The 63236-nt window shown below is 40.3% G+C and overlaps 2 protein-coding genes across 3 annotated transcripts; one reads left to right on the forward strand and one right to left on the reverse strand.

The window, feature by feature from the left end:
• The first annotated feature begins 29162 nt into the window (after positions 1-29162).
• On the forward strand, positions 29163-42186 carry LOC135701584 (kunitz-type serine protease inhibitor taicotoxin-like). The gene is made up of 2 exons (XM_065222423.1): positions 29163-29569; positions 41985-42186. Exons 1-2 carry the CDS (start codon positions 29247-29249, stop codon positions 42094-42096), a joined length of 435 nt encoding a protein of 144 aa, XP_065078495.1. The 5' UTR covers positions 29163-29246; the 3' UTR covers positions 42097-42186.
• A 276-nt stretch (positions 42187-42462) lies between these two features.
• Positions 42463-59442, reverse strand: LOC135701429 (dymeclin). Of its 2 annotated transcripts, none has more exons than XM_065222233.1 (11): positions 59131-59442; positions 58834-58980; positions 58475-58774; positions 58301-58405; positions 57908-58233; positions 57671-57840; positions 44322-44447; positions 43904-44248; positions 43663-43845; positions 43476-43598; positions 42463-43413 (listed from the first exon to the last, which is right to left on the reverse strand). In XM_065222233.1, the coding sequence occupies exons 1-11, from the start codon at positions 59271-59273 to the stop codon at positions 43264-43266; spliced, it is 2118 nt and encodes a 705-aa protein (XP_065078305.1). In that variant the 5' UTR covers positions 59274-59442; the 3' UTR covers positions 42463-43263. The 2 variants fall into 2 exon arrangements, with proteins under 2 accessions (XP_065078305.1, XP_065078297.1); XM_065222225.1 differs by having other exon boundaries at positions 57671-57843.
• Positions 59443-63236: the final 3794 nt, after the last annotated feature.

Here is a 63236-nt window from a genome sequence, read left to right on the forward strand (position 1 = left end):
GGATATAGAAAATTCCATCATCACCTGGAGCTTTCATATTTTGAAATTTTTTAGTTATAGACCTTACTTCGTCCAAATCAGTCCCCCAGGAATCATCAAAAATATTTTCCCGAGAGAAAATATTCAGAAAATCCCGAGCAACCTGATTCTCAATAGGACTAGTAAGACCCAAACTGAAATTATGGGAACTCTCGAATTGCTTAGCAAGTTTCTGAGCTTTTTCCAAATTTGTGATCAAAATTTTACCACCTTCTTTAAGCGCTGGAATAGGCTTTTGAGGTTTTTTCAAAATTTTTGTGAGTTTCCAAAAGGGTTTGGAACTCGGGTCTAATTTAGAAATATTATTTTCAAAAGTTTTGTTCCTCAGGGCAGAGAATCGCTTTTTAATTTGTTTTTGCAAATCCCGCCAGATAACTTTCATGGCAGGATCGCGTGTTCTTTGATATTGTCTCCTACGGACATTTTTAAGACGGATCAAGAGCTGAAGATCATCGTCTATTATAATTGAATCGAATTTAACCTCGCATTTTGGTACTGAGGCAGCTCTTGCTTCAACTATAGAAGTAGTCAGAGATTCAAGAGCATAATTAATTTCATCTTTGGTTTGCAAAGGAATGTTTGGATCGAAGTTATATTCCATAAATGTTCGATACTGCTCCCAATCAGCTCTATGGTAATTGAAAGTAGAGCTGTTGGGATTACAAATTATTTCTTGGGATATTTCAAAAGTTACTGGAAGGTGATCAGAACCGAAGTCAGCATGGGTAACCAATTGGCTACAAAGTTGACATGAATCAGTTAAGACCAAATCAATAGTGGAGGGATTTCTTGCAGAAGAAAAGCATGTTGGGCTGTTTGGATATTGAATAGTGTAATAACCTGCAGAACAATCATCAAACAGAATATTACCATTGGAATTGCTTTGAGCATTATTCCATGAGCGGTGTTTTGCATTAAAATCACCAATAATGAAGAATTTAGACCTATGACGGGTAAGTTTCTGGAGGTCACGCTTGAGAAAATTCTTTTGCTGGCCTACGCATTGGAATGGCAAATAGGCAGCTATAAACGTAAGTTGTCCAAATTTTGTTTCAACAGAAACTCCCAAAGTTTCAAAAACTTTGGTTTCAAATGAAGAAAGAATTTTATGTTTGATTCGTCTATGAATAATGATGGCAACGCCACCACAGGGTCCATCAAGACGATCATTTCTATAAATCAAGTAATTTGCGTCCTTCTTAACCTTATGGGCAGGTTTAAGGAACGTTTCAGTTATAACGGCAATATGCACGTTATGAACTCTCAAAAAGTTAAATAGCTCGTCTTCATTATCTTTAAGAGATCGAGCATTCCAATTTACAATATTTAATGCTTTAAAATCCATTACTGAATTTTAAAGTCATGACAATATTATTTGCAAATTTTACTCCAGTTTGAATAGCATCAAACATGGAGTTAGATTTAAGCATATCAGAAATCATATCAATTAATGAATTCTGTAAAAATTCCATTTTGGGGGCAGTAATGCTTCCTAAGTCAAAATTGTCAAAATTTCCGTTAGAACGGTGGTTAGTATTTTGATTTCTACCCGCTGCAATAGCAGCATAGGTAGCTCCATTAACTCGCTGAACATTGTTAGCAGCGAGGGGAGTAGGTACAGATGAAACATTTGAAGCAGGGGAGATATTTGTACCTACGGGTACGAATGTAGAATTTGTTCCTCGCTGACCGTTGTTAACAGCAGAGGAATTTGTACCTGGTCGGAAACGTGGAGCGTTTCCTACCTGACGGTTAGAACGAGATTGTAGGATCGCTTTGCGAGTCTTACATTCCCAAAAATTTGATTTGTGGTTTTCACCACAATTTGAACATTTAAATTTCTTAGGATCTTCCTTCACAGGACAGTCGTCCTTTGCGTGAGAGGAATCACCACAATTCATGCATTTAGCTGGCATGTAGCAATTTTTAGTTCCGTGACCCCATCCCTGGCACTTACGGCACTGGGTGAGGTTTTGGAAATTTCCTCCAGTCTTCCTGAAGTGTTCCCACTTCACTCGGACATGGAGCATAAGGCTAGCTTTTTCTAAGGCCTTAAGGTTGTTTAGTTCACTAGATTTGTAGTGAACTAAATAAAAATCATTAGAAATCCCGTTGCGCGAATCACCAGGACGGGATTTCATTTTCATTTTGATTACTTGGAGTGGCACAACTCCAAGTAATTTTGCCAGTTCATCTTTGATCTGATCCAGGGATTCACCACTGGGCAGTCCTTTCATGACAACCTTGAACACACGTTCAGTTTTGGTGTCGTAAGTAAAAAATTTGTGCTTCTTCTCAGTAAGATACTTGAGAAGACATTTAAATCCGTCCAAGGTTTCAGCCAATACACGGCATTCACCCCGACGTCCAATTTGTAGTGAAAACTTAACTTTCACGAAATTCAAAAGTTCCATGCGAAGAGCATGGAAATCGGTAGTGGTTATCACAATAGGGGGAATCTTTTCCTTCTTGGCATTAAGCCGGGAAAGTTTACTAGAATTTTTCTTGGATGATGGATCATTCTCATCATCCGTGAGCAAATCAAATTGATTACTCAAATTAATTTCATCAGAAGGGGGGTCAAGAGTTTGCCCCTTTCTTTTGCGTTTAGGCGCCATGGCGGCAGTAAATTTTTATCCAAATCGACTTCCCAGCAGATTACTATAAGAATCTGAAGGATCGAAGAGGAATTTTCCAAATCGATATCCAAGAAGGATTACCTCGGGTAGGGTCCAAACAAGGATCGAAGAGGAATAAGAGTTGAACAAGGTAGAAAATTTTTACAGGTTGAGCACTGAAAAGTGCTGTTTAAATTTGTTGTAGCTTTAGGTAGTAGTAACACTTCCTTCAGCAAAAAGCAAATAGATCCGCACGGCAAGAGAGCACGATGCGGACTGCAATTGAAATGCATTGTTAAGATGGTTGAAAGTACGTAGTACTAGTCTCAACTCAACTGATAAAAAGACTCAGTATTTGCAGTTTTTAGAGTCCTTCCTTAGATTAGTGAGCGGAATCTTGTAAAACGCTGACTCCTTCTGGAGGAACTTCTATCTGTCATCGACTTCTATCTTGGCTTCCATAGCTCTCCCTGGCTGTCATTCGTTACGGTGAAAGGTATGCATTACCTTTACCCGTTAGTATGTAATCTATATTATCCTAAAGCATGGCAAAATAGATTTTACAAATACATTCATGAGAGAAATCATCCACCATAATCATCATGATCTACACGGACTATTGTGAAATTTGGCTGACAAACATAATATCACGTCCCATTAGGGAACTTCTTAGATGTCAAGAGATATTCATTTGATTTCAGAGAACTTCATAGAAGTTCGTGGAACTTCGTAAAAGTTGAGGGACCATCATAGATCTTCAGGATACTTCGTAGAATGTTAAACAGCTTCATGAACGATGATTACGGAACATCGCATGAATTATTTGAAATTCGTACAAGTTCAGCAAGCTGGGCAGAAACGCAGTTGTTCTTATCGAAAAATTAAAAAATGTAAGCTATGGAAAAATCTTTGAAGTACTGGGAACTTCGAAGAAGTTGACGAAAAATCCCAGAATTTCGTAGAATATTCTACATATTCAGGGAACTTTATATAGGCTTTGAGTTCATGGAACTGAGTTTACCTACCTTTCCTTAATTTACCGTCGGTCTCTGTTCCGCAATCTAGTGTCAATCACCGACGGACATCGATTGCCATCCATTGACGGCTATCGAATATACAGGAAGGCAGCTTCCACACCTGCGTAGGATATCGCACCCATTTACAACACACATGGGCCGGGACCAACGGCTTTACTTCCCTTCCGAAGGAAGACGTGACCAGAGATTTTTATGCCTCAGAAAAATCCCACCGACCTCGGCTGGGATTGAACCGAGACCCATTGGGGTGTTAGAAAGCAGTCACGCTTACCACTACACCACCGGCGCCGGCGGAACTGAGTTTAAGTTCAAGAAACTTCTTGAAAATACACGAATCTTCGTATAACTGATATTTACGGATTTGTGATGATGTCTCTGGATATTATTCAAGACTTTCAAACTTAATCAAGTAATGTTCTGAAGATATGCAAGTGTTCAAAAATTCAAAAGAAGTCTCTTAGACATCCTTCCCAGCCGGAAGTTTGATTAGAGAGTAATTAAAGGATATACAGCTGGTCGGAGATTTAAAGACCTCTGGATATTTTTTATGACTTCAGGTCGATCAATTATTATTATTATTAAGATATTCAACTGTTCGTAAAATTCAAATAACGTCTCTAGATAGTCTCTCAAGATTACTGGTTGGTCAGATATTAGTAAATTCAGGTTGACCAGGAAATCTGAAGATCTTAAGCTGGTCAAACATTCAATTGGCTCTCTCAAGATGGCAGATCGGTTAGGAAGTACTTAAAAGATCTCCAGCTGATCGAGGATTTCAATAAAGTCCTCTGGATATTTTTCAAGGCTTTAGGTTGATCAAGTATTATTGTGAAGATATTCTCCCAAAACTGACCCTTGATCAGCAAGTATTCAAAAGATCTCCAGCTAATCGAATATTTCCGTGAAGTCCTGTGAAAATTCAATTGGATCAAGTTTTATCCTGAAATATCCAATTTTGGTTACATTATTCATATTCAACATATTCAGGAAGAAGCTTGAAATATGAAATCAAAAACTTCATTTATTTAACAAAAATCTTCATATGCCAGCCTACAATTTAAAAAAAAATACCATTGGAAGTCCGCATGTCTTGAAACAACTTCACATATCATGAAATGTATTCAAAATGTCTGCATGAAAAAAATACCTTCACAGAATTTTAAATGTCTTCAAAATTAAGATATGTCGTTAAATCTGGTGTCCCTAGTATTGAAGAAATCTTCTTTTTTTAATCATTCTTCTATGGAGATGAAACATACATTTCAGAACATCGTTAAAAGAAATTAGAAACATACGAATATTTAAATAATTTACTGTCTTAAATGACTTCCCGGGATATCAAATAAATATATTTCCCGAATCCCGGGATGGTGGAATCCACCGGGAAATGGAAGGTCTACATGTTACCTTACATCGTAAACTTGTAAATTTACATGTTTGAAGCAGCTACATACCGTTTCATCAGTGAGAACTTATTGCAAAGAATGGAGCTTAGGGTGGTGGATCAACAGTGGTTAATAAACGAGTGAATGCTGCCATAAAGTCCAGAATCAACAATTACTACGCCCCCTTGGACTTTTATATTTTGTCAAAGATCACCAGGAAACTTCCATCGGAACTAATAAACTGACCAACCAGTAAACATGACAGTTGGCTGATCCTGGATTTTGGAAACCTAGACACAGTCATGGCATAATCCTCACTCAAATGATTTTGTTTCGTTAAAAATCACGCATGATATTGGAATAAAATATCAAGCATGATATTGATTTTACAAGCTCCTTTGATATTGCGAGACTATTCAGAACATGTAATACCCCGTACAGACTATGGCTTATATCATGTAATATAGTCTGTCTTGCAATGAGCACACATACATTTAGTTTTCACTGGAAATCCTATGCATGAGTGCTCATTGTAGGATAGCCTATATTACATGATATAAGCCATTATATATATATTATACGGGGTATAAAATTGCAGCTACGAGTTGACTTACCACAAAAATGATTCCGTTGCACATCGTTTTCTTAGAAAGAGAAAGCATAGTTTGCCATCTTTCTTTACGCTTCACAGATGGCAGACACGAAGTTACTACTACCAGCAGTGATTGAAGTTTCGTTTCGTGTTCGGGTGTACAGCAAAAATCTTGAAGCTCAAACTCAACACAGTTTGGTGAGAATTTTAGCTGGTGAGTTTTATTAGCATGATATCAAATCAACCGTATAACAGCTTGTAATATCATCAGCTGTTGTTTGCGTGTTGAGTTTTTGATTTCCGATACTCAAATGAGATTATGCACATAGGGGAGATTTGATCTTTTGATACACGGCGAATGAGAACGACCCAAATTTGAGTTTAGTTCACTCATAATCGCCAAAAGTGCAGGAACTCAGCGATGAGTAAATTTGCCTCATGTTTTCCCAGGTTTTTCCAGGATTTTCCAGGGAAAAATTCCCGAATTTGAGAAAAGTAAATATTGGATTCACTCAGTCTATTGGTACTACTCCGAGACTGAATAAAATTTTCGTCAATTTCCTCATTTTCCGGCAGATTTTTTAGGTTTTCCACAGGAAACCATGAGACAAATTTTACTCATCGCTGAGTTCCTGCACTTTTGGCGATTATGAGTGAACTAAACTCAAATTTGGGTCGTTCTCATTCGCCGTGTATTTACACAACACTGCCTAGACATGTGGATATGGTGTCAGAAGCAGACATGTTTCATCCCCGTGGAAGAATTCCACTGGGACACGGAATGCCAACGCTAGTGAACTTGGAACTTGGTCGGGTTGTATCTGGACGGATCTCCAGAGACCATTTCATTACACCTACTGATTAGTCGGTTGCAACAGGTCAACCGAATACTAACGTCTTGAATCACCATTACCTGCGATCTCATTGTCATCTGATACTGCAGAAGAATATACTTTATGTTAAGTGTTGGCTGAAAAATGTTTGTTTTACAAGGGCGCTGTTGGCGCTGAGAAATTGAATTTTAGTTTTTCCGATTCCGTTTTATTGAGTTTTCACTGAAGAGGATGTGTTCTGTAAATAGCTACAATAATGCTCAATAAAGTACTAATGGATTTCTGTTTTGGCTGTATTCGGATCATATCAATGTTAAACGGTGATGGCATTTCACCCAAATGCGGCTCTAGCGTACGTATATTTTGCCTCCTCTGAGGATGTATGCATTGCAACTCATACGAGCAAATCACCACGTTCACGGTGAGAACACGGCAAGCCAGATGTGAGAGAGTGCTTATAGAGAACTTTTGTGGCGAAAACTAAAATCACTCTCTCTAGACAAATGAATTTGTTGTGCTCTCGAGTTCACTCACCTAAACGCTCTCGAGGGTCAATTAGCAACTTTAGCTGTAATGAGCGATCGCGATGAATGAGCGCTCATCGTTATAGCTAATTGTGACACTCTGGAAGCGAAATTTACAGGTTTTATGTGTCATACGTATACTTTACCTTCTCTTCACTTTAAGAGATGAACTAGCCTATGGCTAAAAATCTCTATAATAAAGGAAAAAAAAAAAAAAACCTTCTCTTCACGCATTATACAAATAAAAAATATCGTTATAATATCTCATAGCTTCATAATACGGAATAATAACATTGTAGATGTAATGAGGCCTCATATCCTAGTCAGTAAAGGCACGGTATTACCAAGCCGGAGGCGGCCGGTTCGATTCCCGGTCCGGTCGAGGGGATCCTTTCGGGTTGGAAATTTTCTCGACTTCCCTGGGCATAGAGTACCTATCATTGTGCTTGCCACACAATATACAAATTCAATAACTGTGGAAGTGCATTTACAACACTAAGTTGAGAGCACGCAATAAGCTAATATGCGCTAAGCAATAAGCTTGAAATGCGAATAAGAAAAATATGTAATGAGCAATTGCAAGCGTGTACTTATGAGAGGTCGTAAAGTTCTCTGCATATCTCTTAAGTAAGCGTCCAACTAATCATCCTTCCCAACCTCAGCAGTTGCAAGGACGTGGCCAGGACAGTTCTAGATTGCTGGAGATAGTGTTACTTCCATCTAAGAGGCCGAGATAAATCCCAAATCTCGGTCAATACGGTGATGGACGGTGGCAATACTCTGTATCGCAAAGAAGTTATAAACTTCGGAAGAATGCTCGTACTTTGGGCTTCCCATCAAATTCTGCACAGTGGCGTTTGTGCACTTCCTAGATGCCGCTGACCAATTTTTCTTAAAATCAGTCATGTTTTGGGACGACACACATCGGTCAGAGCTGAGGACAGTTTGGTGGGTTGATGTCTTTTTCTACGTACTTGATGTTATTCTCCGTCAACCACTGCAGAGAGGATTTGGCGTAATGTGCCGACAGGCTTACCAAAAGCTCCATTAAGAGTCATCAATAAGCTGAGCTCCAGCATATTTTGATAATGATATATTTTGCTCTCACGAAGCTATACTTGATGCTCAAGCTGGGCTCTTGCTAACCCGCATCGCTGAGAGGGATGCGGAGCTCGTTCTTGGGCGTACATCGATTCTGCCTACCGAGCAGAAATTTTAACTTCGTGATGCGCTCTCGCAAAGCAGTAAACTTGGAGCTTCGTGATGTGTCCGTAGAGAGCTTGGCTCTTGATGGCTTCTCCCAGTGCGCATGAATGAGTGATTTTGTATTTCATTCGAGAAAAAAGTGCACAACCAAGAAATGAAAAAAAAAAAAACATTAGGAACGTATGCATATATGCATACTTACTTATCCTGGTCCGACATCCCTCAGGACTGCACCTGCATCACAATGTTACGCCAATTCACTCGGTCCGTGGCTGCTTGTCTCCAATTTCTTGACCGTCCCACACTTCCAAGATTCTGCTACACTTGGTCTAACCACCTTGCTCGCTGTGCTCCTCCTCGTCTTGTACCGGCCGGATTCGAGGCAAACACCATTTTTGCGGGATTGTTTTCCTGCATTCTTAAAACGTGTCCCGCCCATCGTACCCATCCAGCTTTCGTAACTGTTTGGATACAGGGTTCGCCATAGAGTTGCGCTATCTCGTGGTTTATCCTTCGCCTCCATACACCGTTCTCACATACCGCGCCAAAGATGGTCCTAAGCACTCGTCGTTCGAAAACACCTAATGCTTGCAGGTCCTCCTCGAGCATCATCCACGTTTCGTGCCCGTAGAGAACTACCGGTCTTATCAGTGTCTTGTACATGGTTCATTTAGTACGGAGGTGAAGTTTACCCGACCTCAAGATCTTGTGGAGTCCGTATTAAGCACGACTTCCGGCAATAATACGCCGACGAATTTCTCTGCTGCAGTTGTTATCAAACGTCACGAGGTACACAAATTCATCCACCACCTCCAACTCATCTCCGTCGATTGTCACGCTTCTGCCTATGCGAGCCCTATCCCGCTCGGTTCCTCCAGCTAACAGATACTTTGTCTTCGACGTATTCACCTTTAATCCAACCTTCTTTGCTTCACGTTTCAGCCTGGTGTACTGCTCCGCCACGGCCTGAAACGTTCTTTCGACAATGTCCACGTCGTCAGCGAAGCAGATGGACTTATTGAAGATCGTGCCCCGCATGTTAAAGCCCGCACGTTTCATAACACCCTCTAGCGCAATGTTGAGCAGGAGGCAGGAAAGACCATCGCCTTGTCGAAGTCCTTTGCGACTTTCAAACGAGTCTGATAACGCACCCAATATCAGCAATGTACACCATCCATCGTAGCCCTGATCAGTCTGGTCAGCTTTCCGGGAAAACCGTTCTCGTCCATAATCTTCCATAGCTCTTCATGGTCAATATTATCATAAGCGGTCTTGAAATCGATGAATAGGTGGTGCGTAGGGACTTGATATTCACGACACTTTTGGAGGATCTGCCGCAACGTTAAGATTTGATCCGTTGTCGATCGCCCATCCACAAAACCGGCTTGATAACTTCTCACAAATCTGCTTGCAAGCGGCGATAAACGGCGAAAGATGATCTGGGAAAGCACTTTGTAAGCCGCGTAGTGATCGCTCGATAGTTCTCTTATTCAAGGTTGTCGCTTTTTTTATACTGGGCATTAGACTGCCAGCGAAAATGGTAATTTTTAATTTCGCTAACAAACCATATACAAAATGTTTATTGCCTCGAAAAATGACCCTATGCAAAATTTGAGCTCAATCGGACATGATTTAGGGGTGGCGCAAACGTATCAAAGTTTGTTTTTTTCCCTCTCGAATATCTCCCAAGGGGACATGAAATTTCGGAAATCTAAAAATTTGTTGATGCCAAATGTCTTAAAAATGCATGAAACGTCGAGATTTGGTGTTATCTCGATTTTTTTTTCTTCAAAAATCGACTTTCTGGGACTTAGATTTTTTTCATGAGTTCTATATGGAATATAGAAGATTGATGAGTCGGCTTCTAAAACTGTTCACAATTGTCTCCAACCTGCTTATATATCGAATTAAACCACCATTTAGGATCTAATACGAAATAATTCACTAGGGTGGTCCAATTATTCTTCATAAGGGTGGTCCAAAAATTCAAAAATATATGAAAAACCACAACTTTTCATCAGAAATTCCTAAACTCAATTGTTAAAATATCTTGAATTGCGTTAATCTGTTTTTTTTGGGAATCATGAGTTTTACACAAGAGGAAAATTTGCCTGAAAAGAGGAAAAAATACTTGTTGTATACTTTGCCATATATTTCCTTATTAGCTACACCAAATCAGATTTCCTGGTACTCTTATAATTTTTTCGATGATCTTCAACTAATTGTAAAATGCACTGCTTTTGATTTCCATCCGTTGATAGTTTTGAATTGTATGTTTTAATCAATGCTATACCACGCTCTGCATTATCATTAACTACTTCCAAACATTGAACCCGTCTTTTGGCATTTTTAAACTCGATGGAACTATTCCACTGCTCCATATCGACATTCAGCAACGACTTCGGAATTTGGAGAGCCCTATTCAACGCCCCAGAAACACCAATGTTGCCTGCTGAGCAGTTGATTGAGCATGATCATAAGACATCAGCGCATTGAACCATTGATAACATTCGATCCTTGCGTTTAATCAAAAAGTGGTCTTCAGCAAAGTTGTATCTGGGAAAATTTCCCACAAGTACAGTTGAAAGTTTTTGAAGCAGACCGATATCGTGAATTATTAGATTGACATGAACAAAAATCTTGGTTTTACCATAGTAATTCCCATACAAACTTCAAATGGTTTGTGCCATCTCAGTTTCTCACCAAATGGGTTCAAATTTTGAGAGGTTAGTCAGGATCCGATTTGGAATCGTTTAAGTATTGTGGAGCGAAATTTTCAAATTTTGCATCACTCTAATGAACATTGCAACCAAAAGTGTTGTACCCTTTTTTATATTCCACGACCGAACGATATATATTTTTTAAGACAATTAAAAGTAGCATGTTGGCTTTGGCATTTGATGTACGAGTAATATGGTGTAAATGTCAGTCTGTCAAGACATTGGGTATCAGCAAAACATCGCACAGCCACAAAAATCTTGACATCACCGGATTTAAAGGTTGACAGCTGATTGGAAGAATTAATTTTACAAAGTTATAAGCATTACGTAAATACATTTTATTAGATCCTTCAAATGATTTCAAAAAGGAGCAACACATCAGAATACATCTCACCAAATACTCTAAACGATCAGCTTCATTTGTATTCCGCAACATGCTACGGAATTATTTATATTTAATTATTTTGTATGCATTTTTATGCTCGACGGACAACATCTCACCAGGGAGAAAGTCGTAAAGCTATCTTGAACTAGTAGTCGTCTTCTCTACGGTCGAAACAACACTCTACACGGCTCATGAGATTGACTCAAAATAACAAAAAACGTACCAAAGCCTGAGTAAAATTGTCATCGCTTTTCCTCAAAAATCTGCTCGATTATGTGGAAAGTGGACGAAAATTGTACACAGTCAAGGACAGAATAGACTAGATGAATCCTCTCCCGAGTTTCCTTACATTCAAAATGTTTTTCCTGGAAAATCGAGGAAAATTTTGCTCAGCCTATGACTAACTTAAGTATTTCGAATTAGAGTGAACGAATCTCAAATTTGAGTTGGTTTAATCAGCCGTGTATTCCTACTATTCATGCACCGCTACTGCTGAAGGAATCTACACGATCTCCAGCCACGACCGAATAAGAAATGCAGAGCAGCAACGTAAACTTGAAATAAAAATGTTTATGATTGCCGTGTTCAACTCGTACTCACATTCTTGAGTAAATTTCTTCCCCATTTTACGTACCCTTTCCGGTGCTTAGAGAATGGGGGGAATTGGTGTTGAATTTTTCCTTGTTCGGAATGAGCCTGACAAAAATTATGATTCCCGGATTGCTAATCACTTCCACCAAGCGCGGAAATGCAGAAAATTTGAAACCATACTCGCACACATCGAAAATGGTCCGCATGGCTCGTGGAAAACTGCATCTGACAGTGCATTGTTTCGCCATGCTCTGAATCAAACGTGCATTCCTTATCGCATGCCTGAATTTAATCTAAAAGCCACACTCAAACCGCTGTCTTCTACACTGCTCCCTAGCTCTACAAGTTCCACAAAAATGCATACTCTAAGCCCGTATGCTCTTGTACATAAACACGTACATTGGCTCATTAATAATGGGTCCGGTCGCAGTGCTAAGGAGAGAAAAAAAAAACTCCCCACCTAAAATAGGGGATGGGACTTGCACAGGACCAAGCATAAACATTTCACGGAAGAGCAAACCGAAAGATGAAGACGGAGAAAATAAACTAACTTGCATTTCACTCTAGACCGTTCTCCACGTGGTCGTGTTCTTCCTCATTAATAAAAAAGCAGAATACAGACTTTTAGTATGGAAGAGTCATTTCGTGGGTTGCAAAAATGCTTCAACTTGGACCACACCACCGTCGCCGTCAGCCAGCAACCAGAAAGAGCTGAGTTCGTGAGCAAAAAAAATGCTACCCAAGAATATTCTAAATTATGGAGAAAACATTTTGCTCGCCTTATTTATTTAAAAATGTGAATTCAAACTTGAATTGGTGTGTGTTATGGTAGTAGCAGTTCCGTTCGTTCGATGGACTTTTTGACTTGACGCTGCACAACACACTTCCGGTCTTGGCATGTGAGAGGGTCACATCACAAGGCACATCCTTCGATAGATCTGTGGGAAAGGCCATCAAACTATATATAGCCGTCTACGATGAGGTGCATCCAACTTGCGAAGTGTAAGATTCTAACACAGTTTGGTAATAATGATGTACATAAATTTTAATGAATGTATTAATTATTTAACGTAGTTGCCGGTTGATTTTACAATGAATTTTGTAATGTTCATCATATGCAACGCATTCTTGAATTAAGTGTTCTTGTCGGGTGTAAATATCTACTGGGTGATATTTTTGTTATTGTTGTTGCTATTCGTTAGGAGACCACGTTAAACGGTTTACGTGTGCATATTTAGAAGAATTTAAATTTGTGTCTAACATCTTGCTATTGAGCGCAACAGAGCATTTTTATCCAATTCATAGCTGCCTGATCTTCGGTAGTAAGAATATTGACCACTAATGTTATCTTTATTACTAAAAAAAAACAGGTATAAAGGTATCAAGAAGAAGTAGTACCGACTTAAACTCCATCCGCTTTGAACGGTACTTCTCTGTAGGTATCCCTAATGATCTCATCACAAATTGTAAATCAGTTGCCGAGGCCCCCAATTCCGTGGTTCTGTTCCTCATCTCTTGTTACCACAATATATCTTCGGCTTTCATTCTATTCGTTGTTGACGTTAATAAATATTATCGTGACTTTCCTAAAGTTGACAACGACGATCACAACTCTATTCTTTCTAAAGTAGATTGGTCTGCAGCTTGTCAATGTAGCAGAGTGGATGATACTTTTAGTTGTTTCAATGGAATATTGCGCGAGTGTTTCTTCCTCTGTTTTTCGATGTCAAGGCATCCGAAGAAACCTGCTCGGTCTAATTTCCGTTTACTGAACATTCGACTTAGTTGTTCAAAGATGCTGAAATGCTTCACAATTGTTTTCTGAATTTGTATGGAGCGTCGACACTCGCCAAGTACCCCCTCCCCCTAATGCATTTAAGTGGTTTATGATGGTCTATGATAATTCACAATTTCTCCTTTCTGGCGTACTTCTGTGTAGTGTGTGTTAAGTGCGAAGTGTGTAATAAAATATGTTCCTTATTTAGATACTCCAGAGTATATTGAAGCATTATATATTTTAACACTTAAGGGGAAGTTTACCGCCCCGAAAATAAAATTGTCTTTGGCACGAGTTTATTTTTTGAAAAAATTTGGGAAAATTTATCATATATCCAAGAAAATCATTGTTTTCTTTAGATTCCTAAAAATTACATGTAAAAATGTTTTTTTTTTTCTATCTCACAATGAAAAAAAGGACTCTCAGCAATATCAAAATCTTCGAGATTTGTGGATTTTGAGTCTAAATTTAGGCTATGATTACTTACAAAAAATATTTATGCATGTGAATTTTCTCTAAAAAATTAAGAAAAATTTGATTTTTTTAGATTTGTTATATTTTTGTCCAATATATTTAGAAAAATCAAAACTTCCCCTTAATAACATCTATATTGGCGTTGACGAGAGTTCTGTAACTCTTTACTCCTAAGGAGAAATCTCATATGTAACTGTCAGTCTATGTGTGAAACATGGCGGATTTTTCTTATTCTCTCACTCCAACGCAAAACCCCATAAGGAACTGTCAAAATGTGTGTGAAGAAACGTCACTTCGGGACTGGTGTCAAGGCGAATTGTATTAACTTAATAGTTCGTTATATTAGAAGGAACATTTGACAGTTGTTGTTATTCACATCGTCGTGATTGTGCGCTGCTAAATTTGTCGATTTTTTTTATCACACGGGCTATCGTGATTCGTTTTTTTCCGTTCGGTATACCTGTAATATTGTACTGGTTGTTAGTGGAAAGTGCAGTTCGTTGCGATAATCGTCTAATTAGAGCATATTTTGTGTTGTGAAAACAGTGAAAAAGTTATCCAATCAGACATATTGTAGACAGTACACAGAAACAAAATCCATTGGTAAAAATACTATATTGATGGTTTAAATTAAATACTCCCACCAATAGATTTGTGCAGAAACGAAATTCATTTAATTTTACTAATTTTTCTATCAAAACTACTATACCGTTTGAGTAAGCATAGTAGTTTTGACAGAATGGTAGTAAATTTGATTATATTTATAGTCAACTATACTGAAATCATGGTAGATTTAACGGTATTAAGCGTAGTTATACTGAAAATAAGTGTTTTCTGCAAAATAGTATTCCTAACTATTATCTTTGTTTCAGTGTATACAGTCTAGCATTGGGCGCTCGTGAGAATCCAATTCCTCTTTGCGTATTAGAGCATCTCCACCGCTGTTTCTAAATCACTTTTGGAAACTGAATCAGCATGACTTCCGCCTGTGACCAATGCGCTAAACCAGTTAAAGGCGATGAAGAATCCGTCTCCTGCATGGCTTTTTTGCGACAGGATGATTCACCTAAAGTGCGGGTGCAGTTTCGAACGCCTTTGGATACGGTTGTGTTTTAAGTTTGTTCTCTGTTTTGTGCGTGCGTTCGCTCTCATAGTTTTCGGCTGCAATTGCCGGATTATCGCTGGCGCTCTGCCTCCCGGACGTTTATACGTGTGTGATTATTAGTTTTCTCGCTTTTCGGGAAGTTTTAGAATAGAGAAAGAAAACGTGATTCAACATGTTTGCAAGCATCAGAAGAGATGTCGCGATCTGCGTTGTTTGATTTTCTCCCGGACCAGAAATTAGTGGCATCGCGAGTGATAATTTTTAATTTCAGTTTATTTACGCGCTGCAAGATGCGTGAAAGAGCTCGGCACAATCGGTGTTGATTTTGGCTCGCTTGTAACTTTTTTTGTTGTGTTTTCGAAAGAAATTGATCGAAATTGTTCCAAAAGTGCTTCTGAACGTGTTTCGCAGTTGGGTGTGGTGAAATTCGTAAATTCGCGGTTTATGTTCAGTGAAAATTCCGTGTCACAAAATTGCTCACCGAATTTCCTTGTTTTGCCGTTCGGCGACGACGACGGGTTTGCGAGAGAAAACTAAGCATCGGGAATTTGCTCCCGGATGTATTGATTTGGTGAGTACGTTCCAGTAAAGATTGTTCTTATACATATCTCGATTGCATTTTCGAGGGGACGTTCGGAGAGCTTTGAGATTTAGACGTTGTTGCATTTGCGGGCAGATGAGTTGGTCGCCGGTAAGGGCCAGTAAGTGCTGCCAGCAGATGAATCAAGAAGTATTCGAAACAAAATTGATAAGAAATGTCCATTCAAATCGATTTAATACAGTTGAACAAATTTCAAAACTATATACGTGCCAGATTTGGAAATAATATTTTTTGAATCTGGAAGTGTGTTTATGATACCATTATCCATTTGATAAAGGTAGAGTGAACATGCGGGGCTTATTGTAAGTAAAAGTGACCTCGGAGTGGTCGTGAATTACCAGGCATTCTGAAATGGGTCACTGGACCTGCAATAGAGCTAACACCTTCTAACTCCCGGAGTAAACCTGCTTTAATTTAAGGGTAATAAAAAGCAGTTTTCTTCCATAATAACACTGCCGGACAGTGGGGGTTAGATTGTACACACACACACACACACACATACACACACACACACACACACACACACACACACACACACACACACACACACACACACACACACACACACACACAGACACACACACACACACACACACACACACAGACACACACACACACACACACACACACACACACACACACACACACACACACACACACACACACACACACACACACACACACACACACACACACACACACACATACACACACACACACACACACAGACACACACACACACACACACACACACACACACACACAACTTAATATTTCGTTATATTAATGAATTATTATTTATACTATTTTATCTCTTTATAATTATCTTTAACTAGGGTATATAATCTAAAAACTAACAAAATTGTATCCAGAATACATAGATCAGCATGTTAAAAAATTCAAGCCATACATATTTGTTTGGGTGGTCTTCAAAATCTGCTACGCTTACTCTTTATCCCATCCATACGTAATGGGAATTAATTGAACTTGTTTTCGAACTTTTCTGAATCTGTAATTAAAATGTTAGATATCTACATTCGAAGCCATAGTACCCATCACCAAAATGTTTGGGAACCGCTTCATATCTAGGGCCTCCCTTAGCTCAGTCGGTAAAGGCGTAGCTACAAAGCAAGACCATGCTGGAGGTGTCTGGGTTCAATTCCCAGCCCTGTCTAGGAATGTATCAGTTTTGGTAAATTTCTCGACTTCACTGGGCATAGAGTAATTGTCACACAATTAACATAATAAATTGGTTGTTGCAGAGCGATGCGGAACGAATCCATGCTGGTATTCTGTTGTTATCGGTTTTGCTGCAGAGAGTAAGACCTCGAGAATCAAAGATTCAAGGAGCTTTCCTAGCCAACAGAGAATCGATATCCCGCGGTAATTTTCTTCTTTCCTTTATTTAACATCGGTCTCTGTTCCGCAATCTAGTGCCAATCACCGACGGACATCGATTGCCAATCATCCATTGACGGCAATCGAATGTGCAGGAAGGCAGCTTCCACACCTGCGTAGGATATTGCTCCCATTCAAACACACATATGGGCCGGGACCAACGGCTTTACTTTCCTTCAGAAAGAAGACGTGACCAGAGATTTTTATGCCTCAGAAAAATCCCACCGATCTCGGCTGGGATTGAACCCAGACGCATTGGGGTGAGAAAGCCGCGGTAATTTTCGACGAGGCGCAATCTACCTGAGTTGTGGATAGGAATCATTTTTGCAGATTTCCATAAATTCGTGAATGTTTTTTTCATCTAATGAACGATTGAACAGGCTTTTTGCAATATAAGGCTGATACACGGCTAATATAGGGCATGCTAAGCTTTATATTAGCCGCATATTATAATCTTATTGCAAAAAGGCAAATTAGCGGGCTTGTTGGTTACTTGGGAGTATCGTCATTGGTGCTTCTAAAGACCTAGTGCAATGTTTCAGTAGAATAGAAGCTAATCCATCAACTCCAGCCAGTGTATATGTAGCATCGGTTCGATACTCCACGCGCGCGATGATTGTAGAAAGTTTTTCTCTTCTCGTTCGCGTATTTCGGAACTAATCCAAAATTGGACGCCACTTACCGTACCGTAGCCACCAGGTTCATTCGAAAGTGGTCGAATCTTGTGTTTCTTTACACCACAGTGGACATTTTTCACAATTTTCCAGTCGCAAAAATCGGTTACCTCGAACAATTGTCGCGAATATTTGATACCGTCTATTCACCAGATCTTGATAGTTGTAGTGTGATCACCGATACGATCGAAAATCAAGTGAGATCAGATCTAGCCATAAAACTCGATAGATTAATAGACGGATTCTGTAACGCAGTGAGAGTGTAGTGGGGTGCTCTTGAGTTACGTTTCGCTTCTCAAGAGAGTTCTACGCTCGATACCACAACATCAATTGTTTGAAACCAAAACAAGCTTCGAACAATAAAAACAGTAAACAGACCCGGAACATTGGATAACTGAAGCAAACACGGTCAACACTCGTTGACACAATAACGAATATCATCTCCCAACCATGAAAGGGGGATGGGATATCCCCCCCGATCCGGGCGGAGGAGCTTCGATTGCTGGTAATATGTTTCATGGATCGTACAGAGGACGGACAATTCCAGCGTGGATGGACCCTACAGGTGAAGGTGGTGAATTAACTGTTCTCCAACTGCAGGCGGTGGAACCCGCCAAGCTGCCTGAGAACCCGGGTATCGTTTGTGCTTCTGTTACTAACTGCTGCGGAAAAATTGAAGGAGCTTTTCTCGAGAACCGGGGAACCCGCTACGTACTCAAAGTACGTAAGTTAGACCAGGTGTTGAAGCTCAAAGAGATGAAAGAACTGACAGACAAAACCCCTGTCAGTATCAAAGAGCATCCAATACACAATTTTGTGAAATGTGTAGTCCATTGCCAAAATGTGGTGAAGCTATCTGACCAGGCTGTCATGGATCTCCTAGGTGGCCAAGGAGTTGTAGAGATACGGCGTATCACCAAGAAAGGTAACGGAGAGGAAAGGATTAACACTCCCATGCTGATATTGACTTTTGCCGGCACCAACGTTCCACAGTACGTGTATCTTGGGTTCATCAGAGTTACGACACGGCCCTACTACCCAGCTCCTATGCAATGTTACAAGTGCTGGGATTTCGGGCACACTAAACTGCGTTGCTCAAAGAAAGATGTGTGTGGAACATGCTCAGAGGAACATGTAATTGTTCGAGGAGTTTTCTGCCATTTGCCTGCTAATTGCTACAAGTGTAAAACCGACGAGCACCCAGTTTCCAGCCGAAGATGCCCACTTTACGTAGCAGAGAACAACATCGCCAAGCTCAGGGTGGATCGTGGATTGTCATATGATGCAGCCAAAAAACATTACGAGCTCCTTAAGTCTAGTGCCGCACAAAAGGAGAAAAACGACACTGAAAATGACAAAAAGTTCCAAGATTTCGCCAAAATGATGGAAGACAGGCTAAACAAGCAAAACGAGGAATTGATTGCGCAGAGGAAAGACTGGGAGAGACGCTTCGAGGAACAACAAGCTGAACTTGAAAGGCAAAGAAAAGAAAGTGACCTTTATCGTAACCTTTACGAGACCACCAAGACTCAACTCGACCAAATGAAAAGCCAATACATCGCTTTGCTGAGAGAGACTGGAAAAGAAACCATAAGTGAGGGACTCCCCGCTCTTCCAGTGGGTGGTACAACCATCGTATCCTCCGAAGACAACACACTTCCTCCAAAACAACAAAAAGAACAACCACCCAAGCAACGCAGAAGTCGAAGTCGCAGCCGAGGACGGGTTCTTAGACCAAGGTCAAACAATCGCTCCAGAGAACGCTCTGCCATGCGGTCAGGCACGCGAGGCCAATCTGCAAAACGATCGCGTTCGAGTGGCCGATCATCTCACCAATCACCTCAACAATCGTGCTCGTCTATTGCGGACAACGTCAATGTTTCCCAAAAAACCAAGGTTCAGAAAAAACATTCCAAATTGGACAAAGACAACACCTCTGTTATGCCGATTGATCTTTTTGGATCGTCCGAAGACGATTCAGCAATGCAAAGCTGATTCCGAATGCCGTACTCTTTTCCTCGTCATCACACTTTGCACAACAATCAGCTCACCTTTTTTCGATCTTTACAATGACTGATACTACATCAACTACAGTTAACATCTTCATCGACGAGGAGTCACACCAAGTAAACCAAAACACAGATACCAGAGACCAACAACCAATCAATATACACACATCACTGAAATCGCACAATACAGGGACGCTGACGGATAAGCCTACCATTTCCTCTGAAAGGATGAAGCAGACGTCGGAACCCCTGGGTAGTCGGGGCCCCGTTGGTGCGAAAGCCATACCCCAATCGGAACCAGCGGACAACCCTCGGCGCTCAGGAGTTTCGATCTTTTCCGGGACGCAAAAATGTCTACCGGCATATTCCCCGGGTTTTTCCCTGTCATATCCTCGAGAAAACCAAAATCCAGTTACTATGCATGCTATGCTAGAGTCAGTAAACACAAGGCAGCTTGAGGATGACAGTAGAGGGACGGACAAGGGTGCTTTCACCTATTCCCCTGGAAGGATGGACAAAAGAAGACACTCAAGGACAGCAAAATATCCACCGGAAGCGGAATTTCCAGATCAGCCTACTTTTGATGTAACTAAGTCACGGTCCGACACTTTTTCTTCAGCCTTACCGCTTAAAGCAAGGACCAATGCCGAGGAATACGATCGCCTTCAATCTACCAGTGCCAATGAACCAGGCCCCTCTAGTTGCAGTAACAGGAATGAACTTTCTCACACTTCAACAGCAGTTACCTTATCAATGAGAGCAGAAACGATGAACCACACAGCGAGATATGATCAAACGACTTACTTCAACCGCAGCCCAAGACCCCAACAGAGACGAAATGGCAACCTCAGCGATTCAATGGGTTTGTACAACCCAAGGCCTATCCCTGCACCAACCCTGACCAAGGATGTTCCAGAACATTCTGATGAGCCTTTGGCAGCAGTTGGTGCGGGGGGCCTGCTATCACAGGCAAGTACTCCAAATTTTCACTTAAACGAACAGACAACCGATGCATTGTACGTTTCAGCACAGACTCATCAGCAGCCAAGTCGTGGGCAGAATGGCATATTCAGTCCACATCAACATGATATCGCACGCGGCCAATCGTCATCTACAACCCGTCCATCAAGTAGCTCACAAGAACGATGTATTGCTGTTCAATGGAACGTGAATGGCATCAAGGAACGGTATGCAGAACTTCAACTTCTTGTAGCAGAGTACCAACCTACCATAATAGCTGTGCAAGAAACTCGTCTGTCTCGGACTGAACTGATGAATCGCTTCCATCGTGCCGAATATGAATGGGTTATTCTGCCAGGACCTACGTCGGCCTCCCAAAATGGCGTGGCTTTAGCCGTTCACAAATCGGTACCCCACAATTTCCTACGTTTGAACTCGTCGTTACAAGTTGTCGCCGCTCGCGTCGATCACCCTGTACGTGCTACTTACGCCTCCGTATACATCCCATGTCACTTCCCATTACGGCAACTAGAAGACGAACTGGACCAGTTAATCACCGAACTTCCAGCTCCCATTGTTCTTTTGGGAGATTTCAACTCCCACAGCACACTCTGGGGAGGTGCAAAAACCGATGCCAAAGGAACAATAATCGAGAGTTTCGCTGCAAAACACAACTTGACCATTCTAAATACCGGTGAACACACTCGACAAGATCCTCGTACTGGAAACACCTCCGCAATCGACCTATCCATCGCATCAATGGATCTATCATCGCGGCTTCAATGGAAAGTAGATGAAGACAACCGCACAAGTGACCATTTTCCAGTGCTTCTTGGAACTACCATGGATACAGATAGCCTCCATCGTCGTAGGCGGTGGTTGCACGGTCAAGCAGACTGGGGAGAATTTGAAAGTATCCTCCTCGAAAAAATGCCCCGAGACCACTCTTTCACGGTCGAAGAACTAACCGAACATATTATCCATGCAGCGGAGCAAAGTATACCAAGAACATCCGGAAAAGTTGGTAGGAGAGCTGTCCCATGGTGGAACAAGGAGGTTGACTCTGCGATCAGAACGAGACGAAAGAAACTTCGAAAGCTCAAACGAATGAACGAAAATGACCCTCGAAGGGAAGCAACCTTGAACGAATTTCAGCAGGCACGAAATGCATCGAGAAAAATCATCAGAGACGCGAAAAAGAACTCTTGGAACGCTTTTGTATCTGGATTCAACCCACAATGTCCGGCTAGTGAAATGTGGCGCAAAATGAACGCTTTCTGTGGAAAAAGGAATCATCATCGACATACTTTGGTTATTGAGGGAACAACAATTGAAGAGCCTGTTCAGGTAGCAGAACATTTGGCGAAGTACTTCGAATCAGTCTCACAACCGGCTGAACCATGTTCCACAATTGACTCCATGATAGACGTGGATCAAATCTTGGACGTCTCTGCTGAGTACAACAGCATTTTCAGCTTAGACGAACTTCTATGGGCTCTAAACAAAGGTGGAAACACGTCAGTAGGAGCCGACAATATCAGTTATCCGATGTTGCAGCATTTACCTTTCCGCATAAAACTACAAGTCTTAAAGACAATCAACGATTTATGGTGTTCAGGAACTTTTCCGGAGTCATGGAAAGAAGGCCTTATCGTTCCACTGCCTAAACCTGGAAAGGATCCGAAAAAACTCGGAAATCAACGCCCAATCACCCTACTCAGCTGCTTCGACAAGATCTTCGAACGGATGGTAAACAGACGGTTAGTTGATTTCATTGAAAAGCATAAATTCTTCAATCAACACCAGTTCGCCTTTCGTAAAGGAAGAGGAGTGGACACGTACTTTGCGTCAGTCGAACAGACTATCCGTCAACCGTTCGAAGAGGGTAAACATTGTGAGTTACTAACGATAGACCTGCAAAAGGCGTATGACAAAGCTGACAGAAGCCAAATCATTTTGAAGCTAAGGAGCTGGGGGATATCTGGAAGGATGATTATTTTTCTCAATAACTTCCTAACAGACAGAAGCTTTTGTGTAATGGTGGGAAATGCGCAGTCAACTCGCCGAACTCAAGGAACAGGAGTTCCGCAAGGTTCGATACTCTCCGTCACGCTATTCCTCGTATTAATGGAAACGGTATTTGAAAAAATACCCAGCGAAATATACATATTTGTATATGCTGACGATGTTATGCTGTTAGCTATCGATTCTGAGCCCAAACAAGTACGTAAAAAACTTCAAAAAGCTGCCACAATCCTGGGAGCTTGGGCGGATCAAACAAAAATGACCATCTCAGCTGAAAAATCCAGCTACATGCATGTTTGTAAAAAACGTAAGCACCCGTACGTTCCAGCAATAATGATCAACCAAACTACAGTTCCAGAAGTAGAGTACACTAGAATTCTCGGAGTTATTATGGACAAACGCCTCAGCTTCAAAAGACATTCGGCAGCAGTTCGGTGTTCGACGAAAACAGTTCTCAATTTTCTTAAAATTGTAGGAAACAGAATGAATGGCGGTACACGGAAAACAATGTTGCAGGTTACTAATGCAGTACTTCTTCCAAAATTGCTTTTCGGAATGAGCATAGTGAACAGCGGCAGCGTGGTGAACATGAAGCAGTTACAACCTCTCTACAACTCGGGTATAAGAGAATCATCTGGCGTTTTCCGTTCAAGTCCGGTGGACTCCATCATGGCAGAAGCAGGTCAACTACCATTTGAACATACCGTAGTCCTCAACGTAGTTACTAAAGCTGTCCGGTTACTGGAAAGGTGTGATCTGCTTTTTCAAGATACTAACGCACAAGTTACGAGCTGTTTTCCATCTATCGAAAGAGCTAAAGCGGAATATGAGAAACTTACCGGTAAGGTGTTCCCAAAAATTTCTTCGCTGTGTAGAGTAGGTGAAAGAGCATGGAATGACCCCGGATTAAAGTTAGACTGGACAATCAAAAAACATTTCAAAGTTGGGGATCCACCAGCCAAAGCACAACAGCTATTTCTATCGTTGTGCTCCAATAACTACTTCATCCATCAGCACATATTTACGGATGGGTCCGTGGATTGCAACAAAGTTGGTTTCGGTGTAGCGGTTGGCAACACAGGTTACAGTAAAAAGTTACCCAAAGAATGCTCCATCTTTTCCGCAGAAGCTAAGGCAATTTGGTTTGCAATTATCAAGATCTGCACAGATGCATCAGCAACAGTAATTTTTACAGACTCGGCTAGCGTGCTATCAGCGTTAGAGAAGGGCCAATCAAATCACACTTGGATACAACAAATAGAAATGGCTGCAAAAGGGAAAACGGTCACACTGTGCTGGATTCCTGGCCATGTGGGAATAACCGGAAATGAGAGAGCGGACGCATTGGCAAAGGCAGACGGAGATGAAGAATTCTTTCACATCGGCATCCCTAGTGAGGATGCAATAAGATGCTGCAAATTTGAAATTAGTCAAAAATGGGAAAATCAGTGGTGGAATAGTACAAAATTTTTGAGGATCGTAAAGGCAACAACGAGTAAATGGCCAGACAGGCATAACGCTTCTGAAAGACGAGCCATCAGTCGTTTGCGCATTGGACACACTAGGTTAACACATAAACATCTTTTCAACCGTGACAACAACTCTTGTTCAACATGTGGGGAACCGTTGACTGTACCTCACATACTGCTCGATTGTAGAGCTTTCGATGATCAGCGAAGAGAATGCGGCTTAGGATCAACTATCGGTATAATTTTGAACAACGAAGACGAAAACGAGAAGAAACTAGTGAAATTTTTGAGAACAACCAACCTACTGAATCAACTGTAAATGAAATTGAATTAGTTATTACTTTGGATTGTACAATAAAGCCTATAAGGGATGAATGACCGCCTCTACGGTTAAAATCCCAAAAAAAAAAAAAAAAAAAAAAAAAAAAATCAACTCCAGCTCCTTTCGACCCATCTAGTTCAGCCAGTGCTCTCAACACTTCATGACGAGAAAAATTGAATTGATCCTGTAACACGTTTTGAAAGAAGCATGAAAAAGGTAAGCAGCCTCGTCAGATGAGCTGACTTGACATCGTGCGGAACAAGATTACTGGCTCCTTAACGAACTTCCAGAACGCGGAGGAGTTTTGTTTCAAATTCGATTGCAGTCTCTGGCGAAGGCGAAGTGATTTTCGAATTTCGTTTGTCTTGTTGACGAGGAACCGTCGTGGTTTCCTCAGTTTGTTGCGCATGTTTCTCAAATCAGCAGTCCACCAAGGCTGGCTCCACTGATAGCACGGCCATGGCGAGAGACCTTCAAGTGAACTATTTCGAACAGCTTGTCGTAAAATAAAAAAACAAGGCTGTCAACAGTTTGACCCTGAAGAAGCTGTTCCTAGTCAACCGATGAAAATTCAGCATTGAGAGAGTCGAAGTAGCAGCGCTTGAGATCCAGAGCAAAATAATTCATTTGAGTGTCGGCTGGAGCATGCATACTATAGGGTGTCCCAGAATGTCTAAGCACGATTTAAAAAAAAAAAAACGATAACGTAACTCTGTTTACAGCGAATTCGATGTTTATTTCGCATTCATGTTCTTCATAGAATGCTCTTACAGTTTAACGTAGAAATTTCTAGATCCGCTGAGTCGTAAGCCAAGGAGTGGATTTTTGATCTCACGCTACTCATTAGCTTCAGCACAGATGCCTTTCCAACAATTTTGGACACTGTTTCCCAGTCTTTTGCACACTTTGTAACGGAATCCGCTGCTTTTACATGTTTCCGCAAATATGCTTTGCTCAGGGCCCAAAAAGTTTCGATTGGCATGGCCTGGGCCCAGTTTGGCGGATTGATCTCCTTGGGTACGAATTGGACCTTGTTGGCTTTATACCAGGCTACCGTGTCCTTGAAGTGATGAACCGACACCAAATCCGGCCAAAACAGTACTGAGGTGTCGTGTTTGCGGATCATGGATACCTTGTCTTTCTTGGTAAAATTATTTAACAGATGTTTCCATTTGGCATACTTTCCTGATGAATGGAAAAATGCAAAAGTTGTTCCAATTTTGAAGTCGGATAAAAATCCAGCTGAAGCTTCTAGCTACCGTCCAATTAGTTTGCTTTCTTCAATAAGTATTTTTTTTTTTTAAAAGATAATTTTGAATAGAATGATGCTTCACATCAATACAAACTCAATTTTTGCAGATGAGTAGTTTGAATTTCGCCATGGGCATTCAACTACTCATCAACTCTTAAGAGTTACCAATTTAATTCGTTCAAACAAATCTGAAGGCCACTCAACTGGAGTTGCTCTTCTAGACATAGAAAAAGCATTCGACAGTGTTTGGCATGAAGGTTTGATTGCTAAATTGAAAAGTTTAATTTTCCACTTTATATTATGAAATAAGTTCAAAATTATTTAACTGACAAAACTCTGCAGGTAAATTATCAAAATTCCAAATCTAATCGACTACCTGTTAGAGCAGGAGTTCCTCAGGGTAGCATTCTTGGGCCTATATTGTATAACATTTTAACTTCGGACCTCCCTGATTTGCCTCAGGGCTGCCACAAATCTTTGTTCGCCGATGACACAGGCATTTCCGCTAAAGGAAGAAGTCTTCGTGTTATTTGCAGCAGACTGCAGAAAAGTTTAGATATTTTCTCTTCTTATTTACAAAAATGGAAGATTTCTCCCAACGCTTCCAAAACTCAACTTATAATATTTCCACATAAGCCTAGAGCTTCGTTTTTGAAACCTAGAAGTAGTCACATAGTCACTATAACCGGAGTTCCAATTTCCAAATTCCAAAAATTAACTTTTAAAGATCACATTGAGGGCATTCAAGCTAAATGCAACAAATATATTAATGTTTGTATCCTCTTATAAACAGGAAATCCAAACTTTGCCTGACGAATAAACTTCTAATATTTAAACAAGTTTTTAGACCGGCCATGCTTTACGCTGTGCCAATATGGTCTAGTTGTTGCACTACCAGGAAAAAAGCACTTCAAAGGATTCAGAACAAATTTCGGAAGATGATTTTGAAGTTGCCTCCGAGGTACATAGAATTTCGAATGTTGAGACTTTAGAACAAATGTCCAACAAAATAATTAATAATTTCAGGCAAAAATCGTTGCAATCCTCAATTGCAACGATTAATTTTCTTTATATTTAGATAAGATTTAGGGTTTGTTTTTTTTTTAGTTTTAAGATGTAATTTTTTATACTGACATGCAGGTTAAAAAAAAAAACCTGTTTAAAATACTGGATTGCCTAGGCAGGAACAATGTAAAAACACTTAGATATATATCATAACAATTAAGGCTGGTATGTTACTGTAGTAGGTGGAGCACCAAGGTTAAAATAATATGAATGTGGAACAAATAAAGAGATAAAAAAATTCAAACAAAGACTGAATTAAAATCGTCGAAAGAACACTTTTATGCATCAATTTGTTACCTGGGAAGGATCTAAAAAAAAATTAAAAGAAATCTCTGTATGCGAAGTCATGATCTTAAATAGTTTTTAAGTCGGTTATCTTCTACTTAGGATCAAGCATGCAATTTGTTTTTCCTTGAAATAAGATTTTGGAATACTTAAGAATTTTGAAAATATTTCGAGGTTCAAGATTTGTTTGATGTCGCCTATGCCCCTTCTCGAACAGAGATCTTGAAAAATTCTTTAAACCCCATAGTGTTTAAGATTATTTCAAATAACACTCTGAGTTCTTAAGTAAAATTCGGCCTAATAGATTTCGGTATAATTATATTCGGCCTAATAAACCTTCACATATTGCCTTAATTTCAGTACTGTTAGTGCTATCAAGCCTTTAAAAACTAGTACTGCTAATACTAAGAAGTCACCAATCAGCACCAGCACCGTACTCAGAGCTGGTGGCGATGATGGCACGCACCTGGGTTCGAGGCATGATAGAAGTCACGGATGCATGTAACCAAAATAATTCCATCTAATTATGACATCCAATGTTTACCCAGTTTGCCTCCACGCTTACACTGTATTACTCAATAGCACAACCTCACACAGCACAACAACTATCCACAAACCAGCCAGTCAATAAAATTCATCTTGTTACACCATATCCCACCCAGCCGGCAGCAGTGGTCAGGAAAACAAACTTTCCAGATTTATTTCACCAATTTCCGATGCAATTTCACGGTGGTTTTCCGCACGATCGATCATATCTCTTTGAGACCCCCGTGCACCCGCGGCCGATCTGTGCGAGATGGAGATCAACAACGGTGTGCGCCCATTGAGCCAAGCGGGCAAGCGCGGTCAATGGCACTGCGCACGTAGGCCACGAGTTTCGAAGTTGCTCGCCCGGGCGCCCAGTGCAGTGGGTCGGGACGGGTGCGGTGGAGATCCAAGATCTTTGGTTACACTTTGGTCGGATTTAAAAATAAAATGGAAACTGTAAAACTTCGATCGATGACGACATCGCTCGCTCTGTTGCGACATGGTTCCAAGGGGTGGGGTAGCAGGACGGAGGGTTTCCCCGTACCTAATTGGCTTCTGAATGGCCGTCAAATGCATGGTGACATGGTGTAGAGTTGTTGGGTTTGTTTACGTTTGTAGCTTAGTTATTTTTTGTGCTTTAGGTAGTATTGTGTGTTTGGCTTACTCTTACGTTTGGCGATTAGTTTTCCATGCAACTTGTCGATGGGTATCTGCTTGTAGTTGAACGGTTAAAATGCACCGTGCAGGAACTGGGTGTTATGAAATCTAAATCGAACGAATGCTGCCACATGGTAATTGAAGGAAATTTTCAGAAGGGCAAATTGCGTTGGAAAGTTTCGAGTTGAGTAATGTGATTTAGAATAATTGGTCGGATAACTGTTCACCGAATGGACTATACAGCAAATTGAGCTACTCTTTTTCTACACCTTATTCCAAAGAGTGCTCTCGAAACATGAAAGTTCGAGATGCACTTATCATTGAAAAAAAAACACACACACACACACACACAAACCGCCCCCATGAAACGGTCCTCGATGAACGACGAGGTAGAGAAACGCATTATTGTGCATAGATGCGAACAGGTATGCCGATCGTCACCATGATTATATGCACCACCATGCCATGATCAAGAGAGTGAGAAAGATCGCCTTCCGATCATCACGCAAAGCAGGCGAGAGCGCGCGGGAAAACCGATGTGACTTCGGGTGGCAGTCGATGGAATGAATATAAGATCGCGTAGCAGCAGTCCGAAGTCAACAGTATTCAAAGTTAAGTTGAACCGATCAATTGGAAGTTCAAGTCGAACGAAAGAAAAGGAAAGTGAAAAAAGTGTTGAGTGCAATATTGGAAGAATTCAGAAAAAATTAAAACCATGCAGCTTTCAAACAGTGCCCGGTGGATGGTTCTTGCGGTGGCGGTGTCGTTCCTGATGATGGCCACCACCATCAGTGTCAGTGAAGCTAAGCCAATCGATATGTGGGATCAGTTCACGAAAGACGGTGGCAAGATGTTCTACAAAATGTTGGAATATCTAAGTGATTATGATGAGTTTGACGAAGAACATTCGTACCAAAAGCGCGAAGGATCGGCTCCTCTGCTGCAAACCAGTAACCGAGTGGAAAGTGGAGTTAAGGACGATAAATGTAAGCTGCCAGTGCGAAAGGGAGTTTGCCGAGCGCTGCTGCCGAGATGGAGGTGAGTCTGTCGTTACTTTCCATCACTAGTTGTGTGCGTAGTGTGCATCTGCATAAAAGTGCACAGGTGAAAGTTGTGCCAATGGTATCCAGCGGTCAGATAACGGACACAAAGTTTAAACCAAGCATTCGATGTACATACCTACCTGTGATGTCTTCGGGGAGAAGAAATATGTTTTGCCTGAACTTTCTTATTCTACCGGGAGCTAGAGCGGTCAATTTTATGCACAGGCTTATGTGGTGTTAACATATGTGCTAGCACTGTACAACAAAGTAGCCAGCATAATGTAAACAGAGCATCAGCGTCTACCAGCATGAGATTTCAGGAGCAACTGAAATTCGTGCTAGTTTGTTGAGCTGGTGAGCTATTGAACTAGCAGCCCATTAATTTTAACTAATTAGTCACTATATAATGGCGAATAAAAAAAAAATCAGTATACGCCCGATTTGGGTAACTCACAATTTTTAACATTGGAACTAATAATTAATTTTAATAACTTCGAATATATAAAATTGGAAACCTAACTATTTGATCACTGCCAAATCTCCACAACTATCTCGAAAGTCTAAGAAAAGTGTTAAAAAATGTTTGAGGTTGATAAGTGCTGAGTGCAAGAAAATTAAAAGCATTGAAGACGTGGTGTCAAAATAGCACACGAAAAACAAACGGCATCTACATTGAATGTAAGTTAAGATTTCTTACATCCTCTGTGTATGTTACTTACAGTAAATGTAATGGCAGCTGTTACAACGGAATGAAGCGAACAAGTATTTTTTCCAGAATTAATATTTTCGTGTAAAACCTTCTGAAGATGATTTTCTAGATCCAGAGAAAAACGTAATATATAGATAGAGCTAGAATTAGGACATAACAGCCTTTGTAAAAAATGATTTCTCTCGTTGATTTCTAGGAATTCAAGGCACTCCAACACAAACCAACATATCCATCGGGTAGGAGAAGTCTTCCTCTACTCGATGGTGATGTCGATTTTCCAGGGAGAGGCAAGACTTTCGAGAAATCATCGAGAAAAGTAATTTTTTACAAAATTTGTTACGCCCTAATTCCAGCTCTATCTAGATGTGTTCGAAAAGTTAGCTAGCATAAATTCTACAAAAAATATTTTAAAACCCTACCGACGACCACATTACAGAATCTGGTTATGCGATGAAACATTAAAAATTCTGCAATCTTGTTATGCAAAGCTGGAATAGAATCATACATTTCATTTCATGCACCGAATAGTTCTATTCGGCCAGGTATTCGACATTTGCACCAAACTGTTATTCGGCCATTTCCTCCGAAACAAGTGGCTGGCAATTTCCTTCGAAAGGGAAGTAAAGCCGTTGGTCCCGGCCCATGTGTGTTTGAATGGGTGCGATATCCTACGCAGGTGTGGAAGTTGCCTCCCTGCACATTCGATTGGCGTCAATGGATGGCAATCGATATCCGTCGATTATTGGCAGTAGATTTCGGAACAGAGACCGATCTTAAATAAAGGAAAGAAGAAGTGGCTGGCAAGGTTTTTGAGTAAAATTGGGAGGCTGCAAAGCTTCATTTTCGGCCGAATACTGTGGTGTCTTAATATTCGGTACATCACTAGTCTAAATCGACCGACTCCGACTCCTCTGAATTAAAAAAAAACGACTTCGATTCTGACTCCGACTCCGACTCCGATTAAAACAAAAATACAATTAAAAAATGAACTTCACTAAAATCCAGCTGATCATTTTTTTAAACAAACATAATTTTGTTATTTTTTTTGTTTATTTGTTTGTTTATTTGTTTATTTAATAATTCAACTGACAATTAATGTCTTAATGAATAAAACTTAATCTAGTTATGGTCAACGAAACGAAAACGGTCAAGTAACCGGTGACGAAACACATTTGCTGAGACGTTAAAGTCAAATTCGCAATAAAAGTAGTTAAATTGTCGGCTGATTGCACGAATTGGCTCATTCTGCGTATAATTTCTGCCTCGTGGCTCCAAAAACGGAAATTCGCGTTGACGAAGAGGTCTCTCAGGAGCATACATATTTAGCTGGGCCAGCAACGTTGGACAGTCGATGTCACCCGTGAGAAACTTTCCAGCAAACATAGCTTGAGCGACCGTCCGTCGCACCACTAGCGGTTCGATGCCCAGAAGACGGCAACGCTCCTCGTACGGTGGCAGGTTCGATGAGTCACGCCAGTTCAAGAAACGAAGAGCATATCTCACAAACTTTCGTTGAACAGATTCGATTCTAGCGATCCAAGTGGCTTGGAAAGGGCACCATACAACTGCACTTGATTCTAATATAGGCCGCACAAGTGAGCAGTAAAGTGATCTGAGGCATAACGGGTCCCGGAACTCATCAGCAATTTTGAAAATAAAACCCAGTTGGCGATTGGCTCGGGAAATGATGTCGTTATAATGGATTTTGAAGGTGAGCCCGCAGTCCAGAGTAACACCGAGATCCTTTATTTGTTCTACATGGACAATGCAACGTCCAAAGAGCACATAGTCAAACATAATTGGTTCGTTTTTACGGTGATAGGAGATGACGTTGCATTTTTCGATGCTCGGGCCCATCAAATTTCTCGTCAGCGAAAATACATAGCATATGCTGGAGATCCCAACAGTCCGAGAGGCTTTTGATAATTTTGTAGATTTTGGCGTCATCTGCGTAGAAAAGACGACATCCAGATGGTAACAACAGAGCGATGTCGTTAAAAAAGATCGAAAACAGCAGAGGTCCCAGGTTGCTGCCTTGCGGGACTCCCGAGTTGTTTGAGAAAACATTTGATTCCGTCGCACCAATCTTGACTCGTACAGAGCGATTTACTAAGTACGATCTGAACCATTTCACAGCCGTAGACGAGACACCTAAGATCTCCAACTTAGCAAGCAGGATTTCATGATCCACCCTGTCAGAAAGCGGCTTTTAAGTCCATGTATGCAGCATCAACTTGCCATCCAGCATCCAAGCTTCGCAGACAGTCAGAGGTAAACTGCACCAGGTTCGTGGAAACCGATCGCTTGGGGTAAAAACCATGTTGGTCCGTATCGATATAATTTTTACAGCACATAAACAGAGCATCATTTACAATAATCTCGAAAAGTTTAGAGCAGGCGCACATGGAGGAAATCCCACGATAATTAGCGACATTCCGTTTGTCTCCTTTTTTGTGAATTGGAAACAGATAGGAAAGCTTCCAGCGGGAGGGGAATTTACTTTGCTGTGCCGAGAAATTAAAAAGTCGCGCAAGTGGAAGGCAGAAGTTGACTGCACATCGTTTTAAAACTGACGAGGGAATTCCGTCAGGACCAGCGGCGAATGAGTTCTTCATTTTGCGTGTTGCGGCTTCCATGTCTTCAGTGATGTGAGGTATGTCAAAACTAAAAACATCACGTGGCATCCCGGAGGCTGCGACCAACACCTGTGTCGGTGAAGCGGAAAAAAAAGGTAAAACTATTCTATCAGAAATGGATTGTACATTTATTGATTAGTTTATTGAAGATAATTAAGATATTTTCAAGGAGTCGTTTGTTCAGAGTTTCAAAAATTTGCTGTAAAGGGTGTCCCACATCAAATTGCATCACGGAAATAACGCTGTAGAGTTGTAGAGACCTAGCGGACCGATTTTTTTTTTCAAACTTTCAGACAATAAAGTACAACCTATTAGCACAGACACCTAACTGACATAACTCTTAGAAGAGAATTCTTCAAAAAATATCGTCAAGCGTATTTTGCATGCACACTAGCACCATCTATCATCTACATTCCCAAGCATTGATGTGCAACTAGAGCATCCCTCGTTCATGCCATTTTTTCACCAGTTGCTTTTCCCTCGTTCTGTCAACGCGTCAGCGGTATTGAATTAAAACAAAACAGATGGAAGTCAGTGATGTCGGTTCTACTAAATTTTCCGTAGATCTATAGAATTGATTGAGTTCTGGAGAAATAAGGATCCGTAAGAAAAATTCACAGAAGCTAAGACTTTTTTAGGGATTTGTTTTGTTTGTTTAGTGTGCTTTTTCTTTTGCTGGAAACAAGTTTTTAAACGAGGTAATGCATCACTTATTAGTGCCCTTTCTACCACTGCACAGTGGTTCCTGGCCTGCCAAAACCTCAAAAATTTAAGTTGATATTTTTTTTTTTTTTTTTTTTTTTTTTTTTTTTGTAAAGCCACATTTATTGCTCAGGTTAGGCTGTCATCACAGAGTTAACTCCAACAAATTTGATAAGTACATATCAACGCAAAAAATCACATCTAAAAATCATGTACGGTTTAAATTTTGAATGTTAGAACTAATTGTACACTTTGAGTATAAAATTTTGGACGTTGTCTTGCTCGTATGTAGCTGTATGTGTTCAACATCATCTAACAACTAATCTATGCCCTAGTATTGTCATATCGAATGTCTGTATAGTTGGTTAAAATTTATTGTAAAATCTGGTAGAGTAAGTCTTCTAGTCAACTAAAAATAATGAAACCCGGTACCTGGTACCATTATCATTATCTCTACTAAGTAGTTAGTACTGGTTCTAGTTTTGATTAGTCGTTTTATTCTTTCTGTTGTACTAATTGTAAAATTAATTGACTTCTGAGAGTTTAACCGAGCTCAAAACCCAAAATATCGTCCAAACCATAATCGAACAGTCGGAAATCATCTTCGTACAATTTGTACAAGCTTTTAATAATTGGTAGTGGAATGTCACTGAAATACTTTCGTAACCGTTCGCTGGTGCCAGATGTTTTGTACGAAATGGGAAAGTTGACCTCACTCACTCCAGCCAAATGGAGAGCTAACGTCGAATCGTCTACCAGTGTTTTGTACTTTCCGATGATATTGTACTGCAGTAGACAGGGATGGCACAGTTTTGCAGCCGGTTCCCAGTGTTCGTTGAACGAATGGTTCGAATTGCGACTCAACTGCGACTCAACATCAGCGCCGTTCTACGGGCCTATCACCCTCTCTGGGAGTAAAAGCCACATTCTAGTTGAACTTGAACTGGTAACCGCTGGTTACGGCAGATGACGAAATCTCCAGTACACGGAACCAGGTAGATGCGCAAGTGCATCACCTCTGCGTGCTGAGCTCTTCCCGTTTCGCTCGCAGCTACTCAGGGAATCCTTGTTAGTTTCTTTTCCTCCCCTTATTAATATGCTTAAATTTAGGGGGTAGTCACACATTATTTGAGGCCTACTGGGTTGGTTGGTTGGTGTGTGATGGAATACAAGGAAGGTAACGTCATGGCCGTGCTCCAGCGACGCATTGGACGCGTTTGGACGGAATGCTCGGATGATGGTTTTACCCACACGGGATTGGAAATATTTGGCACTTTTGGCGTTTCCCTCCAGCTTATTGCGGAAGGCGGACAGTAACCGTTCGAAGGGGTGCCGAACCAAAATGAAACGATGGTAGTCAGTCAGCACTGTTTGGCGTTCGTCGGGACTTAGGGAACTGAACGTACTGAACACACCGTTCGAGTGAGCAGTGTCTGCGGGAATCTGCAGTGGATCCGTGCCGTTCCATTTTTCAGTCATGATCATTAGGATGCGCTTCCAGTTGGTGCAAGCGACCTTAGGAACATAACAGTACAGGAACTTGTGCTTTTCGTCGACCAGCAGATGACTCATCTGAAAAGTGTTCAACTCGTCCACCGTTTTATTTCAATATTTTTTTTATCATTTTTAGATGTTAATAGTATCTTAAATTGAATGATTTGTGCAGTTCTGTTGATTACATATTTGTTTATGGTTGTTTTAAAGGGTGATACGGTCAAAATTTGGTCAAGGGAAAACGCGTGTAAATCGGTGAAATCGTTTATTTAAAAAATCAAATTAAATTTCTTTTTCAAGTTCAATTAGTATAAAATTCAGGAAAAATATTCAGTTAGGCTTCCGCTTTTCCAAATCTGAATTGCCGGGCCTTACCCTTGACCCCTGCCATCAGATTTTGTACAGCCACCTTGTCCACCTTCTTCGCCGCAGAAAGCCAGTTTGCCTTGAACTGCTGCTCGCCCTTAGCAGTTTTTTGGTCTTCTTTAGGTTCCGCTTGACAATAGCCCAGTATTTCTCAATTGGGCGGAGCTCTGGCGTGTTGGGAGGGTTCTTGTCCTTGGGAACCACCTGCACGTTGTTGGCGGCGTACCACTCCATGGCCTTTTTACCGTAATGGCAAGATGCCAAATCCGGCCAAAACAGTACGGAACAACCGTGTTTCTTTGTACCACACCAGGACAACATTTAAATAGTGGCATGAAGCTAGAATACCGTAGGGCCTTCGTATTGCTTGAACAGAGGAAGCAGACGATTCTGTAGACACTCCTTGAGGTAGATCTCCCCGTTTACAATAAACGCTAATGTCACTTCTATGCAAATATTAATCAACTTTAAACTTGTCGATGCAAAACAATGCTAATAAAGTGAACATATTACTAATTTGATGGCTTCTACACAACTAACCCTTCTTGCTGAATAACATAAATGTCAAAAGTGCTTTTTCAACAGCTAAACAACCTGTACTCAGCTAATAAACTGTGTTAGCGCTACTATGGGTGCATTTTTAAGTCAACTAGGTTTATTTTTAGACGTGTGCAGTTTCACAGCTTTTACTCTGCTCCTTTACAAAGCTGAAGTAACTAGTCGAAAAAATGTGAATCCTGATGAATGTGGGCGTCTTACTGGAATACCTACTAATCCTTCTCTCTCTCATTATACGAGAAAAGTGATTCATGTGCACTATTATAAAGCCACTACTCAACAATCTTGTTGAAGAAAGTTATGTAGATTATTTTACGTCAGTTCAAAGTGGTGGCTAATGCGGTCGTCTCGAGTTCGATTCCAGGTTCGGGTGCAGGGTAAATAATTTGGTGGTGTGTTTATTTATAGCTAATTTCGATTAATATGATTCTCACATCAAAATAAACTCAATCAATTCCTACAACAACAAAAGCGTAAACAATATTTAACCCGGCTTCAAGAGAAAGCTGTATAGTGATTATTGAAAAACCGGGAAAAGGTTGAATAAGCGCCTTTCAAGTTCGCACACAACTAAACAGCAGGATAACAGTTATTTAGAAGCGTAAATGGAAGTGCAATAAGAGCTTGTTCCAACCGTCCCAACAGCCATAAGTAGATGACTAAGTTCGCCAGATTTGCTTGTATAGAGGTTGAGTAAAGGTTGCCCATATCGTATAACGTTTTAATACAGCTTGAGGTTTTATAAAGTCTGGAACGCGCAAAAACTGGTCAACTTTAAATTAGTGTATTTCTGTTAAAAATCCATAAAAAACCTGAAATGCTGCATTTGGAAGTTGAGTGTATATACAATGGTTGCTATGATAAGTTTTCACCGTTTGCTCTCCAGTTTTCAAAATGACGTCCAAACAAGAGGAGCAGTGTGTCAAAATTTTGCTCGCGCAGCAAGAGAATCCGACGTTCTCACACGCCAAGTAGGCAAAATTGCAGGATGTGGCCAAATATACCGTGACAAACGTTTTAAAAGTGTTCGGGGAGCGTCTGTCGACCGCCAGGAAGCCTGGAAGCGGCGGCAGTCGTAATCCGGACGTGGCAGCGACGACGAAGAAGGTGGCGGTGAAATATAAGCGGAATCCTAACCTCTCCGTCCGGGACGTAACTGGCAAGCTCAATGTCTCCCATACTACTGTGCAGCGGGCCAAGAAACGAGCCGAGTTGTCGACGTTTAAGAAGGTGAAGGTGGCGAACCAAGATTACAACCAAATCACGCGGCAAAGCAGCGGTCCCGAAAGCTGTATACGAATCTGCTTACAAAGTTCGACTGTGTCATCATGGACGACGAAACTTATGTGAAGGTGGATTTCAAGCAGCTTCCGGGACAGGAGTTTTATCACAAACGAAGTGACAGACGACTAACTGGCGAAGAAATCAATTAAAATAATGTGGTTCGCTGTAATAGAATTTTCTTAGAAGCCTGTTCCATCAGCCACCAGATGGGCTAGTATTTTTGTTTTGATTTGAACATAGTTGATTTTGTGTGCAATATGATCTTTGACAGTGTGCAAGGAGTGTATCATTTTGTCATTTTTTTTTTATGCATTCAGTTTAGAGTAGAGTGAAAGAGATAGATCCAAAACATTCTAGTACATTTAGTGTTGCCATGTGGTACAATGCATTAGTAGTGTTGCCATGTGGTACAATCCAGTAGTAGTGGTGTTGCCATGTGGTACACTGAAAAATTGCAATAGCAAGTGCGTCACCAAAGTTTTCGAGCCGCTCCGTCTGTCACTTCGTTTGTGGTTTTATACCGCATCAGGAAAAAGGAAGATGGCTGAAATTTTCAAAACCATCAAACTATCGATGTTCCTGAAAAATATCTCGTCTGGCACGCCATATGCACGTGTGGTCTAAAAAACGGCATTTTCATTACTACGGGAACCATCAATCAGGAGATCTACGTCCAGGAGTGCCTGGAAAAGCGGCTGCTATCATTCCTAAAGCAACATAATAGACCTGTGCTGTTTTGGCCGGACTTGGCAAGCTTCCACTATGGGAAAAATTTGCCTCATGTTTTCCCAGGATTTTCCAGGGGAAAATTCCCGAATTTGAGAAGAGTAAATATTGGATTCACTCAGTCTATTGGTACTACCCCGAGACTGAATAAAATTTTCGTTAATTTCCTCATTTTCTGGCAGATTTTTTAGGTTTTCCACAGGCAACCATGAGACAAATTTACTCATCGCTGAGTTCCTGTACTTTTGGCGATTATGAGTGAACTAAACTCAAATTTGGGTCGTTCTCATTCGCCGTGTACGCAAAAGGAAAAGAGCCAGTGTCGCTACTTGATAGCAAACTACTCATAATGGGAGGAGTCTTTGAACCTTTGTTACCACTTGGTTGCACATCATTCTGTTTTAACCTAACCTAAGATATAAAAGAGCGCTGCTGTATGGCATTAGCTCATTTTCGCTTCGAACGGCGTAGTGAATAGCAATAGCAGCAGTAGGAAGGTGGTGGCTAGTCCACTCCTTCACACCTAACAAGCAACAATTGACTGATCGTGGCAAAGGAGGAAAAGGTCTGGTAAAGGAGGCGCCAAGCGTCATCGCAAAGTTCTTCGAGATAACCGCCATCGGTCGTCTGGCTCGCCGTGGTGGTGTCAAACGTATCTCCGGTCTGATCTACGAGGTGTGCTGAAGGTGTTCATGGAAAATGAGGTCCGTGATGCTGTCACCTACACTAAACATGCCAAGCGTAAGTGGCCATAGATGTCCTCTTCAATAAAACGGCCCTTTTCAGGGCCATCAGGCTTACATCAGTAAAGAGTTGGAATAGAATTTATCTGTTCTTGTTTGTCCATATTCAGAACCACAAGCCCCCAACGACCACACAAAATGCTCTCCAGAGTTGTAATCTTGTAACCAAACTTGGAAGCAGGGGTGCAAGTGACTTTGATTGATTATCTTAATCAAACTTCTCTTTGAAAAAAAATACTACAAAATTTGGTACGCCTACAATTCAAAAACGGAAAGAGTTGAGATAATAGATAATTGATCAATTAACTAACCGAACTTAACTAAATGCTCTTCACATTTATTCCGTCTACTAGCGGTCCTACGTCAAGCTTCCGTTCGTGCCCCTAGGCACAGACTCTTCTACTTTTTTCTTTAAATATATGACTTGGGTTGTTTAGGGGTATTGAGATAATTAAATATTCGTTATCTGCATTAATAATGTAACCGATATCTAAAATTTCATCAATTTTGGTACACTGGAACTATTTTAAATAAGTACGATTACATTAGCAAAAATCACCACCTTAGCGCCCCTTAGTGGGACTTTGTATGGGAGCCTGCTGTCAACGAATAGATTTAGTGTCAACGATCAAAAATTTTTAAAAATCGAGATGAATGTCTACGGGATCGATAAAGATATCGTTGTGCTCAGAAAACGAAGCTCTATCAGATGATGTATAAAAATCTGTGTATTTTCCGAAGTTAAACAACCCAATTGGGTTCTTTAAGGGTATTGAGGTAAATGTATATTCGTAATCTGCATTAAAAATGGAACCCAACAAAATTTTATCAATTTTGGTACACTGGAACTATTTAAATAAGTACGATTACATATGCAAAAATCACCTTATCAGCACCCCTCGGTGTCACTTTGTATGGGAGCTAGCTGTCAGTTTGTCAGTTTATTGTCAAGCAGTGAAGTTATTATTTGGCTTTAAATCTTGATTTAAAAATCGAGATGAAAGTGTGTGGATTCGAAAAAAAATATCGCTGTGCTCAGAAAACGAAGCTCTTTCAGATAATATATAAAAACCGATATATTTTTCTAAATTAAATAACCCAATTGAACTACCAAAAGAAAAATAAGAAGATTGTTGTGATATGAATTTTGACTCAAAGAAACGATTTTTTTGTCGACCAATTTTTGCGCGTTCCAGTCTTTAAATGAAATGAGTAAAGCGTTTACATTGTGAAAATTGTTAGTTGGGGGTAGGTACTTTGAACTTCTTAAAAGTTTCCACAGATTTTGCAAAACTCTCTCCACTTCTCTGAATTTCTTTTGACTTAAGTTAAGTTCTCTTAGTGCATAAAGCACAACATACTCCTCCGACTGGAAAAGCGCGTTCTGCTCAGAAATCCGATAAAATACTTCCATCTCAGCAACATTCGAATCCAGTGTCCTGACGAAATTAGTGATATCGGCTGAGGTCGGTCTGGCACTAGTATCGAATGGGCGAATTCAAAACAAACGATGTTCATGACCTCAATTCCAGACATCATTAAATTTTATTTGATTCACCGATCGAGCTGCTGGCAATGAACAAAGCACCCGGGACCTATCGGCTATATGAACGCGTGATTCATAACGAGAAAACAACTGCTGCACTGACCATAAAAGCATAACAGTCCCATATGGTTTTTTGTCAGAAATGAGTTATCCATTATAATCGAAGTTGATTACCTTTACTTGCTAAAACGGATTTTGAAAAATCGAGATTTTTTACTGATTGATCAGACATATAAATAGACATACGATATAGACCCACCCAATTAAGCCCTAAACTATACCGCTAAATGATGAATATTTGATCAGCCAGCAGTAAAGACATCAGAAACTTTGCAGCTTAAAAAAAAATTTCAAGGCTGGATTTTTTATAGTGAGAAAACAAAACACGATGTTATCCCTCTGCAGGCCGACTTATGGTTTTGGGCATTGCGGTTTCGAAAGATCGTAAAAAAATATGACAAAATTATGCAAATTATTTACCTTACCAAGCAAGGCCTTGATGTCCTCAGCTGTCCGAAGAAGTCGTCTCGACTCTACTCGATTCATGGCCACATGTCACCAGCCTCGTAGTCTGCGAAGGGTCCGCAGGTCACCTTCTACTTGGTCGATCCGCCTTGGCCACTGTTGGGTCCTCTTCTTCTTGTCCCTGTTGGGTCACTTTCGAGAACCATTTTCACTAGGTCGTCGTCCGGCATTCTTACGACCAATTTTTGCAGTGTGGACGATAGATGGTTCTCCCAGAAGCTGGTGCAAATCGTTGTTCATTCGGTCCCTTCCGTCATCCATCTACACTCCACCATAGATGGTACGCAACACATTCCGTTCGAAAACACCAAGCTAGTTGGTTAGTTAGTTAGTTAGTGTTGGTCCTCCACGAGCATAGTCCAGGTCTCGTGGCCTTAGAGGACCACCGGTCTTATCAGCGTCTTGTTTATAGTCAACTACATGCGGCGGCGAATTTTATTCGACCGGAGCGTCCTCCGGAATCCAGAGTAGGCACGATTCTTTGCCATAATGCGTCTTTGAATTTCTCTGCTGATATCACTTTCAGCGGTCACCAGTGAGCCCAAATATACGAACTCGTCGACCACCTCGATTTCGTCACCATCAATCTGAACTCGGGGTGGGAGGCTAACTTTGTCTTCCCGAGAACCTATTCCTCTCATGTATTTCGTATTCGATGCGTTGATGGCAAGTCCAATCTGCCTTGCTTCAGCCTTCTGTCTGATGTACGGCTAGTAATAAATTTAACATATTTGGAGCGCTTTTTATGCCATGTGATCAATTGCATGATTTCCATTGAAACTTGGCTAGTTCAAACTAATAATCAACAGCAAATACCTATGACAGACCGATGTACTACTTTAATCTAGTTCGTCGATTGTGGTAATGGATTAAAGGAGTAAAACGGCACTACAATCATGTCTGTCGAAGGTATACAAAGGGTACTACGAATACATTTAAATCCACTGTTTTCAAATCTGTAGGGAAATGTTTACATAAATTAGTGCTCTTTGATTGATTGATCTATCTTTATTAAGGAGGCTTTCAGCCTGAGGCTGGTTTGCCTCCAACTGTGCTCTTTGACTCATCTAGGATTGAACACCTTTTCTAACGTCCTCTGCCTTTTTCTATCCCTCTTCCAGATACGATCCCGAATCGAAGACCTGCCACGAGTTCACCTTCGGTGGCTGCGATGGCAATGCCAACAACTTCCTCACGTACGAAAAGTGCATGGATACGTGCAACGGAGTGTGATCATCGTCTTTGTCGCAAATCGCACCACCAACAATTTCACAAACCATCTGGTACAAATCCGGCGAATGAAGGAGTGGATCGCAGAGCTGCCTCCAATCGTCAGCAGCTTTCGCACATACACATTCATACCTATAGGTACACACCTGAAGACTTTGTTTGATCCTTGTGACGGACGTTCATAAACCAGCTAAAAATCCCCACCAAGTGATAATTTTGTTAGGCTTTAATTTGTTCGATTCTTTGTGTTTTTTTTAGGATTTGTAAGGATTGTTTAAGGTATTTATTTAATAAATATTTTTATTTTCGACGAAATAAACTGCTGTGTTATCACGTACCACTAAATAGTTGCAGAAAAGAAACGCCTAGTTTGAAATAAGTAAATTCTCGTATATTATTTGCCGTTTTGCTTTGCTATTGTTTGTCTGACTAACTCAATTGTGGAACTTTTTTTTACAAATCTACGATCAACGTTACTGTCATACTGAAAACTGTTTTGTTTCTTTCGAAGATTATAATTTATTTATATATTAGTCTCATCTAAATCATTAAGCCTGCTTGCGCTGCTACACCTACTACACGGTTATAGATGCGTGTCGTGTTTAAAAGTTTGTTCTTCCCTTCAGTTTAGATTGCAATTATTTCGAGTCGAATCTAATCACTCAGATTTGTTTTGAACAAAGATATTCCTGTCATTTGTTTGTAATAAAATAGAAAAAAAAGGATGCTACTACACCGAAACAGTTCTATGTACATAAACATGTGACAATTTTGAGCTCTCGTAAATACAGAAAAAAAACAACAACCTCGTAGAAGAAAATAACTTGCTCAACCGAATTCTATTGTCATTCAGGGAATGCAACGATTTCTAACCTAGAACCTACCAAGTTTGCACACAATTTTCTTATTTCAACTTTTGATCTTCATTCACGCGAGCGCTCACACCGTGATTGCATATTCTCCTGACAGGTGCCGTTCACCTTCGTTTTATTGTATTAGTATGCATTCTACATAGGTCTGCAATCTTCTTGCCCGGGGAACCACCCGGGCCAAAGTAGAGCAATTTTAATATTGTAGTAGGTAGTAAAAGCTATGGAAGCTAGATTCCATCTGAAGTTTTCTTAGTTTTTTTTTTTTTCGTTTGAAGAAACCCTACTGAGTACACTCCGGTTAACAGTTGATGTCCGTCGTTACGCCTTTGATTGATTCGGAACTAAAATGAACACAGCCCGCCTTGCATACCAGCGTCCACACGTAGGGGATGAAGAATTCTTCCGGGGCATCCTCTTCGACGTATTTGAATTTAAGGTCCGGGAATTTCTGTGGGTAATAAATCATTAAATTTCGATTCACGGAATTTTCGTATGGCAACTGCCACGTACCCTTAACCGATCGCTGGACCACTGACTGGCTCCTTTAGATATCACTTCTAGAACTTCGTTAACGCCAAGCTCGCCCCGTTGATCCTGAACTCGAACCAACCTCGACGAGAAAAATCCTACAACCTGTCGAAAGCGAAATCGGATTACGATTTAGATGAAAAAACATTCAACCAAAATCTCGTCATACCATATCTATATTCTGAATGATATCCTGAAAAGCCGAATGACTCCGGAAGGCCTCAAAGACGCTGCGCTTGTACAGCAGGGTGTACACCAAGTTCGGACAGTAGACCAGCTGGTGCGACAGACAGGAGTTGAGAATTTCCAGCACCATCCTCAGCACTTCCTCCAGCACTGACAGATCCTGTAACTGCAAAATGTCAGTCATATTCCAGCACTTTTCGTCAAAATAAAGCTTCTTAACTTACCATATCATCCGAGCTGGGTGCCGCGATGGAAACGGCCACCTCGGTCGCCGCCGCCGCCGCTGCGACGTCTCCATTGACGGACTGCTTTAGCTGCTGATCGAGGCGGGCATGCTTCTTGGCTAGGGTTTCGAACAGACTAACTAACCGTTGGGCCACGTACGGGTGCAGGGATCGGAACTGGCCGGACATGTTGGCCAGTGCCGCCAGACAGTTGGTGTGCAGATATTTGTCACGCATTTTCAGCATGTTGTACTGGATGGTTCGGATGACTACCAGAATCAGCAAGCCACCGAGCGATATCTCGCTGACCGATCGCTCCGTGTACCATGTGATATTTTTTAGGATCTTGAATTTCGGGGGAAAAAAAAGGTCCCTGTGAAACGGAGCTGAGGGTTCGTAAGACAAGAGATTTACTTACAATTTGATGAACGCTTTTGTTGAAGTTATCGTCCTCGCTCAGAATAAGAAGCACAATCAGGGACATGTAAATATGATGCGAGGTACTGTCTGGAGCGTTGTAAAGGGTTTGAAGAATAGGAATGACCTGGAAGAAGGACAACATATGAAGTGTTTTAAACGATGAGTTATACCAAATTTCATTGATGAGTTGTGAACTACTATTCAAATAACTTTTCAACGCAAGCGGGTCGTTAGGCTAGGTTATTTCATCACCAAAAATGTCGCCAAATGGGTAAGTTCGCCGAAACACGTTTCCCCGCCGTCATTTCGTCGCCAAATATGCTTTATATACAGTTACTCCGAGATATACAATTAGGGGGAACCTTTATACTACAAATGTCTTCTCTTCTACATTTAAAAATTACGGGTGGCGAAAGATGTACTCTTCCAGATCTTTCAAACTAAGTTTTTTACAGAAATTCAGGAACCTTCTTAAAAATCAATGAAGCTATACTTTAAGAGATTGATTTCAGGGAACTTCGTAGATTGTTGGGAAGCTTTTTAAAAGTTTAGGGAATGTTGTAGAAGTTCAATAAAACTAATAAATTTTCAGAATCTAGTTTAGAATCTTATATAAATTAGGCGGAGTGCACCTCGAAGCTAGGGTTTGTTACCGCCACCTAGACGAGTGCAGCGTGTTCTCGGCTGAGGCCACCGCCGCTTTCTTTGCCATCTCCACTCCCTCCGGTCAAGCAAATCAATCGTCCTTTTCACCGACTGAGCCAAAGTTGTAGCCGCGATTGAGGCCGAACACCCCACTCATCCATGGATACAGGTCATCTTCTCGAGTGCCCCACCTGGCACCATTGTCGGCTGGATACCCGGCCACTGCGAAATCCAGGGTAATTTGGAAGCTGATCCTATGATGATATGTACCTACACACGCGTAAAGTTCCTGACCCAGACCTCTAAAAGCATCACTTGGGAAGCCTGGAATAGGGACTGGATTAACTCCCGCGACCTCTTCATCAGGAAAGTCAAAGCAAGCATGGGCAAATGGGATGATACAGCAGACCATCGCTCATAAATTGTCCTCTTCCGCCTAAGATCAGGCCACACTCGCCTTTCCAACAACCTTAGTCGAACCTTAGTTAGCGGTGATTTCCACTAGACCTGCTCTCTAAGCTACATTCATCACTCTGTTGAGCATGTCACTGCCCCCAGAGAGCAAGAGAGCTTTACGGGATTCCAAGCAGTGTAAAAGACGCGCTTATCAATGACGCAAGCCGGATCGCTGCTCTACTAGGAACTCTTCCACCTAGTTTGACAACTGCCAATTCGGTGCTCGCTGCCTACAGCGGACCCCTCATTGAAGCCTGCTACCGGTGGCACCCTCCTCTTCACCACGGACCCTCAACTGACCAATGATACAACCAAGACCCATGCACACAAAACAGACCTACGCCACAACCAGAACCCACCCGCAAAGAACCATTGACCCTTCCTGACAGCAAACTAGACAGCGTACAACACTCTGTTTAAAAAAAAACTCTGTATTAAAGGGTGTCCACGATGAAATTGCCACACACAAAATTGATTCGCAAAATTCGAGTTTTCATCCGATTGCCATCAAATTTTCAGGGATTGAGAAATAACTATTAAACTTCATTTTACCATTTTACTCGTATTTTATTTACAGTCCATACGCAAATGCCCGCACCTTGGCCTTAACCCCGGCCATAAGATTCTGCACAACCTGTGAATCAACCGTTTTTTGCATGTAAACCCATACTTTCTTCAGTTCCTCGACTGTCTTCACTACCTTAGGTCGTTTAAGAAGGTGCTGCTTCATAATCGCCCAGTACTTCTCGATGGGGCGGAGCTCCGGAGTGTTGGGAGGGTTGAACATTTTCGGCACGAAATTGACCTTATTGTCCGCATACCACTTCAGCACGTCATTGGAGTTGTGGCATGAGGCCAAATCCGGCCAGAAGATTGTTGGGACGTTGTGGGCCTTCAGGAGAGGAAGCAGCCGCTTCTGGAGGCACTCTTTTATGTACACCTGTCGGTTCATCGTGTCCTGGGTCACGAAAGGTGCACTCCGCTTCCCGCACGTGCAGATGGCTTGCCAAACCAGGAATTTCTTCGCAAATTTGGACATCTTCTGAGTGCGGACATGCTCCGGAACGCTGAACTTATCCTTGGCCGTGAAAAACAGGTTGCCGGGGATCTGTTTGAAGTCGGCCTTCACATATGTTTCGTCGTCCATGATGCAGCATTCAACTTTCGTCAGCATGTTGAGGTACAACTTCCTGGCACGGGTTTTGGCGGACTTGTTCTGCTTCTCGTCGCGATTAGGGGCCTTTTGTACCTTGAACGTTCGAAGCCCAGCCTTAGTTTTGGCCTTCTGGACAAAACTTCGGCTTAGGTGCAGCTTCTTAGCCACATCCCTAACGGAGGCGTTCGGATTTCGGTTGAAGGCCCCAACTACGCGGTTGTGATTTTTGGTGTTGTACGGAATACTTTTTCCTTCACTTCTGGGCTTCCGATCGGTGGTAAACCGTTCCTCGAACCGCTTAATCACTCGCGACACCGTGGAATTCGCGATTCCCAACGCTTTAGCGATGGAACGATGCGAGAGATCCTTGTTCTCGTGATGAATGCGCAAGATTTTATCACGCACGAGCTGTTCTTTCGACTCCATTTCCGCGAGTTTTGATCACAGGACTTTAAAACTTGCAGGATGTAAATAATGCACTATGAACTAAATCCACCCAAATTTTCATTGAATTCTACCCAACGGTTAAAAAGTTAGAGCAATTTCATAGTGTGGCAATTTCATCGTGGACACCCTTTAGGGGGACCCCTCCCATCCCTAGAGACGAATCAACCAATGGCTGAAAATATCTTTAATTAAGTAACCTAACCTAACCTAGGCGGGCTGCGAACTTATTTTGGAAAACTTCGTTAAAGTGGGGAACATGTACACTGCCTATAATCCCATATAAGTCACATATGGAAAAAGTAGGCATTGAGAAAATGGCAGTTGAAGTGACGACGTGCAATTCCCATGTAACTATTTGAAAAATCATAGTAATTTACTTGATATTTTTTCATGCTACATTCAGTTGCAATGAAGCCTGCATGACTTGTTATATCAGCGAAAAATATGGCGATAAAAAAAACAAAACTGGAATTTGACTTCTGCACGGTTGAATTTCAGGATGTATATGCGAATACTTTGCTTGATGGGACAAACTGACTTGATGTTGTTTTCACATTTTTCATGATCAAAGTCCGTAGTTTTATCACCTGATATAAAAATAGATGCCAATTGATAGTTATTATCTTATCATGGTTCTTACCGATAGTTCTAAATCAGGTCCTGATCTCATTCTCCTAAAATTTGAGTTTATTTGGATGCGAACTCATACTATAGAGTTAACTCAAAGATGAAACTTTTAATGTACGTCCAAACGAAGCAAAGGGCAAGTTAGGCGGCCTTCTTCTTCTTCTTCGCATTTCAAGCTTATTGCATATCGCATATTAGCTTATTGCGTGCTCTCAACTTAGTGTTCTAGATGCACTTCCACAGTTATTAATTGAGAGCTTTCGATGCCTGTACCATTTTTGCATTAGTATAATTGTGTGGCAAATACAATCATACTCTATGCGCAGGGAAGTCGAGAAATTTTCCAAACCGAAAAATTCCTAGACCGGACCGGGAATCGAACCCAGCCACCTCCAGCATGGTCTTGCTTTGTAGCTGCGCCTTTACCGACTGAGCTAAGGGAGGCCCCTAAGTTAGGCGGACTGCGGAACCGAAATAAAAAGTCACCGTTTTTGTTGTACTTCCAGAGTAAACTGAGCCCAGCTCTATGTATTCAATGTGTTTTTATGCAGCTGGCCGTGCTGCCAGTTTAAGGTTTATAATCATAGTTTCGTCAATTGACGTTTCGTATCTCGTGAAATGTGCACGTATACAACAATTCTTCCCCTTTCGAAAGTTAACAAATTCTATATTAAAAAATTGACCATTGTCAAACATTTCAAGATTCAATTTATACAATTCCTCAGTCGTAGTAATAATCTTCGAGCTTTTTTTCTTTTCTAGCCCTCTTTGACCTTCTTGGTTCTTCCTCCATTGTTCCCAGCTGCTTCCTTTGTCTTCCCCGCTTTGGGGCCCTAACCTCGTCGGATCTGTCGTCTCCTGCTCTTCTATTACTAGCTTCCTCTATCGTAGTACTGTCGGGTTCACAGTTCGTGTCCGTTCGTGGTGTATTCACCGTCACTACCAAGTTCGGGAAGTCCCAGACAACCTCCCGGTACGGCCTAAGCTAATAACGGTGTGCCATCGCGCTTACGCTTCCAATTTGTACCGAACGAATCCTAAATGTCCCCGCTAACCTTCAGCTGACCTCCACGTTCCGAGTATGCCACCAACGGAACGGGTTTTGCAGAACTTCCTGCTGCGCACAAGTGGAGCTTTTCCACCACTAAAAGCCGTTGCTTCCTCCTTGATTAATTTAGCGGCCTCCGTAACTTGCCCTCCGTATAATCACACTCTGTGATATGAACACTAGGGATAAACTAATTGGCTGCCGCCCGGAGCACTTTTCGCTGGACGGTTTTCCACCCTGCCGTCGATATCCGGAAAGTTACCGGCAAGTTTTACCGTGAGCGCAGTAACCCAAACGGAGGAATAATCCTGGTGTAGGTGGGCACTGTCGCCGTCGTTGATAGTGCACTGCCGTATGACAGCTAACTGCTGTTGCACACACACCTCGCACAACAAAGCTTTTTTTCCCCCTAAACTTCACTTTCACTTTCGTGACCCCACTATTGCACGCGAATGTTATTTTTTTTTTGCTATCGTCGCCACTTTTATGTATTAATGCAAAGGGCAAGTTAGGCGGACTGCGGAACCGAAATAAAAAGTCTCCGTTTTTGTTGTACTTCCAGAGTAAACTGAGCCCAGCTCTATGTATTCAATGCGTTTTTATGCAGCTGGCCGTGCTGCCAGTTTAAGGTTTATAGTCATAGTTTCGTCAATTGACGTTTCGTATCTCGTGAAATGTGCACGTATGCAACAAAACTGTCGGAAGAAAAACATTCTATTTTAGTGTCCCCTTTCACGGTCCCTTTCATCCAATGAATACCCCCCGTATTCAAGGTAATTTTGTGGTTTTGCTGCCCCCTCGGTAGAAATGAAATTTTGCGCTCATTTTTTATCAAAACAATCACACCAAAATCAGAGATGTCCCATTTTTTTATTTACTCGATTAACAACTAATCGATTATTTTTGTATTCGCTGTGCTGCCATTTTTCCACCATTGAGAGTGCAGCACATGTTTGAAAGAATCGGTGAAACGATATTTGAAACGATCGGTGATGATCCTCTAGAGAAGTTAATGCTTATATCGGCATGATATAGCCGATTATAAATATTTTTCTTTCCGGTTAGTTAATAGATTAATCGATTATTCGAATGAAAATCGGCCATCACTAGATGAATTTGAAACGTCATTTAAAATATAAGGACCGTACATAAATAATGATATAATTTGAAAGGGACCGGGGTTAATCACAAATTACGTCCCCACGGTAACTGAAATAAATACGAGTGAAGGTCCCGAAGAAACGTGCTCAACTTTTTGGCTCAGCTCTGGTACTATCTTCGCTTCTAGCCTAATCGATGAACCCCTCGAAACATAAGAAAATCTACGAAAAAACACTAACTGCAAAAACCTGGAAAACCAGGAATCTTCAGGAAATTTAATTGTTGCTTAAAATACCTGGAAGTCTCAGAGAATTTAATAATTTTCTTTCCAAGGATATTTTAAATTTTTAAACACAAGAATTTTATTTTTCTCGTTATTTTCATTCACGTAACAAATTTAAAAAACGAGACTTGAAATGTTTGTTTTTTTTTTGGTTTTGGAACATACATATTTCCTAGAAATTTTAAATTTGAACTAGTTCTTGACTTAAACCGAAGACAACAAATCAAGAAGACTGGCAACTCTTCCATTTTCTCATACGAACGCTATGAGACAGGTACAATCGCGTCATCTGCCGCTCAAAGGTAAATGCTTCGAACGAATTTGATAGCAAAAATTACATCCTTAGAAGAAGGGTTTGTGTATTTGCTCATTTTTCTATGCGTTGCTTCCACCTTTACTCAAGCGCAGCGCCATTGTATCTGTCGCTTCAATTATGGCAAAGTTGCCAGTCTTCTTGATTTGTTGTCTTCGCTTAAACGCTATAATACTTCAAGAAATTTTCAAGAATCTGGAGTCAAATTCCATGCACAGTTTTGAAAAATCATGGAATTTTATTATAATTTCTAAGGACCTCATTCCAAGGGAGTTCCGGGATAAAAAATCTTTCAAAAAAACATCAAATGCAATTTGCTTCTAGGTAGTTCTGACGAATTGTAGATTTAATGTGAAGCTTAATAGTTTTGAATAGAATTTCAATCACCCTACATTGAATTAACAGTAAATTTCTGAGGAGCACAACTCCTGTGAAGTTTAGAGGAAATTTCCAATGGCATTCTGCAATTTCATAAAGTTTGTGAGAGAAAACGAGTCCGGAGCATAAGTCCTTGGATTTTTTTTTTGAAAATACTAAAAGGAGCATTACAATTAAATCTGAGAATAACTCCAGGACATCTTAGAAGGAATTCGGAAAATAAACTCAGAAGAGTTTGCCAAACAAATTATGAGAAGAAATCTAAGGAGAAATGCCAATGAATTCTTAGGAGACTTTCAATGTAAGTGGGAAGGAGTGAGATTGAAAAGGAAATCTGAAATGAATTCAATCAATATTCGGAAAATCTTTCCAAAGGGTATCTTATTGTGGAGAATTTCAAGGTTATTCCGAGGAAAACTAAAAGACAATTGAATTCGGAGGATAGCTTCATCGAAATTTTGAGGAATATTTCAATGGAAATCCCCGTTGAATATCAATATGGAAAGGACTATTCTGAGGTCTTCAGAACTTCTTGAAAGTTCCCAAATTTTTCCTGAAGTTAATGAAACTGCCTTGAAGTTCTTTTGTAGTTTGAGAACCTAGCCTGATGCGCACAATCAGTGTTGCCATTATTCCAGATTTATCTGGATTTTCCAGATTTTCAGTCGTCTAGCCAGATACACAGACAGGTCACGTTTATATCCAGATTTTTAAAATATGTTCCAGATTTTCCCAGATTTTTAAAACGTGTTGCTTTATAAATATCACTGCAATTAATGGACCCTCTAATCGAAATATAAAAAGCCAAACTTACTACTTTAATTACTAAAGGCCATCAACGTTGGACATTACTGCAACATCATACATGGGAATGTTACAACATGTTTGCAATGGGTTGCAGCATATTGAAAATTGAGACATTTTCTAAACAATATTGGCTGTAAAAAATCCTCTAATTTTTTAAACTATCGAGCCAGGATTTGTTTTGTGTTTTTGTTTAGATTGGCTATATTTTTTTTTTTTGAATCCTGGATTTAAAAAAATCAATATTTCAATATGGAGGAAATTTCATAATTTTGGAATTTAGCGAAATCGAAAACTGTTCAGGATTGAAAACAATAATTGAGCTTTGGAAAATTAGCAAGGCTTTTGAATCTAGACAACCACCAGAACTTTGAAGTATGTTCGTGATATGTTTGAGGATAATTAATTAGATTTGTAAATAGAGTTTTAAAGTACCTGTGAATATTGAGTTACTTTAGCAGTCTGAAATACTTTAGAATTCTGAATTGCCCTAGATTTTAGAATGTTAAGGTAATTCTGTGCAATCTTTGATTGAAGTGAAGACTGTATAAATTGTCTTTTGCAATCTCTGATGACAATTGTATGGAGATTTTGTGAAGAAAGCAAATAGTTAGAATTTGGAAGAGAAATCATAGAAAATTCTTAAGATGAAATTTAAGGAGAATGCTGATATGAATCATGAGAATAATTTCAATGGAATTCTGTCCAATTTTTCTATGGAGATTAGGTTTTATCAAGTTTTAAGAAATCTGGCAATTTCTGGGAGACTTTCAATGCTATTTTGGCACAGTACTTAGAGTATATTGAAGAGGATAAGTCTCAGAAGAATGTGACGGTCATTCTGAAGAGCGTACCAAGGAAATTATTAAGAACATTCTAAGGGAATTTCATAGAGAAAAATTATGCCAATTCTTGGAAATTATTACAAGTTTGAGGGAATTGCAGAATCAGAGAGCGATTTATAAGAGATTACAAGAGATAATGCTAAGCACTATTAGAATGTTACTGAAAAGTTTGGATATTATCATGATTAGTTTAGGGGAATCCAGAATAGAAGTATGATGAAATTCTAGGATGATTAACATTGAACTCTGTAAATGAAGTACATTCAGACTAACAAAAAATTTCATGATTTGGGACCCAGGAAAAATATAAATTTCTGAATTTAGAATCATTTCAAGATCCTGATACTTCAAAAATGACACCTGCAGACTTTCATTTTAGTTGTATAACAATATTATTCTTTGGCATAAAATTCTTTGTAATGGTCATGTGGAGTAACCCGTAGTTTAGGTAAGCTGTGCGTGAGTACCACGATGTTAGGCTTTGATTCTCACTTCAGCCAGGAGAATTTTAGCTTGAAATAAAATTGCCTACTGGTCTACCGAGTGTTGTGAGTTGAATGATGTCAAGAATGAAATTGGAAGTCTGATCAATCACAGAGTAATATTAGAATTATATAGAACTAATAAAATCTTTAAGACATATTCTGGTACTGCATCAAATAGTAAGGGCTAAATCGAGTTGCTTGACTCTTTGCTGGTTCAGAATCCTAAAAATATTTTCTGCAGTATTTTACCAAAAATTTAAATCAATTTTGATATGCTGCGGAATGGCTATTTAAACTTTTTGGGAACACTGTGTCAATACTTTTCTTAACTTTTGGATGATTTTAGCAATGCTAACAAGTTGGCTTTATATATTTTTTAAAACATGGATTTCATAAACATTATGGTGGACTTTGAATAAATTTCAGATGAGATTGACACATCACTTTGATTTCAATAGCATTATGTTAAAAACATGATTTTTTGGAACATTCCAGATTTTTCCAGATTTTATATTTTGACTGGTCCAGATTTTTCTGAATATGACCTGGGAACGCTGCGTACAATACTTCTCATAAAATTCTTAAACTTCCCTAACGGTCATGAATCTCCTCTAAAGGTTCAACGGTTCACTAAAGTTATCTAAACTTCTTTAAAATGTCTGTGATTTCTCTAATGTTTACGGAACTGCTCTGAAGTTATCTGTTCTTTTCTGAACTTCTCTCTAAAGTTTTTGCAGTCTCATGAATTGTTGTACTGCGCTGAATTTAATTGAACCGTCCTAAAACTGTTTAAGCTTCAGTGAACTCTCTCAAGTTATCTGAAAATCTGGAAACTGATTTAAATTTCCTACGATTTTTCTTAAACTAATGGAACTGACCTCCCCCAGAAATTACTCTAGCTTACTAAACTTTTTTCAAATGCTCCCGCTTATATAAAAATGAACTTCTGTCGGCGGAAAAATTTTTATGCAGTGGTTTTTGGGGCAGGGAAAGGTTCTTATGATAGTTCGAGACCCCTCCCCCTCTATAAAGGGGGGCTCCCATGCAAATGAAACAGAAATTTCTGCATAACTCGAGAACTAATCAAACAAATGGAACCAAATTTGGCATGTGGAGGTCATAGGGGGTAGCCCCTTAGATAAGAGGGGGGGGGAGGGCTACGTTCAAAATAATTTTTAATTGGCGATAAACTCAAACTAATATTGAATCCCGAGCAACGCCGGGCACTCAGCTTTTTTTTTTTTTTTTTCCTTTGGTTTGTTTTTTCCGTCGATCTTGTTTTCCGTGCTGAGCGCCAATGCTACCGACGTGCCAGGAAGGCAGCTCCCACACCTGGAACCCTACCTATCGACCCATCAACTCATGAACCGGGGACCAACGGCTTTGCTTCCCATCTGAAGGAAGGCGTGATCAGAGATGTTATGCCTCAGAACATCCCGGCGGCGCCGACTGGGATTGAACCCAGGCCTGCTGGGGTGAGAAATAATCACGCTTACCACTACACCACCGGCGCCGTTGGCACACTCAGCAAGTGTTCATAAAAATTCATGAAGTTCGGTGATTTTCAGCTTAAGCTCCACAGATTTCTATGAAGTTCTCGAAATGTTTCTGAAGACCTCTGTAAATTTCTGGAACTTTTGTGCGCCCGCAATTTTTCATGGAACGAAATAATTAATTGATGAGTTCTCAAGATTTTTCTGCAGTTCATGAAACTTCCCTTAAATTATGGACACTAATTTAAAACTTTTTCAAGAGTCTAGACTTTCCTGGTGTTATTAAAACTGCCAAAACGATTACTGAATTTCTTTAAAATAGACTGCCCTGAATTTTTCAATATTTTTAAGAACCCGCAACTTAACTTAAAATAATTGATTTGCCTTGAAGTCTTTAATCAAAAATGCTCTCAAGTTTTCCGGATTTTCATATATTTTTTATCACGTTCCAGAAATTCTCTCGGAGCTTTGCAGAAGTTTCCCGAAATTACCGGAGTTTCTTGAAATTTCTTTAAGGTTTCTACAATTTCCTTGAAATTATTTGAGCTGCCCTTTGATTCTCTGATATGTCGTGATGTCCTCGAAACTTTCCTATAGCTCTCAATGGATCACATCATTCGAGCAGTTTAAAATGACGTTTCCTACCACTCTAACTTTGCCGTGGAACAATATTTTGAAGAAATTTCTTTTAGAACCTTGTAACAATAAAGTCTTATATATACCAAGCTAGAAAATCCTGGAATTTATTATTTCACTTTCTGAAAATCACTGGTAGAAGGTCACCTCAAAACTGCTCGACATTAGGATTAATTCTATTGAAGATCTCGATTTTGCTCCCTGAAATTCTCTAGACTTCTGTGATGGTTTGCAGGTTTACAGGTAAGTACTCTTACCTCTTACTCTGGTTTACAGGAAATTTACGATTATAGCTCTTTAAACTGCTCCAACAGTTTGGACCTAAGTTACGGGAACTGCTCTTAAGATGTGAATTTCCCCAAAGATTTCTAGATCTAGCTTTTCTGAGGTGCTTAGAACATCTTAAAAATTTGCACAATGTCCATAAAGTTTACTATAATTCTCGCTTGACACCTGTGAAGTTCTCTGAAATTCTAGGAACTTCATAAAAGTTCCTGAAAATTTTCGGATGCTAATAGGACCGCTTTGAGGTTCTTAAAGCTTTCAGTAAGTTCCCTTATGTTCCCGCAGTTTGTTTACGGAAGTTCACTGGAATTTTCAGCTTTTCCTTTCATTCCTCAGAACTTCTCCAAAGTTCCTACAATTGTTGTGAAGTTAATGGGACTGCAATGAAGACCTCTAAACTTAAAATAAATCATTTATTTTTTTTCTTCAATGCTGGTATTTTGTAAATTTTCTATATCTTGAACTTGTGCATGGAATACGAAACTTCAAGACATTGAATATTTGTAGATCGTTGACTTATTCAAAATAAGTAAGTTTTGTTTAACTTTATTAAAATGAAAAATTAAGTAAGTGTTAAACTTCAACATTCAATGTATTTGATTGTAAAGCTGTTTCTTTAAGAGTGATTGCCATGTCCTGAAAACGCTTGGGTTACTTGCTGTTGTTTTTATCTACCAAAAAAGCATATTTTAAACGCATTTAAAAATATTTTTTATTATAAGCCATTAGTACCGTCCAAATAACGCGTTCATCTAGATAAAATTGATAAATAGCAGCTTTTTACCGATGGGCCCAATCTTAGATCCATAGGCCATAATGAGCAAATCAGCAAAAGTAGGTTTGCCCATATTAATTTCCATACAGATGTCAAAAGAAATGCGGAAACCCGGGTTGCAACCAAGCGTCCCCAAATTTTGCACAGTTTTTTGGTACCCCAAATGGAATTCAAAAATTATTGTTCTGAAAAAAATGATCATAATGACCCACCCTAATAACCATGTGGATAAGTTAAAGAGGGGAGGATAGCGCTCAAGTAAAAAAAAAAAAATGGATTATACTCCATGTGGTCGCCCCTCAGAATGTTTTAAAACTCAGAGATTTAGAAAACATTTCAAATGTTGAAGCTGAAACAATTTTAGAGATCTCTTTTATTTGTTACAGTCTTGGAGTTTACCATATATTCAATTTCAAAATTTACCAACATACCTTTTTGAAAATTCGGAAAATTGATTTGTTTCTGTATGTTTGCATTTGAATCTCGTTGTTGAGAAGCATGTTAGTGGATCCCATACTTAAAAATAATGCAAACGGGTTGAAATATACTTTGGATTAACTCCTTATTTCATGTTTTAATGATTTTTTGATTTTAGTAATCGTCCATTCAAATGTGGTGTGACAAAAGCAATAGTATCTATTTGTTCCGGCCTAATAACTTTTCTAAAAAACAATAGTTAGGTAAATACAGTAGCGACCCAATGTTGCCAGCCCTCCGTGCATCAAACTTTTTAACATAACAGTAATTCCATATCTTTTTCACTCATCTCCAAGGAGGATATTTAAGGTATACTTTGGTACAATAAGACCAATGAAAAAGTGCATGGGTAACGAGGAACACTAGAAAAGATTTTCAAAAAGAGAGCTGACAAAATTGGGTCATTGCTGTACTGTCGATCCCATGAGGCATTTCGACAATTTTGAGATTTCAATGCTTAACGCCATAATTCGTACTTTTGGAATACTACATAAACACCAGTGCCAAAATTTTAAAAGGACGTAATTGTTTTGGCAAACAATTGCTTTAGCCATCGATTTCTCGGGAATAAAAGTTCATACAGCAAATTAACGACACCATCAGGTAGAGGAACGTTTCCTCTACCAGCTGGCCTCGATTATTAGCAGGAGTGAGCTTTTATTTGTGAGTAATTGGCGGTAGAAGTCATTATCTACAAAAACCGTTCGCCCTAATGAAAATTCGAAAAAATACAAATCGAATAAGTTCCACTAAATTTTTTTCTAGTGGGAAAAATATGCGTCCAATATTCAGGTGACACGAATCGACATGCTATTTTATTTTCGAAATTTATGTGTTGTACCATGGGACAGTTATGCGTTCACTGGAAATGTACTTCAATATCAAAATACAGTCTATTTTTCTACCAGTTAAAACGTCTCAACTGTACCGTAGAATCCCGTTAGTTTGAATAGGTAAAATTGTAATTGGCATATCTGGGGATATTTATCGATAAGCCTAATCTTAGGATTCCACGTCAGCATTAGCGCCCTTTCCCCTGTAATGTCTAAATTTATTTTAAATACGCTCTAAAAAAAACTGGAAACCCACTCACCAGTTGCTGCAGATTCTGTTGCGCCATGACGTACTTGTAGAATCGTTGGTTTCGATGCAGCAGCAGATAGAGCAGTAACGTCGCCTGGTCAATCGTCACAATTCGGCACAGCGTATTGTACAGGGAAGAAAAGTCGATTTTGAATGTCGCCACCTCATCTTTCGCAGAATCTGCTGAAATTATTGAACCATTCAAGCGATCAGTTCGAACGAAGAAATTCTTCACCACACACACTACCTTGCGAATCGGAACAACCGAAAAGACTTGCCCGGTATGGGTTGTCCTTCGTGGTATAATGGTTGGCCAGTATCAGGATCAACAGCAGACTCTGATTGGCCAACGGATAATGGTCCTTGAATGCCGAGGGTAAATCGTGAGCAGATAGAATGTCCGGTTGCTTTCGGGAGAATGTCAAAATGGACCACAAAGATTCCGCAATGCCGAACACGAACGAACCACCACTGCCGAAACCGAACATCGTCGATGGGGCCTGTGTCATACGACTGAGAAAGTGCAGCAGGGCACTCATCAACGTGTTCGCGTGCTGACATTTGTAGATAGTTCTGCAACAAAAAGTTTCATATAAATCGTATTCAAATTCAAGGAAAACACATTAATATCGGAACTTACTTGAAGATGGTAGATTTATCCGTCCTCTGTTGGGAGAATTGACTCACAGACAGTAAGACTATCAAACAATTTACCGCTTCCAAATGCAAATGATATGTGAATTCTCTGCATAGAAATAAAAATCAAGCTCAATGTATTACAATGACTGGATCAACATTCAGACACAGCACTTACTTGACAGGTATCACAACAATAATGTTAACCAGCGCTTCGAGAAACGTCTCAAATTTGGTTCCATCAACCAGCTTGGCTACGGCAGCCTTTGTATCTGCAATCACCTTCGGATCAATATTAACCGCCACATCGCTGCTAGTTTCTGTTGCTTGATCGGATTCTTCCTGCTCCTGACTCTCCTGGATGGGCAATGCCTCAAAGTGCTGCAGCAGCTGATATTCCGAGCCTGTCTCAATCATATACTTGATCAAGCAGCGAATAATAAACAGAGCATTGAATGCCTGCCAGATGTGAACCGTACTGGAAATATCGAAACATGTGAAACATATTTGCTATTCTTCCAGATCAATGGATTTTACCTCTCCGCATCGGATAAGGCTAACAGTTCGGAAACCTTCACCAGGTAAACATTTATCAGCGATCCAAAGTTCCCGGTCGAAAGATTGTGACTGATGAAACTCTGGCAGAGAGATTCCAGCCTCGAATCCAAACTCAGCTGTTCCTGGCTGAAAAGATATATGACAAAACAAAAATCATCTTCCTCGAATGAACAGTCACTGAACACAAAACAGATGTCTTCATTGGAATGCTGATAACAGAGCCTGTCGCAACAATTGATAAGCCGTTCTTGAAACATTCTTCCATTCTCCACTCACCTATTGGTCGGCAGATTGATGTGATACTGCAGGAAGCTGTTCCAGAAATCATCGTTGTACGCCGGAATATGCTCCTTGCCAACAAATCGCATCAGATACTCGTTCTCCGATAGATCTTCGTGGCGACTCACGTTGGTGCCCATGGTGAACCGGTTGGCAACAATCCCGCGCTACGGTTGCAACTCTCCGCGGTCGGATTGTCCGATGCCGTGAGGGAACAGCGAAGCACTTGGTTTGTGGGATTTTAAATCCGTAATCGAACTTCTATATATTGCTTGCACGAAATTGAGTAAATATAAGCACATACGCACACATCCCAGTCGCAGAGAATTTTGACAGTGCCACAGCTGCACAAAAATTTTGATGACGTTTCTCGAAACGCTAAACGTTCCCGGTGCGCGGTTGCACTCGGTTCAGAGAGCGAGAACGTAAATCAAGGGGGATTCGGTGTTTGAGTCGTAAGATTTTTACGAATTTTTTTTTATTATTATAATTTCATCTGTTTTATTATAATTTCATCTGACTTTATTTTTCCCTACAACTTTGCCTCAGACGTAATTTCGATTTGAAGTGACGTGTCATTGCTACGATGTAGATCCTGTTGAAAGTTTCCATAGAATCATGGAACCCTCTTCAGAATATCTGAATCAAAACTATCTTCTAATTCCACTATACAGTCGAAATTCGCTGGTTGGGCCACCACCTCGACCCAACAAACGAATTTCATTCGTTAGTTGGGCCGACTGACAAAAGGCTAAAAATTTTTGGGAGTGTGGGTATCCTTTATTCCTTAGGGGAAATGGATGTAATGTCGGCCTAAATGCCCCTAATTTGGGCCCATACATAAATTCAGCAATCGATTAAATTTTCAATAGCGACCAAAATATATACATTATTACAGTCATAATAACGCGTTCATCTAGATAAAATTGATAAAAGGCAGATTTTTAGCGTTGGGCCCAATCGTAGATCCATAGGCTAAAATTAGAACCTTTTCCGCTACTTAAAAAAAACATGAATTTTCGATCATCTGGAGGTATTTTGAATAATCCGGCAGTGATGGAAAAGTTCGCGAAAACTCACTATGACTCATGAACTTTTCCCTTGGTGAACTTCGTGAAATATCGCGAACTTTTCCAACACTGATCCCCGGTCTAGCTTGCATCTTAAAAGAATGCTTACGAGACGTCATTGATTTTTTATCAGTCCGAAACCTTCAGAATAATAATTGATCTACTTGAAGGCATCATATCCGAGAGTTGTCTCTTGCACTTTCAATCAGGTGGAGATCTTCAAACTAGCTAATCGTCATTTAGTCATACGGTTATTTGAATAATCTCTGGTTCAGCTGACATAGTGAAAAAAATTGTGAGGGATTATCTGATTGAATAGTTGACCAGTAGAAGGTCTTTTGAATAATTAATCTGAATTCTTGTAAAAATATTCAAGGGACTTTGAAATTCTCCAAAGCTCAGTGATCGTCTCTGAATTTGCATTAACTTCAAACAATTTGGGAGCACTTTGAAGAAGTACCATTCGGAGAAGAATTTTCAATATCAGGAAAACTGCAGGAGTTTAAGGAGAGTTCCGTGAATTCTAGGGAAGTCCAGAGAACTCTAATTTATTGAAAAGTTTAAATAACTTCTGAGGAGCAAAGATATCTTTAGGGAAGTCCCGACTATCGGGAAAGTTTAAAGATCTTCAAGAGAATATTCATACAACTTCGTAGAAAAATATTGAAAATTTCATCGAAGTTCTCGAGTTAGTTTTAGGAGAACTTAAGAGTAGTTCTGATGAGAAATTATTTCTAAGGAGAACTTCAGAGTAGTTCTGATGAGAACTTTGTTCTGAGGAGAAATTCAGAGTAGTTCTGAGGAGAAGTTCAAAGTAATTCTGAGGAAAACTTCAGAGTAGTCATGAGGAGAAGTTCAAAATAGTTCTGAGGAGAATTTGAAAGTAGTTCTGAGGAGAACTTCAAAGTATTTCTGTGGAGAGTTTCAGAGTAGCATGTCTGTCCAGTGTGGTCCTGAGTACTTAATATGGCCACCAATAATCTTATGTATGATGTTGAAAACTTCATCGAACTTCATAGAGTAGGTTTTATGAGAAGTTCAGAGTAGTTCTGACAAGAACTTAATTCTGAGAAGAACTTCAGAGTATGATGATGATGATGGTCCTACCTCTTACCCATACAAAGGTTTGAGCTGCACGATTTATCTTTAAGATAATTAAATGTAAACATTTTAACCAGGTTAGCAAAAAAATAAAGGAGAACTCCAGAGCAGGGGTTGAAACAGTTGACATTTTTTTACTACACTCGCTTCGTTGTCGTGCGTGAAAGTTTGTTTGTTTTCGTGCTCTCATGCTCTACTCTCGTCTCTCTTACACAACACAAATGGTAGAACCAATAATCAATACGAAACTAACGATTTTAAATTGGCTCACTACTTGACTAGCCTACTGGTCCCAAGCAAACGATTAACGTGCCCCATTCTAGTCGAAATTCTAGTACTACAAATGTTTGTTTTGATTCGCTATGAAAGTTTGACAGATAAAATGAGGGGTTAGTGGATTTTCTTATGTTTCGAGGGGTGAATCGATTAGCTTGGGACCGAAGATAGTACCAGAGCTGAGCCAAAAAGTTGAGCACGTTTTTTCGGGACCTTCTAGTCTTAGAGTTACCTCTATGGTACTAGAATTTCGACTAGAATGGGGTACGTTAATCGTTTGCTTGGGATCAATAGGCAAGTCAAGTAGTGAGCCAATTTAAAATCGTTAGTTTCGTATTGATTGTTGGTAACTCTAAGTACTAGCAACCGGTGGAAACTAAGAATTTAAAATTGGCTCACTACTTGACTAGCCTATTGGTCCCAATCAAATCTATTAACGTACCCCATTCTAGTCGAAATTCTAGTACTACACAATATTTGTTTTGATTCGCTATGAAAGTTTGACAGATAAAATGAGAGGTTCGTGGATTTTCCTATGTTTCGAGGGGTGCATCGATTAGCTTGGGACCGAAGAAAGTACCAGAGCTGAGCCAAAAAGTTGAGCACGTTTCTTCGGGACCTTCTGGTCTTAGAGTTACCTCTATGGTACTAGTAGAAACGTGCTCAACTTTTTGGCTCAGCTCTGGTACTATCTTCGGTCCCAAGCTAATCGATGCACCCCTCGAAACATGGGAAAATCCACTAACCCCTCATTTTATCTGTCAAACTTTCATAGCGAATTAAAACAAACATAGTGTAGTACTAGAATTCCGACTAGAATACTTACTTACCAATCAGGCTAAGGCCTTGTTGTCCTCTGCTGTCCGAAGAAGTCGTCTCCACTCAAGTCCCCGGCAAGGTGACAGATAACCTTAGTTTCACGTACCCACTTGCAAATCGTAGATGTCGCCACACAACGCAAACAGAGGGATTGTCCTTCACCACCGCAACGGTATTTCTCTATGGGAAACCAAATTTTTGCTTCACCATGTGTGGACGGCATACAACAGGCAAGAATGCCATATGAAAAGAGCGAATTTATGATTTTCGTGGTGAAATGAAATAAATCCATACAAATTAAACCGATTCATCTTCTTTTATCATCGAATGGCAATACAAATACTTTGGTTTCTTCAGTTGTTTTTTGCTCTTGAATTTGATCAGCCTTCAGATTATTGCTTCTAGCATAGCTGTGCGATGAAGGCTTGCCACTGACCGAATGTTTACTTGCCCGTGTTTTTCTTACGGGGTAAATAAATTAAAAAGTTTGAGAGGCTGAAATTGAAAATTAGTCATATTGAATAAAATACAACATTTTTAGCTTAAATGCATTTAATGTCTTGGACAGACGTACAAAGTACACCGTTGTACTAACGTTGTACTATTTTAAGCAAGTACCTCAAATTGTACATTTTGCAGTACTAGTTGCGTACACAGTATCCCCATAGAGGTAACTCTAAGACCACTGGGTCCCGAAGAAAATCATTATTATTTTTGGCTCACTCAGTACCAGAACAACGGTCCCAAGCAGTCCCAAGCTATTTCACTCACCCCTGCATGTTCTGCATGAATCCACACACCCCTGATGTTATCTGTCAAACTTTCATAGCGAATCAA

Source organism: Ochlerotatus camptorhynchus, unplaced genomic scaffold, assembly GCF_037179485.1.
Source record: "Ochlerotatus camptorhynchus isolate MF236.1 unplaced genomic scaffold, CSIRO-AGI_Acam_v1.1 ptg000014l, whole genome shotgun sequence".
Lineage (NCBI taxonomy): Eukaryota > Metazoa > Arthropoda > Insecta > Diptera > Culicidae > Ochlerotatus > Ochlerotatus camptorhynchus.

What these genes read in the sequence shown, in the direction of transcription:
- LOC135701429 (XM_065222225.1), bottom strand. Translation starts at nt 59,273, where the DNA reads ATGGGCACCAACGTGAGTCGCCACGAAGATCTATCGGAGAACGAGTAT. An exon ending in CGGTTGTTCCGATTCGCAAG is followed by an intron (nt 57,844 to 57,907) that starts GTAGTGTGTGTG and finishes CAATAATTTCAG; the next exon opens with CAGATTCTGCGAAAGATGAG. An exon ending in CACCCAGCTCGGATGATATG is followed by an intron (nt 43,846 to 43,903) that starts GTAAGTTAAGAA and finishes GACATTTTGCAG; the next exon opens with TTACAGGATCTGTCAGTGCT.
- LOC135701584 (XM_065222423.1), top strand. Translation starts at nt 29,247, where the DNA reads ATGCAGCTTTCAAACAGTGCCCGGTGGATGGTTCTTGCGGTGGCGGTG. An exon ending in GCGCTGCTGCCGAGATGGAG is followed by an intron (nt 29,570 to 41,984) that starts GTGAGTCTGTCG and finishes TCCCTCTTCCAG; the next exon opens with ATACGATCCCGAATCGAAGA.